The following is a 67,446-nucleotide window of genomic DNA, read 5'->3' as shown; positions in this document are numbered from 1 at the left end:
TGATTGTTTTACAGATATTGTTACTAATGACTAAATGTTACAGGGGGAGATTCTCTAAGCGAAAAATGCGGTAAAAACCCCGTTATCGGGTTTTTTACCGCATTTTGGGATGCTGTAAGCATCCCCCGCCGGGTTACCGCGGCGGGGGGCATCGCCAGAAAAATCTGGCGATGCCCCATAGAAGCCAATAGGCTTCTGCCGCAACCCTCTGCCGCCCCGTGCCGCCCCCCCGCCGCCCCCTCCCCCCTCACCTGTGTCCGGGCAGCACAGAGCTGTGCTGCCCGGACCTGTGACCTCCTCCCTGCACTGATCCTCTTCCGGGTGCAGGGAGGAGGAGAGCCCGGCGCAGCAGCAGCAGCACCGGGTGTGTGAGGGAGGGGGGAGCCGCCAGGACCTGCTGGGACCCGGCGACTCTCACTGCAAAGGACAGCTCTTAACGCAAGAGCTGTCCTTTGCCTTAATTATCGCATATGTTACAACATATGCGATAATTATAATTGCGATGGGCAGCGAAGGGGGGCGGAGAGTCTTAGAGACTCTCCCCCACAGTATTAAGTGAAAATATAATGTACATGTATGGGGTTTTCTTACAGTATACCTTCACTGTGCAATCCTGTGGCCAAAACGGTTATTGCAGCTGTCGTAATATCACGTAGGCCAGGACAACCTGTGGCTCTCTAAGCCTGTTGTGCAACAGCTTTAGCATTCCCTAACAGCTACACTGTGGTCTGTTGGGACTTGTAGTTTCAGAACAGCTGGAGATCCACATGCTGGGCAGGCCTGACCTAGATGAGACCGCTATTATTTTAGTCTCACACCTTTCTCAAGGACCCACAATTCTTGGGGTTTACGGTCACGAGACAGGGCCTAATAATGTGGACACCCAGCTCTGTCCCCAAAGTTCCCAGCTGCTTCTGCCGGATAGTGTAATGAAAATGTTGACTCTGGACAGACCATTAACATATGTAAAGGTGTTTGTATTCATTTCCTAGTATTATTTCACAAATAACTGGATCCCGTATGATATTTTTTGAATTTAAAACACATACTGATCACTACTGAAGCGGGGAATGACAACAGAACTATGGTGGGAAGTGCACGAGTGATATTCTTGTCATCACTTCTCACGAATGAGAAATGGTGCTCTAGCCAATAAGCTTCTGTCAAACATATGACAGGAGCTGATTGGCTGAATCATCCATAACAGCAAAAGTATCACTGGATGTTAACTCCGCCCCATAGTGCCTTCACCTGATATACATAGTACCATAGCAGTCCTTCACATTGCCCAGACACTCTAGCACAGTGGTTCTCAAACTCGGTCCTCAGGAGCCCACACAGTGCATGCTTTCCCTGTCTCCTCAGGGAATCACAAGTGAAATAATTAGCACCAACTGTGGATCTTTTAAAATGTGTCAGTGAGTAATGAGTGCACCTGTGCACCTGCCAGGAGATCTGTAAAACATGAACTGTTTGGGGTCCTTGAGGACAGAGGTTGAGAACCAATGATCTAGCCCTTCTCACTTCTATGCTGTGTGGAGGATTCATGTCACACTCTTCCTTTGCCATGGCTATAGTCCAGTTTGGTATAGAGCTCTTTCTGGCGCATGTGGGACAAGAAATCAAAAAATATATAGGGGCAGATTTAACAAAGAAGGATATTCTTGTTATCACTTGTTACTAATGCAAATGTGCTCCACCCAATCCACTTCTAATTGTCATTATGGGGGTACATGGCCTACATGAGCAAACGGTCAACATGGAACAGGACAACATTAAAAAAAGTTGACATGAGTTTTTCCCGATTTTGTTGTCTATGTCGACAGAGATCAACACGGACACCGTATAAGTGTACTGCGTTTGCTCGCCATACTTCAGGAACGGTGGGTTGCTACACTCAGCACACGATTATAATCTAGCTCTATGTCCACTTGGATAGTGAAGTATGGAAAAAACAACTTTTTTGAAAGAAAAAAATAATGCGAAAAACTCATTTGACCATGTCGACCTAAGGTATGTCAACATTTTTTCATGTGTCAACCTTTGGCCTGTCCACCAACAGTGGTTAACCTGTGGACTATCACCCTAATTACTGTCAAGCACATCCCAAAAGCATAATAAATATATCATGACATGTGTTGGCAGCGGTAATTGGAATCTGTACACAAGCTGACAATAGTCAGCAGAGGGCGCTGTGCATGAATGATATAAACAGTGATTGGTGTAAGTAGTGCAGGGTATAATAGTTATATATTTTCTGTATACATCATTTTGTATTACATCACAGTTCTAATGGGTTATTGTTGGAACTACAGCTCTGTAGAATGATTTATGCAGATTCCACCTGTAAATCCAATTGGTAGAGACATCTAATATAAAAATAATTTTTGTGGCACATGTTTTTTTGTTTTGCTGTGGCGTTCTACACGTAAATAATCTGGGTGCACTAAAAGCATATCCAGCTGGGTCCAGGATTCAGCTGTGGAGTATTGGGGGAACGATAACTAAAGGTGCCCACAGACGCATCGATCCCGGCGTGCGTTCTGTGCTTAACTAGCACGCATCGCATCGTATGCCTTGTGCATGCGAAGCGATAAAAAGCTAGTACAAAAAGTATGTGCAGCACATACTTTTTGTACTGTGCGATGAGGTGCCACGGGAGCACGCACCCCATCGCATAGCATCATACCGCCGGGATCGGTGCGTGTGTGGGCACCATAACTCTTATTATTGTCGCTGTTCATGGAAAAACAAACAAGTACTTACCATCTCCCGAGCATTTCCCAACCCGCAGATGATGTGGGTCATGATTATCTGGGTGCTAATACTAAGGTTACACAACCACTGGACTATAGGATCCAAAATGGGGTTGTGTTGTTTTTTTAAATACTTTGGTCCATAATAATTAAGCGGAATGGTACATTTGCTACGTTGTATGCTTTAGGTGCTTTATGTATGTAGGGAATCCTCAGTCACCACATGGTGGTTTCTCCAGAAGCAGTTGCTTGCTCTGTCTTGCGTTATTCCCATCTGGATAATTGTGCAGGTGCACACAATGAGCATGCAGTTCCTTCAGGGAATCCAAGACTATTCTCTGCACTTATACTAGGTGAGGGCTGGAGGTACAGAGCATGATAATGATGATGACTGACTGTAGGAACCATCGATAATCGGACCTCTGCAAAACTCCATAAGTGCCAGATCATCAGTTAACTCTACACAAGTTACATTTGCCCCACCTGCAGTGCACATGGTTCTGTCCATTTTAGTAGGAATTTGCCTTTGCGAGTGAACCAGAATAAGGGCCTAGGTCTTCTAAATGCTGCTGGCCTGTCCCCAGGACGAGGGTGGACTGCCCTTTACCCTCTGACCCAGAATGTTGGTATGACATTGGAAAACATTCCTTATTTCTTCTTTTAATATTTCCCATAAATTAACTTTACATCCCACATCCAGAAGCACAGATAAGCAGTGGTTTGGAAAAGCCACGCAGTAAATAAACCCCATTATATCCGTTGCCCTTTGTAATATACAATTAAAGCCCCATACACACTTGACGATACGCTCCACGAACAATATTGTCAACGATATCAGTGGCGCTCCCGGACAAATGACATAATGCATACACCTTGAATGATATCGTAAACTTCATAGTTCAGTGACGTCACCCAGCCCTCGCGTGAACCTGCAGTCGATGACGTTATAGTCAACACTGACCTGGATATACAGAGGACAGTATATATTATTAACGATCTGTGGGAGTGTGCACCGTTAATGATAGTGCGCGTACATATTGGACAATATGAGCGATATATCATTATCGTTCATATAGGTAAAGATTTATCATCTAGTGTGTATGAGGCTCCAGAAGACAAGACAATAAAATACAAATAGCACCATCTTACCTCTTTAAATTCTATAAATGTAAGATCAGACCTCCAATACCGCTTTTACATACACCATAAATATCCCAGGTTTTTGCACATGACAGTGCAGCAACCCGGGATACTGTGCAGTGTAAATTGCACCCATTAGATTTCAACCCAGGTAGCAAGCGATTCAGTGTAAATGGGTTAACCGGGTCAATGCAACCCGGGACAGTCCACAGCAGTGAAATAGCCGGCGCTGGGAGATGATCTGCTCTCCCAGCGCCGGCTCAGGATCTGCCTCCAGTGACGTCACCCACCCAGGTAGCGATGCCAGTGTAAAGGCATCACAAGCTGAGTCAAACCCAGGTTCCTGACGGGTAAGAAATCCCTGGTGCGGCATGGCTATCCAAAGTGGTAGAATACTGCCTGGACGGGTGTGTAGTGAAGTTAGAAGGTCTAGCAGATACTGCTTGTTTTTAGGCTGTCGGATAGTTATGGGCGTAGCCTCGCCGCCGCTCCCTGACACTTGCCCCCACCTCCCTGCACCCCTAACCCTGCCCATCTCCCTGAAGTGGAGACAGGCAGGATCCCGCGCCCCAGTCTAATGGAGTCCCTCTCCGCCAGCACTCGCCAGGGGTGACGTTCTGGCGGCGCCGGCAATGAAAGAGAGGGGCTCCATCTGTATTTTTAATCAAGCATTCAAGCTTAGAGTAGTTTAAATAAATTAAAGCTAACATTTTCTGCCAAACCTAAAGGTGCCCATACACTAGTAAGATTTATCTTCAGATCTTGCTGGATGGAACAAAAACATGGTTATGGATTAGTGACAGTTTGTCAGTTTTCCAGCATTTCTATGCACATGGTCAACTGTCACTTGCTCTCATCCATAACCATGTTTTTGTTCCAACCAGACATATCTGCAGATAAATCTGCGTGTGTATGGCCACCTTTAGTCTCCAAGTCGTTATTTTAGGATATCATGGAAACACAAGGTCCCTAGGATGTTTCTAGGACCAGTCGCTAGGATGTTTAGAGGATGTATTCCCTCTGAGTGCCAAGCAAACATTTTTAATTCATCATAATGTCCTGTCCTGTATTGTTTACCTTATATAGGATATATAATCATTTTTGAAAGAACATTTTTTATTTGAATTTATAAAACAAACGTTAGCGATGCAGCAACGCTGGAATTTTTAGTGGATATTTTGCATATCTCACAAAGATCTTGGCACTCAAAATACTGTATTAATAGGCTAATATTAAACTCTATATTCTTTGTAATAATCTCAGCATCACCTTGGTCAGAAAATTGAGAGTCTGTCAATCAAGGACATCTTAGGTCTCTTTTAGGGTCTCTGTTCTAGACTTTGGGATACATTTACTAAAGTTTATAAAACAGACAATTTGTGGTGTGGTCTATCATTTTGTCGAATGCAATAGAAAAATAATAGCAACCGATTGTATTCTAGCTATGGGCAAAACCACTACCGGTTTTATAAGCTTTAGTAAAAAGGACCCCTTTGGAATAAATAAATGAGTCCACCAGGCACGGGGCATATGCTGCCTTATCACATGACTACTTTTGTGCTTATCTTTATGCCACCTGTAATCAGGGCTACTGACAGGACATGATGTGAATTTGTGCAAATGTTTGGATGTTCTCTATTTGCGAAGCATAAAAGTATATATTTTTTTTTGTAGGATAGAAAACTTCCCAGGTACTGTATTATACACTTAATCAGGGATCAGTAAAAGAAACATAACATACTATGCACATGGGAATAAATACAAATGACGGGTAACCATAGCAATGGTCCCCACCCTCAAAGCAATTCCACATCTCCATTCCAGAACTCTGGTCACACCCACTGGGGGGCCTACACTGTCCCAACACCATACTCCACCCTGCCATGTGCTGATCACATTGTATCCATCTGAAACTGCTGCCTTTGCTACAAATGATTTAATCCTCAAGTAACGGTTACGATTGCTGCCAGACAGAAGTACCCTGGAGGCGGTGGTTCTCCCCTGCTGTCAGAGTAGTAAATCACATAACATACATATGACTGCCCACAAAAAAAAAAAAAAAAAAAAAAAAACAGTTTTCTTTCATATTTTTAAATGTGCTACAGTTATTTTTTTTTCCTATACAATTTCCTTGGTTTACATTCTTGTAGAGTGATCTACCGCTTTTGCGTTATGCAGTGCTCAGTATTATATCAATGTTCTATACGTTTTAAGCTAAGGGTTCAAAAAAGAATAGTTAAGTCATGATCATGTTGTGGTGTCCTTAGACAGTCTAGAATGCAATTGGTCAAATGAAAATAGCCTTTGTGTTGCTGGCTGAAAGTGGAGGTTTTATTTTTAAAGGGGCAATCGTATAAAACAGGGGTGTCCAAACTTTTTGCGACGAGGGCCAGATTTGGTGAAGTGTAAATGTGTGGGGGCCGACCATTCAGCCTGACATTCTTTGAATCATTAATCACATCAGAATGGTCCCCGGATCTGCCACCATTCACTCTATGCCCCCCAGCCTGCCCCTTCACTGTATGTCCCCCAGCCTGCCCCCATTCACTGGATGTCCCCCAGCCTGCCCCGCCTTCACTGTATGTCCCCCATTCACTGTATGTTCCCCACTCTGCACCCATTCACTCTGTCCCTCAGCCTGCCCCCTTCTCTTAATGTCCATCAGTACCTCCATTCACTGTATGTCCCCAAGCCTGACCCTCCTTCACTGTATGACACCCAATCACTATGTACCGCACTCTGCCCCCATTCACTGTATGTCCCCAGCCTGCCCCTGCTCCTCCTTCTCTGAATGGCTATCACTGCCTCCATTCACTGTATGTCCCCCAGCCTGACCCTCCTTCACTGTATGTCCCCCACTCTTCCCTTATGTTTCCCAGCCCCTTGTGTGAGCCAGAGAAAGGAGAGGCAAAGCAGGCACTGCAAGGACAGGAGATGCTTGGGCTCCCGCTGCTCTCCTCCTCCACTCTGCATGTTACGGGAGGAAGGTTTCCCCTTGCTGCCCCCTCCCCAAACACTACTGTCACTGATTGTGGAGTTATATACGATTGCAGCAGCAGTGGTCAGACGCCAAACACATCTGACTGTGGCGGCTGGCACCTCCTCACTGCAGCAGACAGCAAGGTAAAGGCGCGCTCGCCGGGGCCCCACCTTTAGTGTCCTGTGCTGTGCTTCCCACATCTGATGCTCTGCCTGCTTCCAGCTGGAGGCTGCGGGCCACTTGAAATGACAGCACGGGCCGCAATTGTCCCCCGAGCCGCACTTTGGGCATGCCTGGTATAAAAGGAAACACAGAGCCTTGTAAAGGATTGCCCCTTTAAAAAACAACAACAAACTCCTCTTCCAGACGGTGTGCCGCTGAACTCATTTAGCCAATTGTGTTTCTAGATTTTGTACTGTAGTGATAACCAACCTGCGATGACATCCACACACATATACAGTACAACTATTTATTTATAAACTTCTTCCAATAGCTTAGTGCCAGAGTTGTATCCTGTATCTGGGTAAGTATAATAATATCCGCCAAGGTTAAAATGTAACCTTTTCCCGAGTGTACTATAGCATACCAAAAATAATTCTTTCAACATTCATTAGATAATAAGTGACCTATTATATAGTACATCGCTTGGATTTTCTGCAAGCAGTGACAGAGGCGGATTAGAAGGTCGGATTCCACAGCGAGGATGCTGGGAATGCACAATCTCACCAATAGAGGAATATAATCATCTTCAGTAAACAAATGTCAGAATTACTACAGGAAAAAATCATAGCGATTACAAAAGTGTATCCTAAGAATAAAGAAACAAACATACATAATTGGAAAACCGGAGTGGCTACCGTTGTTGCCTTAAAGGAATCTGGCCATAGATTAGCCGGTATCCGGTTGTTAGGTTGACGCAATTAAGGTCGACATGCATTGGGTCGACACCTGAAATATATTGACATGCTTAAGGTTAACATTGAAGGAAGGTTGACCCGAGTATTAGGTCGAAAGTCAAAAAGTGGACATGGATTTTTAACCGACAGGCTCTGCCATCTAATAGGGCGCGGAGGGAGAATAGAACTGTGTGCCAAGCGCAGCGAGCCATGCGAGGGGATGTGGTGCACCAATATGGTGTCCATGTCAACATTCGGGACAAATAAAAAAAAACCCATGTCAACCTTTTGACTGTCAACCTTCCATCCATGTTGATCTATTGCAGGTGTCAACCTAAGCCATGTCAACCCTGGGTTGGTTGACCCAATAACACATACCCAGATATTCCATGTTTCGGGCACGGTGCCTCTTTGCGTTTGGCACACTATTGTATTCTCCCTCTATGCCCACTGGGATGGTAACGTATGAACAAATAAGAAACATCATGAAAACTAATGTCGACACTCTTCCATGTCAACCATCCATATTGGACTTTTTTCATTTTAGGTGTCAACTTTCTACCTGTCGATCTAATGACCACATACCTATATGAAGTTTATATGTTCTCCCCTCCTTTGGACTGGTTTTCTCTGTGTACCATCAATGAATAAAACACATACTGTTGGGATAACAGATTACCATCATTTTTCACACACGCAAGTCCCCAATTGGTAGTCTTGAGCTTTCAATGACGGGGGGGCTATTCAATTTCTTGCCCAGTAAATTACATTGCTAACGGTAATTAACTGTGTGTCCCCTAGTACGCCTACAGTGTTTCGGGTAGAGCCCGTCTTCAGGACATTAACCCGTTAATGTCCTGAAGACGGGCTCTGCCCGAAACGCCGTAGGCACACAGTAATAGTTTTTTTCTTTACCTGACCGAGTCCCAGAGTGCCATTTTTTCCCTTCTGTAGTAAATTTTATATATTATATTTTTTATAATATCTATCTAATTAGTGTTAGGGACCTGCTCGACAAGAGGTGACCTGGACGATTGGTGGGCAGGCCAATATCACTGGCCAATGATATACCAACAACCTTTTATTATAGATTATAATGTAATGATCGCATAGTGCATTTGCACCCTCTCTCTCTGTGTAAACTATTTTATTCCCAGCAGATGGCGCCTTCCATTACTGAAGGTGTGCAATTTAGAGCCACTTTTCCCTGCTATCTATATAATTAGCATGGTTTTTAATAGGTGGAAAGTCACTTTTGTTTTCTGCTGTGCTCTTAGCTCAGAACCATCACCTACACGTCTGCAAGAATATACTTGTCTACACCTTAAGGAATCTCCGCACATTGCAGGCCCCAGCAAGGCCACGGAATCCAGAATCCGTGAGAATCTCTCACCTCTACCCCAAGAATGTGGGGGCCGTGCAGTTCCCATGCTTAACCCATTAAGTGAAAGAATGTTTGGCGGGACATTACGGAAACGTGACATCAGCTTCAGAATTCAAACCTTTTATTTCATTCTCCGAAACACTGCACTATACAAGGGTGATATAGGAAGAAACAAGGCACATTGGAGCATGTTGGACACACAAACAGGAATGTTCCCCTGAGATTTAAAAAAAAGGAAAAAATAAAAAATTTAAACTACACAGTGTGTTCTCATTTGCAAAAATACAACAGGGTAACGGGATTAGGATCACAGCTGTACACAAAGGCGCACATACAATCGCACTGGAAATTTATTCAGATTAACTCATGTAAACCAGTTTGCCATATTGGAAGGTTTTCATTAAAAACACAAATGTTTCAGAAACTCTACTAACATTGATTGGCTAATTGATGGGGGAATATACTACCGGAGACTCACATAGGTATACAGGGAAAACTGCAGGGTTCAGCAACCATTGGCTGGCTGTCTGTGACTGGCACAATATTCTGAGCACTACAGTAACCAATATATAGAGAAGCACAGCTTACAGTCTACCTAAAATGTGTTTGCACGTATTAAATATATAAACCCAGACATTTTTATTCAAACCCATACATTAATTTTTTATATATTTTTCCTAGGTTTTTTTTCCTTTTTTGTTAAAAAAAAAATACAAGCACACACGCAAGTATTCAATTACTTATTAATCTAGCTAGCTACATGCACTTGCCCCTTCAAACACTGCTTTGCTGTGTTCAGCGATAGCGATTATTGCACAGGGGAGTGCGGTAAGGGCTGGGGGAAGTACTCATTATTTTCAGTGCTCTTTTACCTATGGGCCAGATGTACTAAGCTTCTAAAAGTGATCAATGGAGAGTGGTAAACTATCAGCCAATCAGCTCCTACCTGCCATGTCCCAGGATGTGTTTGAAAAATGACAGATAGGAGCTGATTGGCTGGTGGTTTATCACTCGCCTCCTTATCACTTTTTGAAGCTTCGTACATCTGGCCCTTTAGTGATCTTCTGATAAGAGGAGACGCAGGCACCAGTGCAGTTGTTAGAGACCACATCACGGGCTGAGGAAATCTTCCTTCCGGTATCCCTTCTGTAAAAAGAAGATTGACAGGGTGTTGTAAGAATGCAGTTATGTGGGCTCCTGGCAAGCTTGGTCTTTGGGGTGGCTTGATGGTTACTTACCGATTTGTAGTCACGGTGCAGCTTGCTGTACTGCCACATGTTGGTAAGGAGGCTGGTGGCAGCTCTGGAGGTCTTCTCACAGTCTGCACTGAAATGGACAGCACGAGTGAATGGGTCAATACAACAGTCAAAGACTTGGGACCCTAAATATGTACAAATCATCCCATCAGTCCTCAAATCTTACCCCTTTATTAACATACAGCGCCGTCCCATGCCATGCCCCTGCCGCGATGCTAGTGCATATGTACTAACATATGCGGCTAGCATCGCGTGCAGTGACGAAGGCCCCCCGCCATACCGGGTATGTGGTGTGCGGTGCAGGGGGGGGGGGGGGGGGACAACAACGGGGTCTCTATCACCTCCTTGGCTATGCAGTGTCTCCTCCTCCTCCACCCCCCCTGCAGCTGGAAGGACATCTCCGGCTGGCTGTGGCATGCTTCTGGGGAGCTGGACGGAGAGGGAGGCTGCGGCAGACGGTGGGTGGCAAAAAAAGCCTATAGGCTTGTATAGGGTATCGCCACCCAAAGGTGGCAATACCCTGCCCTGCGGTGACAAGGCAGACGGGTTTTAGTACATATGAAAATGCGGTAAAACGCCCTAAAACTTCATGCCCTAAATCAGCAGCATTGTTATTACAATAAGGATGGCTGCCACATCCTGGTGCCCCTAAAGCTGCCTAACGGTAGAGCCGGCCCTGGCAATGAGGTGGCTCATACTATTTGTGCCCAATTTATTTTTTCTATGTGGAAAATAATATACTGTATATGCAAATGGTCATCTTTATGTTATTGTAGGGGGAAGTCCTGAAAAGCTTCAAATTGAAACTTGTGCAGACTACGAGTATTCTCAGGATACTTGCATGACAATTTGTTAAGTAAAATCCACTATTGCAGTTTATTCCAAACTGTGTGACTAGGCACCCTTAGTGTGTTTGCTTTACAGTAAGCCTCGCTACCCCAGCAGAAGGGTCTCCTCCACTTACTTGTCTCTCTTCCTCTTGATGTACATGAGTTTGCCAAGGCCGTTGAAGTATACAATATCTCGAGCTGCGATGGGCCCAGCTACAGTCAGATTATTGAGCACAGCAATGATATTCACTATGACCTCAGCAGGAGGGCTCTTGTCTCCTCCATCACCGGGAAGTTTCTCAAGAAGATGGCTCACAAGCTTGGTGGCTGCGTTATAAAAGGAGAACACAGGGAGACAATAGGATTATTTAAAAAAAAAAAAACATATATAGGCTTAAAGTATAAGAGAAAGTTATAGCAAGACCAATAGCAGTGGAACACTAGGGGGCCTATTATCAATAATTGCATAATTAATGCAATCTGGGCACAATATTATCACCCAGAATTGCATTGCAGAACGTGATTATACCAACAGGATGTATCATTCAATATACACCCACATGGACACCGAAAGCAGACTGTCCCTGCGATGTGTTCACAGTAGTAGTGGGGTTCCTGTGTAGTCTTCTGACCATAAACACCTTGGCCATTGCAGGGGATGATTCCAGGGGAACCCTGTTGTTTTGTGCTTTGTAGCCAATAGGCTTCAGATGATGTTGGTGTAATATGCTCGGGAATGGTCTGCATTACAGACATTGTAAATATGGGGGCTGCAGCTGTTTTCTGTAATGGGTGGATTGCAGCAGGTAATGGATATGTATGCTGTAGTCCCTCTTTCATACATTAAGGCAAGACAAAATATTTGCAGTTACACCCCGCCCCCCCCCCCCCCCCCCCCCCCCCAAATAAATAAATAATGGATGGGGGTAATTAATAATAAATTGGAATTGGGCCTGTAGATAGTCAGAAGGTCACTGGTGGGTGATATTTGGGTACTCACACATCTCTTCCTTATTTTTGGCATGTCTAGACAGGTTGCGGATAAGGCCTGTGAGAGATCGGAGTTGGCTGTGATCTGCAGTTCTTAAACGATCCAGAACGGGGTTTAGAATACGCTCCTGTTCCAATGCCACCTGGCTCAGGACAGCTGCCCACTGTAAACACAACATGTAAATATATAACAGTTACAGGATATAGTTACAGATTCCAGGAGGTGCATGTGCAGGTTTTCAAGTACATGTTTTACAGATCTCCTAGTGCAGGCCTGGCTGGCTTGTGGCTTTCTAGCTGTTGTGAAACTACACATCCCAGCATGCCTTGCTACAGTCTTAGCATTCCCTCATAGCAAAACTGTGGCAGGGCATGCTGGTACTGTATGTGTAGTTTCAAAACAACTGGAGAACCACAGGTTGGACAGGCCTATCCTAGTGGGTGCACATGTGTCGTCATTATTGGTTGGCACCTTCTACATGTGTTATCCAGTGCATCTTCCTACATATTCTACTTGTGGGGAGATACACTGGATACCACGAGTTCAAGGTAGAAGATGTGGGAAGAGGTGGTAGATACCACATGTAGAAGATGTGGGGAGATGCACAGGATACCACTAATTCAAGGTAGAAGATGTGGGAAGAGGTGGTAGATACCACATGTAGAAGATGTGGGGAGATGCACTGGATACCATGAGTTCAAGGTAGAAGATGTGGGAAGAGGTGGTAGATACCACATGTAGAAGATGTGTGGAGATGCACTGGATACCACGAGTTCAAGGTAGAAGATGTGGGAAGAGGTGGTAGATACCACATGTAGAAGATGTGGGGAGATGCACTGGATACCACAAGTAGAAGATGTGATGAGATGCACTGGATACCACATCTTCTACTTGTGGTATCCAGTGCATATCCCCACATCTTCTACATGTGGTACCCAGTGCATCTCCCCACATCTTCTACATGTTCGCCACCTCTTACCCATATCTTATGCCCATTGCATGTAGAATCCACCACTCCTTTACAGATCTTATACCCTCTACATATGGTATCCACCACTTCTTACCTAGAGGTTACACCCTCTAGTCTACATGTGGTATCCCCCCGGCCCAGCCAGCCCCTGAACCGAAATAACCCCCAAGGGGTCACTTGACTAGATAACTATTAGCTCTACATACAGTATATGGCTCTGCTGCTGCAGGTGAGGACACAACCCCTACTTACTCTGCGGTCTCCGGCGGTGATATTCTGTAGGGCTCCTGCTGCTGCCTCTGTGGTGTGTCTGTTTAGTTCACATTGCTGGAGCAGCCGGTTATACAGATTGACAATCTGTGGGTTCCACAATAGTTCCATTCCTTTTGGATCCCTTGAGATTTCAGCAAAGGTAGCAAGATCGGTGCCCTGTTGTTTCTGTTGGGAATAAGAGACAAATTTAGTACCTGCAGACTACAGGTGTAGTATAATACAGCAAAAGAATCTAAACAATAAAGATTTTGCAACATGTTCTCCTTGTCTCTTCTATGTAGAAGACTGGGAGGACTGTATATCACTGGGGCAGTCAATCTTATTGTACATTTAATTGGACTTCCATTAAAATATAGAGCTAGGCGCATTAGGAAGCCATAGTAGAGAAATGAGTCCCATTGGATAAGTAGGATCGGCATACTGTAGATCAGGCCATACACGGTACCGTGTGACCAAAATCATTCTCCCATCCATGAAGCATTCTGCTCAAGTTCTCTATCTAAATGTCTACATGCAAAAGAGTTTTGGATGATTTTACCTCTTTAAGTTTGCGGCTCTGAGGGGTGAAGCAGCCCACGGTGTCTCCGGATATATTGCCTCCCCGCTGCGTTCCTTCCAGCCTTTGCAAAGAGGATGGAGGCATCTCATCATACAGTCGGTAAGACAGGTTCCTCAATACACATACTGCATTCTCCACACTCTAAGGAGGAAGAATTTGTTACAATGAAAAGGAAAATAATAACAACCCTTTCACAAGTAATAGCCGGGTCAGCCCATAATACTGGGTGGGCAACATCAGAGGTGGGTCCTGAGCCAGCGTGGGAGAGACCATCTCCCAGCACCAGATATTGCATTGCAGCGAACGGGTCCCGGGTCGCATGGAGTAACCCGTTTACACTGCACAGTGAGCCTGGTTGAACCAGTCTTTAACCCTGGTCACTTGTCAGGTTGAAATGCCGGGTCTCATGACCCACGCAGACCGTCTACACCGCCTACAACCTGGGTTTTTGTGCACTCCAGTACAAAAACCAAGGTAATTTAGTTTGGTGCGGAAGGGGCATTAGTAGACCCTCCAAACATACAACAAAGAGCATTACTTCAGAAATACCCATTCAGCCTTACGAGATGATAAAGTCTGAATCACTTGTAAAGGAGAGTCACAATGCAGGAGCAGTTTGCTACAAATTGTGGAATCTATCCTCTTTAGGAATTTGAATCAGAAACTAGGGGGTTTAGTTATTTACTACTGTCCATAGCAACCAATCAGATTTCCACATTTTCTAACGTGCAATAGAGAAATTACAGACAGAATCTGATTAGTTGCTATGGGCAACACCCCCTCTAAATTTTTTGAAGCTTTACCCCCTAGGAATCACATCCTCACGCGCACAGTAATTATGAAGTCGGCCGTCAAATTCTATGTTTCTATGGCTAAATGTTACCAAGTTATTTTAAATATAGAATTTATACCTCACCCTGTACATAATGGAATCTCACCTTGTCTTCAGATTTGGAAGCCTGCAAAGCTTGGTTTGTGTAGCCAACCAAGGAGTCCAGAAGACCGGGACAATCCCGCATCTTTTGACGAGTCTCCTCACTGGCTGAGCTCAGGTTCCTACAACAGAGAATGTGGACAAGTCATCTTCCAAATAACCTACAATGCCTTATTTTTTCCACCGTCATATAGCATCCATATTAACCAGCCACCAGCAGATCAATAGTCTACAGTTTCTCTTAAAACGATATTCAGTCAATGTAAATAACGCTGCAGATCTTTGATGCAGTACCTGAGGAAGCCTGTGGCATTGTAGAATATTTCAGCCTCCGATGCATTCTGTTGGATAAGTGCAGATCCTGTGGAGCCAGAGAGAGGGGATAGCACCCGGTCTGTTAGAGGACCAAGGGTGTCGCGTGCGAGCTTTGTTTTCAGGTTATCACTGGATGACAAGTTCCACAAAATGCCTGAAGAGCAGAAGAAAAAAAATTAAATTGAGGTGCTGCAATGTATTGCTACCTGGTCTCACCCATTACAAACCACTGATGCCCACTTTATCGACTGCTCTCCTCGAATACTTGATAATATATAGGACTCCCGGTACTTGTGTATTATCTGTGCGCCCATCGCATACCTTCGCATGCCCTATTGAGTGGTATGCGATGCGAGCCGATTTCCCTGTTAAATGAACGGGAGTGCTTGTACAATGAAAATCGCATACCATTGTAGAGCATTGTATGGCATCAAATGGCATACGATGCAATGTGATTTAAAACTTCCCGCCCAATTGTAATCCCGCCCTCTGGCACATCTGGCAGAATTTCACTCTGAGGTGATTTTGTGAGGAGATAAGAAGTATATTGGAGAGCTGCTGTGATTGTGAGGCGTTTTGGATTTGATCGATTTGACGATGGCTGTATCTTCTGTGAGCCTGTTCTGTGAGCCGCTTTCCGTTTGTAAAGTTGATCCGATTTATATACTCCTGGTGCGAGGAGCTGACCTCCACTGACTTTTGTGATCGGCAGCTAAACCTGTCAAACAAGACAGCTGTGCTTTATAATGGCTTGATGCGGGAGGCCTGCAAAATTGATTTGTTGGCTCAGCTGCAGCACCGCATTGGGGGCCCGGATTCAAATTTTGGAAATAGATTAGACTATTTGTCAAAAGGCAGAGCAATGTGGGGCGCGTATTACCCCAACAGTGGGTTTTCGGAGGAATTTCGCGAGAGACGGGACAATGCTTCATGACCCCTGTGCCGCAACGTTACGCCTCCACCCTCATGGCAGCAATCATTGAGAATATTGAGCCCGGCACAACTATATTTAGTGACTGCTGGCCTGCTTACAGCACACAAGAACTTGAACGCGCTGGATACCAGCATGCGCAGGTTAATCATAGATATAACTTTGTTGATCCCGACAGTGGAGCTCACACACAAAATATTGAGCGTCTTTGGGGATGTGCGAAATGGAGAAACAAGCGCCATTGAGGTACTGCTCGCCACCACTTAAAATCATACATGCAAGAATTTGTGTGGAGAAAATGCCTTGCAGGCGACAACCCATTTGACCGCATGTTGCATGCATTAACACTGCTACCTAAATCAATTTGACTTTTCAATTTTTTTATTTTTTAATTGTCATTCATGTTGTATTTACTGTCCGTTTTATTGGCCTGTCATTGCCACTTTTATTGTTGATTTTTCATGATATTTATTGTTCTATCATATTTTATAATTATCTTCTAAAAATTAATACAGTTCTTCGTTAACACCTGTTGTCATTACTGTGTCAGATGATTGATATTGGTGGTGTGAATGTGTCCCCAAGGCCCACAACACCCCACTTATCCATGCCATCCCGAAGCGTGGCGAGCGCAGCGGTACGCGTCCTCTGACCTTTTCATACCCCCACTATCCACATTGGTGTGGAGTTGATTTTAGATAGTGTGGCGAGCTCAGCGAGGGGACGCGTAATACAAGCCTGAAGCATGGCAAGCACAGCGAGCCCCGCGAGGGGACACGGATTACTTTACATGTATTCCGCGTCTGCTCGCCGCAGGCTCGTATTATGCGTCCGCTCGCCACACTTCTGGCTCGGTGGCTCACTGCGATCGCCACACTATCTAAATTCAACTACCACTCTGGCGTGGATAGTGGGGGTATGAAAAGGTCAGAGGACGCATACCGCTGACCCTCGCGGGCTCGCCGCGCTTCGGGTTGCCGTTGATACTGGGGGTGGCGTTGACAAAGGGGGTCCACTTAACATTGTAAGCACCCATTTGGGTGCTTATAAAATGAAAAATCTCATCTCATCGCATCCATCGTATGCGATGCTGTACGATGAAAATCGTGGGCGCCCAGATAATACACAAGTACCGGATTCCCTTCCATGAAGGGCTGAATCATCTAGAATATTCTGTGATACAAATTCTGCAGCATTCATCCCTGCTTTTTGGGCCCCATCTATAGCTGTAGAATCATGCAACCGCAGCTGCAAGTGTCCCAGCCACCGGGAAGGGTAATGAGACACCAACCGGGGCCGTCGCAAACCCAAGTGTTCATGGGGTGACGTACGGGGTCCCGACAGTTGGGATCCCAACAGGCATTTACCAGACGTCGGGATCCCAACTGTCAAAACACAGACAGCCGGTGCAACATGGCTTGTTCCAAAGACAAATGGCCTGATTCAGATCTGATCTTTGCTAATTTTCAGAGCCCTGTGATCAGATAGCCACCGCCCGCCAAAGTGAAATCCCGCCCTGTGCAAGCCTGCATATTGGTTAGCATGTTTTGCGAAAAGTAGCTGGATCGGTAAATCCATTCGCAAACTGCTCACCATCAAATGATTTTTCCAGGGTTACTCAGCGGCAACGGTAGAAATCGGCCGTTTCGTGCCTGAGCCGACGTCACAAGCCTTCCCCTAAAATGCCTGGGAATGACTGCATTTTCCCTGATGTTCCCAGAAAACATCCAGTTACCCCCCCACTAAACACCGGCTTCCTGTCAATGAACTTGCGTAAGGACAACAATCAAAAATGTTATCACAGGACAGCATTGTGCATGCAGACTATGGCCCCTATGCATGTGCAGCCGGTGAACTTATAGCCGTGCAATTAGCTCTGAATTAGGCCCTAATATTGTTTATTTTTGCTTTTGCTCCCACCTCAGAATTCGCACCTTTGTGCATAGAATACTCACAGAACCAGTGGCTGTTTATTGCTTTTTCCTGCATGGGGCATTTCTCCCTCTGTAACCCCCTGGCTGAAAATCTGTCAGAGCCCTAGTTGTATGCTACCTGTAAGCCAGGATTAAAGTCTCACCTGCCAAACATAAACATTAAATCCCCCCCCCCAAAAAAAAAACAGCTAATGCAGGGATTATATACCAGTTATTGATTCTTAGCTTGGGAACTCTTTCAAGGTTTTCCTCTAAAGAGCCAGAGGGGGACAGAGCCAGAGGGGGACAGAGCCAGAGGGGGACAGAGCCAGAGGGGGACAGAGTCAGAGGGGGACAGAGCCAGAGGGGGACAGAGCCAGAGGGGGACAGAGCCAGAGGGGGACAGAGCCAGAGGGGGACAGAGCCAGAGGGGGACAGAGCAAAAACATACCCGTTACATTTTTCTTGAGTTCATCATCTTGTTCTTTCAGAGCCTGTAGAAGCTCATACACACCGTTCTCCTCCACCAAGGCCATTTTGTTCTCAGGACTATCATAGATGAGGTTGCGCATTGCGCCGGTGGCATGGCGCTGCACTTCTTGGTTTGGGTTATTAAACAGCTTAACTAGCTTGGGAATAGCCTGGTATGTACGAGCCTACAAAAATATACATAGTGCATCAAACACAAGTTACAGCATTGGAGAGAACATCAGCCATGTTATTAGTAGTAGTAGTACGTTTATTTATAAGGCGCCGCAAAGTGTCCGCAGCGCCGTACATAGCAAACAAAAAAACAAATTACAAGGTAACGTACAGGGTGTGTTGAAAGATACAGTATAAATAGGGTATAGCTGGTAGAACTAAAATCAGCATCAGTTCTGAAGTAGATGTCAAAATTGTCAAGGAGACTGAAGATGAAGTAGAGGAAGGGAAGAACAGGACAGGAGCACAGGTGAGGTAATGAGGTAGGGTGAGTACGTGAGGAAGGAGGGCCCTGCTCATAAGAGTTAACATACTAAAAATAGGTGGGTGGACGAACAAAATACAATAGGATAAATAGGAACGGAGGGGAACGGAGGCAGGATAGGAGGATCAAAAGAGGTTAGGAGGAGGGATAGGCTAGTCGAAAAAAGTGGGTTTTGAGGGAGCGCTTGAAGGAGGTAAGGGAATCAGATAGCCTGATGGGTGGCGGGAGGTTGTTCCAGTGCAGGGGGGCAGCGCGAGAGAAATCTTGGACACGGGAGTGGGCGGAGGTGATTAGGTGAGAGGTCAGTCGGCGGTCAGCGATGAAGCGAAGAGGACGGGAGGGAGTGTGGATAGAGATCAGTGAAGAGAGGTAGGGAGCTGTGGAGGAGGAGAGAGCCTTGTAGGTGGTGGTGAGGAGTTTAAAGAGAACTCGGAAAGGAATGGGGAGCCAGTGAAGAGATAAACAGAGGGGGGAGGCGGAGGTAGAGCGGCGGGAGAGGAAGATGAGCCTAGCAGCAGCGTTAAGAATGGATTGGAGAGGTGCGAGGCGGGTGAGAGGTAGCCCAGAGAGAAGGATGTTGCAGTAGTCAAGGCGGGAGATGACAAGAGAGTGAATGAGAATTTTGGTCGCGTCAGTGGAGAGGAATGGTCTGATACGTGAGATGTTGCGTAGGTGAAAACGGCAAGACTGTGAGAGAGCACGAATGTGGGGGGTGAAAGAGAGGGAGGAGTCAATGATGACACCGAGTAAGTATAAGTGTGTTAACCCTTGCTCAGTATGCATTCAAATACAGACTCACTTGTTTTTTGGCTTCAGCATCACTGTAGCATCTGTGCTGTATGTAAGCCGCTCCTAGGACCTGTAGGTTGGGATCGCTTGCCATTAAATATTTCACAGCAGTCGGCATGTCTATGTCATCAAACCTAAACGTCAACATGGAAAGCCTTCATTAGGATATAAAGTGACATCATCTGTATTAGAACTACATCATATATGTTGGAGGTGAAATATTGGTGATGGACACCGGGCGTTTAGATAAAATAAAAGATTTAACATTAAATGAAATAACAAGACATGACATACAAAAATGTGGACTGGCATCTTACCCCAAAGGGGCAATTGGAGCCTGCGGATGTTAGTGAAGGCAGGACAACAATCCAGATGAGCTCCCCACCAGGCTCCAATTGAATGCACTGTCCCAAGAATGTGTCACAGGTATCAGTCTCCAGCCTGATGTGTTTTGAGCCCTGCTGGCTCTTCCCCAAAGGCAGTGTGACTGAACCTGCTGGGGAATCCATATTTATACTACAAATCGGTCACGTGGAACTTCCGCTAGTTGTGGTCCATGACTTCTGGTTTCGGAAAAACTGCTTTAAAAACGTATTGTGGATTTATATGGCTGCCTCTTGTATGTCTCCATATGGATTCCAGGGCAGGTTCAGCCACTTACTCTGTTCCCTGCTGGTCCTAGCTAGGAGCAAGTACTGTTCGGTTCTAGGATTACATATAGATATTTTAATATATTGATATTTTACATTGTAGGTAAGGATCTCTTTCTTGACCGTGCGGTTGTTAATGTGGTGGAATTGCCCATTTTATGCCTGCCACTTACCCACTTGTAAACGAATGCTGACTCATCAAACTCTTGTTCCCGTCAAACACATCCATGCCCCTCATGTCTTGCAGTTGGTGTGAAGACTCTGCCAGGCTCCGCACAGAGGGGGCCCGAGAGGTCTGCTCCATCATATTGGTGGCATAAGTGGAGCCCACACCACCTGACTGTTGCAGCACCTGCTGATTATTGATTGAATTCAGGGTGCCATAAGACCCGGACGCCACACGTGCCCGGTTGTTACTTTGGAATCGCTGTAAAGTGCGCATGGCAGGTGCCCTGATTGTCCGAGTCTGTGCCACCTCTGCTCGCTCAACCCATGAGGTACCACCATCCTGGGCAATGTTTCCAGAGAGAGACCTCTGCATCACTGGCATAGCACTAGCAGAAGAGTTTTGGCGGCTGTAGAAAGCGGATTGAGAAGATGCCCCACCTTCATAACGATCATCGCCATCTCCGATACGCATAGAGCGCAGGGACATGGTATCATATTCCCGGCGGGCTGGATACGATCGCTCATGGAAGGAGGTTGGCCGTGAGGTGGCATAGGCGCGTTGTTGCTGCGGTGCCACACTGATTCGTTGTGTTCCCCCCAAATCCACAGCAGACCGGGAGGAGTAGCCTGAACGCATGCCCCCGGCTGTGCCATACCCGACTGAGCGAGCAGACTGAAGAAGAAAAAAAGGAAAATAAAATAAATAAAAGCTGCACACAACATAAACATCAAATACCTCTACACAAGGGCATAACTACCATAGGTGCAGGAGTGCAGCTGCTATGGGGCCCAGAACTGAGAGGGGCCAACTTCCTTCCCACAGTTACATGTGTTATATACAAGGTTGTAGGTCCAGGGAATGCAGCTGCTATGGGGCCCACCTTCCCGGTCTTAGTAACATTTTTCACCATTGGTTGGTACATAGGGGTCCTGAAAAACTTCAGCTATGGGGCCTACAAATATCTAAATACTCAACTGCCTCTACACATTATATATTGGTTTCAATTGAAGCAGTCGACAACAGCACTGATCAAACCAGTACAAATTAATATAGTTTTATTTAAGCCGCTGATTGAAAAGGCTAGTATTGATGATGATGATGATGATGATGATGACGACGACTATTAGGAGTATGCGAAATTAAATTATTTTTTTCTTAGAAAATCCAAGATTAACAGACTGTTTTCTTGGATAGTACAAGCAATACCTGAAAACCCGGACATCTTAATGTAAAGTGGAAATATTACTTCCGAGACGTCTAGGAGTTGGCCATACAGATGGTGTTTGCAGTGGATTATAAAGAAAACGTATTACAGGATACTCCTGTGTTGTATGTACAGTGATGAATAATGTCACCCCACCCGCCTCCCTCTACAGGAACTTACAGATGTCCTTTGATCTGTGCCGAGGACCTGGGAGCGGGAGCTGTAGGAAGTTGGCACAGTACTGTACTGGGTACGAGAAGAAGTGTAGCTCTCTGTAGAAGAAGAAAGCACAACAGTTAGCAAAGCATTAAAGCCCTATATAGTTTTTGCAAGAACGGAGTTAACACTACAAGAGCTGAAAGTTGATTGGCTGATGTGTAACCACCAGGCTACAGTAGACATCACATGGTACGCCCAGATTTTTTTTTGTAAGCAAAAATTGGCAACATTTCAATACTTTGTACTATTCACAAAACAACAGTAAATGATCCTGTACCAAAACTAACAAATACATGGAATTGCTCAATGTCATGTACACTCTGACTAATGATGACCCCTCATGGACATGATCACGCAGGAGACATGCAACATGCATACCATATCGTAATCAGCGGCACCCACCTACATTTTATTTTGGCTTAGAAATGTTACAATTCTGGTAGTGCACTGCAGACAGTAGTATGCTTGCCATGGAATCGTCCATGGTTCCGTAGGGATGGCGGAGGTTATATCGGCGGGATCCCGGGCTTTGGCCCCAAAATGTCCAGGATTTCAATCCTGGGATGGGAGTATCATGTGCAGTCTAATGCCGGGCAGCATCTGAGCACTTACTCAGACGCTGCCCAGCTGTTCCAGACTTCAGCGTGCGTCCTGCCCAGCAAGATTAGGTCATAGGTCATGCTGCACAGGCCGCATGAAGCCATCACAGCCCTCCCGCATCCCGCTCCGCTTGAGAAGTTCAGCTGCCCGGCACCTCACCACCTTATGCAACACCCACCCACTGCCTCCACCTGACCCAACCACTGCCTTCTCCTGCTCCCCCCAAGTAAGTTAGATAATGTGGGGGATTCCCAGAATAAAAAAAAAAAAAAAAAAATTGCCCCAGGATTGGCATCCCTAGTCCTAATCCATCACAATCTCCATCTGTAGTGCTATAGAACTTAAAACCTTTATCACCCATAAAGCAGCATTTGGTTCAGTACAATTGCCCCTCCGACTGCACTACGGGGAAATAACTGAACCCCCTTTATGCAGCCTCCTCCATTCAGACTCCCTCCTCTCTGCACAAATGCATGCCGCTTTCAATAAGACAGTGCAAACACTCACCCTTCAACACAGGGGAGTAACCAGAACTTTGAAAAGGCTCCAGTCCCAACGCTTCCTTAGAGAGACACCTCTCTGCAGCAGTTACAAATGTTATGCCCCTTAATAGTCCTAGTTCATTCTCTATACCAGGCATTCCCAACCACGGTCCTCAAGGACGCCAACAGTGCAGGTTTTAGTGATATCCAGGCTTCAGCACAGATGGTTTAATCAGAATCCCTTAGATTCTAATTAAGTCACCTGTGCTCAAGCCTGGATATCTACAAAACCTGCACTGGTTGGTGTGCCTTGAGGACCGTGGTTGGGAATGCCTGCTCTATACCATAGAAGTACCCTAGTTCATATTCTGCCCCATAGTATTGCAATAGTTTATTTTAGAAACCAGTTCCCTAGTTTACATGATGTCACATTGTAGGGCGGCCAGTACAATTATGCTACACAGTATCCCCAATTGACATTATGACACAGTAGGGCACTCAAACTGTGCCACATTTGAGTTCCCTACAGCTCTATAATGTAACATAGTTCACGCCGCATTACGATGAGCGGATCAGATTAACACAGTACATTGACCTCCAGTTCATATTGTGCCACATTATAATGTTATACCAATAGAACATGAAGTACTGTACGCACTTTTCTCACCGAAACGTAATGCTACAAAATTAAGGCTGGGCAATGGATATGTCAACTGCTTAGCAGGCAATCTGGGAAATTGGAATGCAATTTAATAGAAGCTGGGCCCCCAAGCACCTGGGCCCCATAGCAATAGTACCCTTTGCACCCACTAGAATTATGTCCACGCTTCCCGAGAAAGGCCATTCTGGCTTGCAAATCCACCAACTTCCTAGTAAAGACAGGTGCATTCCACCTGTGAATTCACTAGGAACCAAATGACATCACTAAACTTTGCATTTCATGTCACAATTAGGTCAAAGCTCCTAGTTGGCTATTTGTAAAAAGGATTGCTTCAGAAACAGAAGGCTGCATCACTGACCATGGGGAACACTGCCAAAGGAACATATTTGCAATTATCAAATACCCACATTTCATAATCCCAAGAAAACATTACATCACTACTCACTTCAGAAACCTGACATACTGTAACCGTATAATTACATTTAAACCCCTGATTGATAAAGTTCTTAAGACCTCATTCAAATTCTGACACACAAGAACATTGTTCCTGATCATTCTGCATGTTTTCCTACAGTCTACTAATTCCAAATGTTGCCAACTTTTTTTATTTATTTTTTTAAAATCAGCATTGACATGTGTCGTGAAAGTTTTTAGATTTCCTATTTCATCTCGTACCCCTTGCACATCACTATGGTGCCCATTTAGAATTCAATATTTGCGGCTAAATCCCTGAAAACACCTATTTTTGGTGGTTAGCCGCAAAAATATTAAAGTATCCCCCGAATGTATCAGGAGGGGCCGCAGCAGGAATCTCCGATCCCTCCTGTACCGCCGCCTCCTCCATAGGTTTCTATGGGAGATGCAAAGCTGCCGATGTATCAACATTGGGCAGCAGCGCATCGCATCCCCAGGCTACCGCCATTCAGAGATGGCGGTAGCCCATTGTAGCCTATGGACTGCACACCGCACTGCAGCCGATGCGCAGTTAGCGCTGACCGCACTGCAAGTACAGACCCACCAGCGCCTGCTCAGCACATCACAGGGATGGGCTCCCTGCGTATCAGGGATTATACATCCCGTCGTTCAGATCGCATTTTAAAATGCGATCCTGGGAGGTAATAATCCACCCAGACCGCATTATAAATGCGATCCATGATAAATGGGCCCTTAGGACAGGTCGCACCCAGGATTTGTTATAGCGGTCCCTCCCAGGTACTAGCGGATACTTCCATTATTTCGAATGGGTGCGTTCACACTGCACAATGGGGGTTATTCAGACCTGATTGCACAGCTGTGAATTTGCAGGCCAGGTGATAATGGATAGACTGCACATGTGTGAGGCCAACCTGCAATAAAATCCTGCCTAGGTGAATGAGGCGGTAAGTCGTGTGAAGTCGGCTCCGGCCCGATCGGACTGCTTTTATTGCACCCACTGAGTCCTGGGCTACGCACAGACTGCACTGGAAGAATCATTTGATGGTGAGCGGCTTGCGAATGGATTTGCAGTGAAATGCTGATCCCGCTAATTTTCGCGGGCAGTGCTATGCAAATTGTAGGCTTCCATATATCGGGATTTCACTGGTGTATACCTGATCCCAGGGCTCTGCAAATTAGCAGTCAGGTCTGAATTAGCCCAAATATCCCAGGTTACTTCTCCTTCACATGCAGTAACTCGGATATTTATGGCAGTGTGAAAGCTGTATATCTGAATAAAGCGAATTTAAAAAAAAAAAAAAAAACAAACAAACCACATACACACAACAATTCATTAATAAATGGATAAATAGTATGTGCAAATGGTTACGTAAAATTATTAAAAATAACCTAGTAAGCAATAGTAGCCATTACTTCAATACTTTATAAAAAGCTATGCGTGCCCTTTCCATAATCACATCGCTTGTTTTACAGTAAAAATAACTTTCTAGCTTTCCTATAATTTTCATCCTAGCTCAGCCACTAGGTGGCGCCATTCTTTGTAATTATATGAGGATCTATCATTTTAAATTGATCAAATAATCAGTTTCTGAATTTTCTCATGCCGAGAGATGTATAAATTCCAGTACCGCTTCTCTGATCAGGAAAGCCTATATAGGATGATGAATTATGCGGTATCCGGGTGACAGTTGGACAAATCCATCCCTCCGCGGACAATCCCTAGGTCAAGGATGGGAAACCTTCGGCCACCCAAGCGGTTATACTACACATCCCAGCATGCCCTGCAACAGTTTTAGCATGGCCAAATAGCAAAACTCTAGCAGGGCATGCTGGGATGTGTAGTTCAACAACAGCTGGAGGGCCAAAGGTTCCCCATTCCTGCTCTAGGTCGACCACTGATTGTCGACAGTGAGTAGGACAACACCTAAAAATGGTCGACATACTCTAGGTCAACATTGACAGAAGGTCGGCACAAGCAAAAGGTTGACATAAACATGGTTAACAAGGTTTTTCATGATTTTTTTTTTTACCGACTGGTTTATACTTTCCCATCCTTTACTATGCCCGAAGCACAAAGAGCGCAGCCAGGGGATGTGGTACACTTATATGGAGTCCATATGTACAAAAAAAACCCACAATTTCAACCATGTTCATGTCGATTTTTTGCTTGTGTCGACCTAGAGCATGTCAACCACATGTCAACTGTGGATCATTCCATTGGTGGTCGACCTAAACACAGTCTACCATTTATCCTGAATTTTGCACCCTGGTCCCCTAATGTCAATTATTAGAGTAACCTTTCTAACATCCTTATATTATTTGCAATAGCTGAGAAAATGCATAAACTATGTAATTATTCACTGCCAATTTATTCAGAGAAATCAACCAAGATACACAAATGATGTAATATTTTGGCATTAATTAATAGCGATGTGCGCAGACATCCAGGTGGAGTCTACCATATTCTGTTAAGTTTTTAGGGGGGTATTCAATCTTCGGGTCACGGCAGACGAGCTTGCTCGCCTGCCGTGACCCAGTCCCGTTCTCGGTCAGCTCGACCGAGAACATGCAGGCGGGATTCAATGTCCCGCCTGCAGCGGGACGAGAAGGGGGCGTGGCCGCGAGTTGCGGCCGGGAAGTGACGAGATGCAGCCGGCAGCTCGTCACTTCCCGGCAGAACGAGCCCGACAGCTAGAGATGTCGGGCTCGTTCTGCCAGGAAACCCTGTTCAATGCTGTCGGGGAAGACAGCATTGAATAGGGCCCGTCGAGCATCTCTCCCACGGCAGATGCTCGACGGCGATTGAATATCCCCATTAGTGTAGTAATGGGGCATACAGATGGTTCGATGTAGCGGCCGTCGATACCGATTGAATATTGACGGCAGCTGGGAAATGATGTAGGGGCCCATTTATCATGGATCGTGTTTACAATGCGCTGTGGAATACCCCTCAGTGTCCAGGTATTCCACAGTGCTTTTGGTCAAAAGAATTTCAGATATGGGAGACTATCGGTATTGCAAAGCACTTCTCACTTTGAGAGACTCTCAAATGCATCCTGGAAGTATGTATCATGTTACCCTAAGAAGCACTAAACAAATAGTGTTCCATTAATTTCTACTTGCACACAATAGGGAGCTGTGGGTATTCTTACTACAGAAAGGCAGGACCTGGCCTGAACAGATTCCCAGATTGAGGGTTAGGTTACAGAGCATCAGGATATAGCTAATGTTAGGTCTTGGGCTAAAGCTTGTGGTATCCGGTCATTAGGTCAACAGTGTCTAAACATAGAATTTGACGGCAGATAAGAACCACTTGGCCCATCTAGTCTGCCCCTTTTTTAAACAGGTTACCTCAAACCATTTTTGATCCTTATTTTTTTGTAAGGATATCAATATGCTTATCCCAAGCATGTTTTAATTGTACTACTGTATTTGCCTCTACCACCTCTGATGGGAGGCTATTCCATTTATCTACTACTCTTTCTGTGAAGTAATTCTTCCTCACATTCCCCCTGAATCTTCCTCCCTCTAGTGTCAGTGCATGTCCTCGTGTTCTGTTGCTCCTCTTCCTGTGAAGAATGTCTCCCACCTGTACCTTGTTAAAACCCTTGATATATTTGAAAGTTTCTATCATGTCCCCCTTTCCCTTCTCTGCTCTAAAGTATACATATTAAGATATTTTAGTCTTTCCTGGTACGTTTTGTGATGTAGGCCATGCACCATTTTAGTTGCTCTTCTTTGTACAGTCTCTAATGTATTTATATCCTTCTGGAGATATGGCCTCCAGAACTGAACACAATACTCTAGGTGAGGTCGTACCAATGACCTATACAGTGGCATTATTACTTCTTTCTTTCTACTGCTGATACCTCTCCCTATGCAACCAAGCATCTGACTTGCCTTCTTCATTGCTTTGTTACATTGCCTACCTGCTTTTAAGTCCCCTGAAATAGTGACACCTAGATCCCTCTCTTCCTCAGTAGTTTCCATTATAGTGCCATTTATACTATATTTAGTCTTTGGATTTTTGCAACCCAAGTGCATCATTTTGCATTTTTTGGCATTAAACTGTAGTTGCCATTCTCTTGACCATTCCTCTAATCTACCTAGATAATCAATCATTTGTTTTACCCCACCTGGTGTGTCTACCCTGTCTACAAGTGTCTGTAGAAGATCGACACATGAAAAACAGTCGGCAAGATCAAAAGGTCGACATGAGTTGGCTAGGGGTGGGACTGCTGTAATAGGGATGCTGTGTCACTTCTCCCTGACACTCTTGATCCCTACTTTCTCTCCCTGACATTCTGTTTCACACCCCTTCCTTTTTCCCCTTTTGGACTTGGAAAGTGCTGTGAAAGTAGCACTCTGCAGAACTCTGTACCTATATGGTAATAGAATCTTGCGGACATTCTGAATAGGAGGTTAAAAACAGCAAACAATGAAAGTCTGTAGATGTTTGAAGAACTCTGAACGAACAAAAAGCCTCCAGTGTGAATGACAATATATTATTATATGCCTAACATTGAAAAGGTTAATGTAATAAAAAAAAGCAACAACCACCTATGAAGGAGTGAGAGGTGTTTAAAAGGAGGGAGCGGGGGGGGGGGGGGGGGGGGCGCTTTACACAACTCCAATATGTGCACATCCAACACATTTCTCACCTATAACACAGACACAGAATAACGGTCTGTCAATTCAGAGGAATTGAACCTACCAGTGTATTTTTAAGAGTGTGGGAAGAAACCGGAATGACCGGAAGAAACCCACGCAAGCACAGGGAGAATATACAAACTCTGCACAGTTAGGGCCATGATCGAAAACCGAATGATGATCTCGGGATTGAGGCGTTTGTGCTGCCCAACACATAGCACCAGCCCCCTACCTGGTAGTGACACGGGATGGACAGTACATACCCAAACACCAAGTAAAATAGTAAAAGGGTGTAAAAATTTTGAGTCACTCATGTAACAAAAGGGGACATGGGACATAGAATGAGTCACAGCATGAAATTACTAATATATAAACAATGATAGTATTGTAATTGCCCAGTGACACAACATGGTTCAGTTATCTTTAAAGTTATAGATGTGAAATTAAACATTTGTCTAGCAGTTTATTCATAGATAATTGAGCATAATGTGTTAGTAAATAGGAGACAATACAGAAGATATTGAGGTTTGGGTCCAGATATGCTATGAAGTTTCACCACACTCGTGGATTTTGCTTGGTAGCACCTGCCTCCTCCAAATGGTTGGCATTAGTCCTTGTTCTTCCACAGTGTAGTCAACTAGATTTACGTGCTTTATGTGCACAGTGTCAGGGGGTGTAAAGATGGAAGCCAGGTGCTTTCATTGAGTCATTGAGTGATAAGAAGTTGGAAGATCTTTTGCCAATATTAGAACCTATAAAATGTAGGTCTGCCATTGTCAACACTACATAGGTTGACAATCAATGTCTACCCAACCATTATTTTGATGAAACCAACATTTATCCCTGGCAATAATTATTTTGGAGCTGAGTGTTAAACCATATTTTAGAGTGGAAGCCCTCATGATCAAAAACATACCTTATTAGTGCTTTTAAAAAGTGTTTTACACAAGTCATCTATTGATATAGGACAATACAATGCACCACTTCATACAGATCTATTTGCTTTGTGGAACAGCTAGACACTACTTTGTAAAAAGGTCAGAGAGAGATCTGAAGTGTCAATAACGGATGTCAGTTTATGTTCTAGACCTAGAGCTGGAACAGTGTCAGATCATACAGCTTTGAGAGATAAGTCCTGGCAGAAGAAAAATCAAGAATCAAGAACAGGACTTGTTTGTAAACCAGTGGCAATGTGTATAGTTCTTTATCAACACATAGTGGAGAGATAGAAAAACCTCCTATTGCTATGAATCAATAATAAAGTGTCACAAATGCAACTAAGTGACACTCGACTTTCGGGTAATGGCCGAGATTGCAGACTAAGCACTTCATTGGGCCAGTATCCAAGAAGAAGAATAATAATAATTTTATTTATATAACGCCCTTTCTCCAATAGGACTCAAGGCACTTAACAGATAGAAACAACATAATATAGTATAGAAACAATGAAATACAAAAAAAAAAAAAAATTAAACTTTTCATTAAATACAGAGAGCATGGAGATACTAAGGGGACATTATGGAAATGCTTGAGTAAACAGGAACATCTTGAGTCTCTTTTTGAAGGATTCTAGAGTAGGAGCCTCTCGAACTGTGTGGGAAAGTGAGTTCCATAGAGTTGGAGCTGCATGACTAAAAGCTCGACCCCCAGATGAATTACGGGAAGTTCTAGGTACTGCTAAAAGTCCTTCATCTACAGATCGCAGTAATGGATCAGAAGCTGCATTATGTACCTTGGGCCCTGGTCATGTAGGGCTTTGAAACTCAGTAAGCCAATCTTGAAGATGATTCGCCATCTTACAGGCAACCAGTGAAGGGAATAGAGAATGGGCGTTATGTGGCTAGAACGGGGCTGGTTGGTTAACAGCCTGGCAGCTGTGAGCAGCGCAATTCTTTTGCTGGGAGACCAAGGTAGAGGGCATTGCAGTAGTCCAATCGAGATGATACAAATGCATGTATGACTTTTGGCAGATCTTCAGAGGGAATTAAGTGCTTGATTCTGGCAATGTTCCTCAGATGGAAGAATGAGGATTTGATTGCGGCTGAAATCTGATGTTTAAGTGTCAGGCCACTATCCAGGACAAAACCCAGATTCCGCACATGATCAGAGTTTTGTAATTCTGTGAATATGTGCATAAGTGACCTGGTCGGCCACATCAGACATGTGCAGTCAAAAAGGGAGCCTTAAATAGAGCGATCAGTTCCATGTTTAAAAAAAAAACAAAAAAAAAAACACTTGTTCAATATCGTTATCGTCACCCTGAGATAGCAAGAGTATTGCTTGGTACATAGTTGTCAACATCCTGTCTGTCCCCTCTGATATGGTGTAGCCAGGTGGTATTTGTAGGGGTCATGGCCCAGCAAATGGGTCGCATTGCATAGGCATTGTGCTGCAATTGCATCAGAATAGCCACCCACCATACAAATCTGTACTTTACACATTGTAAAATGGGCAGTGGGCCTTGGCGAGTCAATTATTAGCACAAATTGAGCCATCATGCTGTCTGCCACAGCCACTTCACTTGGGAAATTACTTGCCTACTTTGTTGGTACACGTATTGAAGTCTCTTCTGGAAAATCCTAGCACATGTTTAGATGGATAAGTAAAGAGGAGAAGCCCTTTCTCTGGTTAACACACTCATTATTAAGGAGAGAAAACCCTATCTTTGGCCACAAATAGTGCTCAGACCTAGATACACTTCAGCGGCTTGTCTGCTTTGAATTCAAATGATCAAATTCGGAGTGGGCAGAGCTTCAGCCATCTGCAGGATCTGATTGGACGAGATCCATCTGTCCCTGCAGTTTTTGGATGAAATAAGGATTTTCCTTATAGAACGTCATTCTCAGATGGCATTTTACAAGATAAGCCTTTTAACATATTTCTGCTTACCCCATAGCAGAAGTTGTTAAGTGCTATAGAAAGCAATAGCTTACTCTCCATAGTGCGATGTTGTAGGAGTCCGACATTGTCGGAGAAGATCATTGCATTATATTCTCCATTAGGCTTTTCCTACATAACTAAAATACTTAAATCATGAGGAGATATGCGTCTAAGAGAAATTTTGCTTGCTGAATAGACCCCTTAAGCCAAAATTCCATTATGAAATATGTCCTATATTACATTGAAATCTGTAACTACAACAATGTAAAAAATGTGCTAGTTTTTACCTACATTTTTGGGGATAAAACTGCATTTGAGAAACGGCCCATTGCAAGGCTCCAACATGACCCATTCCATTAGGTACAAAATGCTCTATTCCTGGACTTCCCTGCCAGTTACAGAGGTGGGGCTCCAGCACAGTCCAATATTCAAGGGGAGGGGGGGTGTCACATCAACTGCCAGTGAGTCTAGGACAGTGATGTTTGAGGTGGCAGTAGGTGTGGCTCCCCTTTTTGAATATTGGATTGTGCTGCAGCCCTACCTTTGCAACTGCCACTGGCAAGGAAGTCCAGGAATAGAGCATTTTGTACCTAATGGAATGGGTCATGTTGGAGGGTATGACATTGAATGCAGCCTACCTGTTCACACACTTTGATGGTATGAAACTAATTGGCTGCTTCATGCAGCTACATTCAAGCACTTTCCGATGCAGACACTAGGGCACGGTATAACTACTCTAGGAAGCGATTTTAGTACATTAATGCTAAAAAAGCAGTTACAATGCTAAGTTAAGAGTGCATATCTGCAATGAAATTATATTAACGAATCTCAGTCTTCAGCCTCACTGCTGAACTGGTGATAGATGGACCTCAGTGGGTAGTTGAAATAAAAAAACTCCTACACTATAAGCTGTGCCCACTAAGACTTGCCAAGTTTAGCTAGCATTCAATAGAACAGGTACATGTACTGCTCTTATCCGACCACAGCCTCCTTGACAGCTATTACTGTATTGTTCTTTCCATGTTAAGTACCCACTTCTAATTGCTGTACACAATAATACACTGTACATGCACTCATCACCTCAAATCATTTGCCCTTCCTGAATTTTTGGTTCAGCTGACAAAATGGCTTCCTGCCTGCTTTATTATGTCACTGTTTTTTTCATGGATAAGGTTGCATATCCACAAACATTGGCTAAAACCCTTGATATTGGTATCACTTGATATTGAACTAGAAAGCGGAATCTGCAATAGGTTGGCAGAAAGTCTGCGGGTTCACATAACTTGGCAGCGTATGACACGCCAAGAACCCTGCACAGTATATCATGTACATAAAGATCTCAGGAGACTACAAGAAAACAGTGAAAGAGACAAAATGGGAGCTGTATAATGGGGTTTCTATACCAACAAGGAGCGTTTCTGTGCATGTCCGAGGCTCCTTGGTTACCACTTGGTCATTCATTTCTTTGACTAAACTGTGCCGCTGGTAGAGTTTTATGGCCCTTTTTAGTGTGAATGGACATTATAAATGTCTTTATAGAACAATTGTAGCCACTATGCCCAAATGAACAATTTTATCAAATTCATTCATTGAAAACCACATAATTCAGGCAGCAGTGTGAATTGGTCATCCTGAACGGCAGATGCTACCATAAAATGAGGCGTTCTCTTGTTCTTTATCCACAATGTGCGTTTTAGGTCAACTCTGCAACAACCTTCTTCCCAGATAGTGAATACTACAGATGGCTCCCAATTCTCCTTTTAGAGATATAGTAAAACAAACTTTGCAGAGATGTATACTGTAGTTCCTATAATTATTTCAGAGGTGTTAGAGGAAAAAATACAACTGTGCTAAATGGGTATAAGTATTAACGTAATAATGCACAGCTGCTAAACAGTATCATACCTCCAACTGTCCCGCTAAACGCAGGAAATGTCCCGAATTCCACGCCCCCTTTGCGGTCGCTATTCTAGTATTCAGAAAGTTGGGAGGTATGCAGTATGGTTTATTGTGGCCAGAGACCTGGGGCATATGACAAAAATTGTAACATGGTTCCCTTTTTCTTTGTAAAGGACAAATCATCTCTAGGCGCCATGGACTGTAACTGACATAAGGGTAGATGTATGAAGCAGTGATAAGGGAGGAGAAGTGAAGTGAGCCAGAGAAGAAGTGACCCATAGCAACCAATCAGCACTGAAGTAACATCTATAATTTGCATAACATTAAATTATACAGAGCAGCTGATTGGTTGCCATGGGTCACTTCTCTTCCCTGATCAATGCTTCATACATCTTCCCTTAAATGTGAAGGGAAAAAAAAAAGGGATATAAATATATATATATTAAATTATATAAAAAAGTCTCCTCTGGGAGATATGAATGGGAACAGCCAGATGTGCGATGCAGGGGGGTACCTGATGTCATGGATCACATGACTGCAGCACTGCCCCGTGCTGTACAATTTGCTCAATCGTGCAGTGAGGCGGATATGATGATTCAACGCAATGATGTTGTCTTCCCCCAAACTGCATATACCATTGGGGAAATGGTTGTGGCTCCATGAGACTCGTCTAGTTTCCAGCTACAGGGGCCAGAATTCTCTTGAACAGAGTAGACAAGTATGCTTAAAGTTTAGTCCTAAAATATGATCCCTACATTTATAGGCAGACCTCTATTGTGGGTGAGTCATTGGTAGGATTGGGACCGTCGCTGATAAAGGAACTAGCAATCTATATTCTATAGTTCTGCATAAATTCTGGTACTTCTGTGTATATAATGAATTGCATTGTTCCATGTTGCGATGCCTTGGAATTTCAATATTTAATATGATTAATTCCTTCTCATCAGTTCCTAGAGGGTGGTGGTGGCAGAAAGGCAGTACGTGGCTGGCAAGGGTCTCCATATTCCAGCAAGTGCAGCATTGGGTTATATACCTCTAATCTCAATGGCTTAAAATTCATGGCTACATTTTAGTTAGCAACTTTCACTTTGTCACGTACAACTAAATATCTGTATCCGCTCTGGGTAACTGTGTGTGTGCACATTGGTTAATAGCCTGCACAATCTAAATCCGGACGCAATCCCACAAGCCTCAGGTATTCTCCTCACTGGAGTGACTGCTCAGCCTGACTTTAATCCTCATTCTGTACAGCTGCTGATTCAGCAGAAAGGATTTACCTTGGAAACTAAAATAACTAGAAATGCACTAATACCCACCGAACCAGCTATACAGCTCTGGCCACATAGATAAAGCAGAATGCCAGCCAGGGACATTAGAGGAATTCCTCTTTGTATACAGGGCATGGTGACACTGAATGAGGATTGTTTAGGTTATCTGGAAGCAAAACAATTTCTACAAAGATAGGCAAGTGGAGTATAATTATAGGGATCGCTACAATGAATGTACAGTATACTCTATGGGCACGGTCGGATTAACAATGGGCCTGATGGAGCTACAGCTCCAGGCCCACTCTCCAAATAGACCCAGGGCTTGTAGCTGAGGTCCAGGGCTTTCCAACGAGCCTGGCCTCACTTTGCTAGCCCCCCGGGAACCGGAGATACCACTAGGCAAACTGGAACGTTTTCCCCATAGGATAACATGGGACCCGGTAATTCCGACCCCCAACCGGTTCCAATGGCTGCCAGTTCTTTCTCCGGCATCATAGAAGCTCAACTGATATCAGTCAAACCCAAATCACTGGGCCTTCAATCTGATACCAGGCTGGTCCATATAGGTTCATTGCTTCTAGATATATTGCAAGTAAACCGATTTTTTTCATTTCTGAAATGACATTTCATGGCTGTTCATGTTGTTTGAGGATAGATTTCTCTGGAACCAAAAGGCCCAGTTTCACGGGACCAAAATCATTCGAAGGCTACATGTAAATGGGTCAGTTGGTTCTGAAGATATAGCTGGTTGTTTAAAGGGGGGTGGTTTTCTCTCCCCCCACACAAGAAAATGCAGGGACTAGGCTGGTGTAAAAGGTGCCAGCACGGGAATGCCCCTGCATGATCCTGGGACCATATTCCCGGGTAAGTCCCTGCATTTTCTGGTGTGAAAGGGGTATTATTTCAAAAATAGATGGAGCCGGGCTGCCTCTTGCTGGCGAATCGCCAGAACGTCACCACTGGCGATCCGCCAGCAGCCCAGCTCTCCATCTGACGGAGACGCGCGTGCATCTCAGTTTCCATGCAACGGAAACCTGTCCGTCTCCGCTTCAGGGAGATGGACAGGGTTAGGGGGGCTGCGGGGAGGCGGTGGGGGCCCCGGGTTACCGCAGACAAGCCGGCGGGGACCCGGGGGAAGCCATCGGAAGGGGACGCGCGCGCATCTCGTGCGTCCCCTTTCGCAGATACAGACGGGACCTACTGTGCACTGAATATAGCCGGGTAAGCCCACTGCTCTCTGCCCAGCTGTCACTGGCTGTCATTTCTGCCCAGCAGCGGCTGTCCCCAAGTTACCGCGAGCATGTATTCCCCCTTGGCAATGAGCATGTAATCCCACATGGCAATGAGCATGGAATGCCTGGCAATGAGCATAATTTGCATTATTGCTCAATCTGTATGGTATAATGTGTATTTTGGCTCAATCCATGTGACAATATGTGAATTTGCCTTAATCTGTGTGTCAATCCGTGTGCCATAGTGTGAATTTTGGCTCAGTCCATGTAGCATAATGTGTAAGAGGCAAGTACAATATAAGGGGGTTACTATTGTGTTGCATGATTTGTATAAGGGGTATATGGTGTGGTAAACTTAGGTGACCACATAAAAGGTGCTGAAATGTTGTCTACCAAGTTTGGGCTTTCAGTATTTTTTTTTATGACTGGAGTGCCGCCTCACCCCGCAAGTATCTTAGGACATCGGCATCCTGCGGGTGCACCTTTGGAGTGCATCCGCCAATATATCTCCCTGCATTTTTCCTATGCCAGCCCCCTGCCTTTTTCAGGCATATATAATTAGTTGAAAGTATTTACACAAATAGACACACACCCATGAACAAACCACCCAAACAGAACACTGGTCACACCACCCACATTACTAGGTGATGGCCACAACCCCTATTATTGCTCATAATAGGCCCTTGAGAATTTTCAGCTCCAGGCCCATTTAGACCTTAATCTGGCACTGTCTATGGGGTGTATTTAATGCCGGGGGTGAGCTGTGACAGCGAGCAGTGCTGCTTGCTCGCTGTCACAGCTCGCTCTGTCAGTATTCAACTGACCCCTCTGCATACACCGATTCCCCCTCGCTCCGTTTTTGGAGCAAGGGGGAATCGGCGTATGAGGCCGTTGAAACAGTGAGACTCGTGGCTAAATGCAGCGGGCTCCCTGCATTAGCCACGAGCCTCGTTGTTCGGGGGAATCCTCGCCGTCCCGGGGGTTAAAGAGCAAGAATTGCATGGTACATATAGCATTTCTGGGTCCTATTCTTAGGTGTACACAATGCAAGATGCATCCAGATCTGGACCAATGGTGTATGCGCCAGGTAAATACCAGTTACATGAATACTGGGTACACACTAGGCAATGTGTGTGGCAACAGCTGCATTTCACAGCATGGCCCTTGCTTGCAATGTCCACTGGTGTACAGAGAATGTCGCCAACAGAAAGCAGCGCACTTCGGCAGCAACAGAGGATATACACGGACAATATGAACATTTTGTTGTTCTGACCTGTTAGAATCTGCAAAATGTCATCTAGGGGGTTATTCTAGTTCACTCTCTGACAAAATCCTTCTTAGATGGACAAAACCATGTGCACTGCAGGGGGGCAGATGTAACATGTGCAGAGAGAATTAGATTTGGGTGGGGTTTTACTTCAAAGTTGCAGTGTAAAAATAAAGCAGTCAGTATTTTCCCTGCACAGATACAAAATAACACACCCAGCTCTAATTCTCTCTGCACATTTTACATCTGCCCCCCTGCAGTGCACATGGTTTTGTCCATCTAAGAAGGATTTGGTCAGAAAGAGTGAACTAGATTAAGGCCCCATGTGTGTGTGTACCCAGCTTACCCCATAACTGGTCTATTAGGAGAAAAAGGAAGAAATACAGTAAGAAATGGGGGATCGAGCATTTAGCCAGGCGGCTTTGACTATGGAACTTACTTCCCCTCACAGTTTGAGAGGCCCCCACTCTAGAATCTTTCAAAAACAGACTCAAGACTTTCCTGTTTACTCAAGCATTAGCTTAATTCCCTTAAGTAAAAGTAAGCTTTTCTGTGCTTCAGTGTTCCTGTACTGTATTACATTCATTGTTAAGTGCCTTGAGTCCTATTGGAATATAATAATGAATTAATTATTATTATTAATATTACTTTGTTCATACGAATTAAGACAATTTTAAAATAGTTACACCCACAAAATAATAATAATACATGCAATATCAATGAAGAATTCATTAATCAGCTTCAGAGGTAAAAATGGACAATCATCCAATCAGTTGCTATTTAATGTTGGGGACAGTTCTCAACTATATATATATATATATATATATATATATATATATATATATATATATATATATATATATATATATATATATATATATATATATATATATATATATATATATATATATATATATATATATATATATATATATATATATATATATATTTACACTAGCGATCATTAATCCACAATTGATTTGGCTACATACAGGCTTATCAGTTTACAATCATGCGTTTTCCTTTAGTACGTGATCTGATTACAAACCAATTATACCAACAAACAGGATTGGCCGTCATGTTGGTGGCAAATGTGGACTACCTGAGCTGACCTATAATCAATTTTAATAGACATTTTTAGGATAAATAAACCCTTGATTATCTCATATTCAGTCATTGGTATAAATAAAACAATATCCATTAATATTTTATAACATTAACCAGTGTCTGAAGTTGTGAGCCCAGGTGCAAAAATATAATGTGGGCCTTCCTCCCCCACCCCAACATAAGTTCACAGTATGCAACACAGCAGTGGGTGACAGAGGCAGCGGTGGGCCCCTGCTGCACCAATGCTAGTTCTGCCTCTGACACTAACACTGAGGTTCCACTAAATTAGCTGTAGGTGAGGTTACTTCAGCTGAGCATTGTGGTATTATAGCCATACACATCTAGTGTTCGTTACAGCACCCTGCATCTTTCAAAATCTGTGCAGTTCCTCTCCCCTGCCTGAGGTGTCACTCCGCTGTGGTAATTCTAGCACGGTGTGATCTGTACTTCAGCACAGATACATAGACCAGAACTGTGCTAGAATCACCGCAGCAGAGAGTGACACCCCAGGCAGGGAAGAGGAACTGCACAGGTTCTGAAAGATGCAGGGTGCTAGAATGAACACTACACATCATATAAAAAAAAAAAGGTACTGTGCCTCATGACTCAGCGAGGAAACTAGTTCCTAGTGAACGCATAAGCTGCATGAATGTTGGATGAACCCAGACAAGCAACTACCATGCTGAGCTTCACTGCACAGCTCTGAAAGACACACACACACACACACACACACACACACACACACACACACAGAGGGGCTGGTACCCGAATATAATGTAAACTGTGAGGCAATGTTTTATCCATACAACAGTGAGGGGTTATTCTACACTGCAGCCTCATTAATGTGCATTACACAGTAACATGACCCGCTCTCATTTATCTGCCGCAGCAGCGAAAAACTACTCAGGCATCTGTGCAATGCAAACATTTAAGGGTGGTGGCTTTAGGTTAGGACATTCATGTCAAACTAAAGTGACAGGCAGGTCTGTATCAACAGGCTGAAACTCGCTGAGGGCTAAACATAGGCCCACAGGGGTACAGGGTAACCCTTCCAGTGTATAAAATATATATTTATTAAGATGCCCAGACTATGCACTCTCTAATGGTTGGACGGACACCCCCCCCCCCCCTCCCCACCGCTGCTGACTGACCACACCACTAAACATGGGCCCCTACTGCTGGATTCCCCCAGTAGCCAATGTCAGATTGGGGTATGACGAATTACTGAATTTATTTTAGCGGCTCCAGGGGTGGCCGGTCGGGGGACTGCCTGCACTTAGTGAGCTGAACAAAGCCCTGCTCCTGGAACGCAGGCTTCTCCACTTCCAAACCCCGGTGGCCAATTAAAATCCAGCACCGGTTGGTGAGCAAATCAGAGCTTGGTACCGCTAGACAATCATAGTTTGGCTCACCAGCCGGCGTCACATTTTAATTGGCCACCATCTGGCGGTGAAGAAGCATGCACTCCGGGAGCAAAGCTTCGTTCAGTGCAGGCAGCACAGTGGAAGGGGGGGTGGGGGTGCAAAAGGAGTTGCCGGGGCCCTTCCCTGTCAGAGGGTTAATTTTGTTGGGAGCCAATTAACCTACAAGTATATTTTTGGATTGTGGGAGGGAAACCCGTAGGAAACCCACACAAGCACAGGGATAAAATACATCTCTGCACAGTTAGGGATTAAGCTTCACACCTACAAATATAGTGAATAGTAAAAATGTAATCACATGGTAACGTATACGATAAACGTACCATTGAAGATTCTAGCAGTGATGTGACGCAACGCAGCAAAAATTAGATGGTGTAACAGAGAAACTTTTAGTACTCACCCCCCCCCCCCCCCCCTTGATAATCGCTGTCCGCAAAAAGAACATATCGCTGGACAGTTCAGGTCCCATTTGCACCCATTCAGAACCCCAACAGGAGTAAGTATACTTAACCCCTCCTACCCTGTGCCTAACCCTAAACAATAGAATCCTGAACATCTCCAGAGTCACTGATACATTGCCAATGCTGGTACACCTGGTGATAGCTATGACTGGCTGCAGTAGCTCTATCTCTGATAGAAGCAGCAAGATCCACAGAATATACAGTAGGACTAGGACCCTAGCTGCTGTGTAGATTTGTATGAACACCGTGTGCTTGGCCTGGGCCTTGCCAATGGCGAGGATCAAAGGAAAAATTCTACTTGGTTCTTGAACAACTGACCCAACACAGATGAAAAGGGAAACCTGTCACATTACCAAAAAGGTATTCTGCGTATTATAAATACCCCCTGATGCAGTCAGCATGCTGCCCGCCCATCGAAGTACCGGTGGCAAAAGGGAAGGGGGGGGGGGGGGGGGAGATACTTCCCCTGACAAACACATGCATATCCCCTACAGGGAATAATATAAATTTTTTGTAATAGTGTATATATGAATGCTTAAACAGAAAGAAAATGACATGCACAGTGGATTTACATACACATTCACACACACACACATATCCTTTAGTGACTTCCATGTGCACACACCCAAGCACGCCCACACACAGCAATGTTTCAGACTTTGCCTCTGTTCATGAGGGAGTTTCCCAAAGAACAAGCGGAGTGGACTGATAACGTGTGAATGATTTGTAAAGGAGCGTAACAGAAGACCAGAAACAAATGCATTTGGAGTTTCAAAAGTATTACTACATAAACGATCTGGATTTGTTTATGTAATACTGTAGGTAGGACCAGGGCTATTTTTGTGCAGGCTCCAGCAGGAACTGTGGCCCTTATTCTAGTTCAGTCTTTCTGACAAAATATTCCTCAGATGGACAAAACCATGTGCACTGCAGGTGTGGCAGGTGTAAAACCCCACCCAAATCTAATTATCTCTGCACAAGTAACACCTGCCTCACCTGCAGTGCACATGGTTTTGTCCGTCTGAGGAATATTTTGTCAGAAAGAGTGAACTAGAATAAGGGCCACAGTTCCTGCTGGAGCCTGCACAAAAATAGCCCTGGGTAGGACAGATCAACGCATCGCCCATCTGGTTACTTGGAGAGAGTTTTAACAAGGAACAAAACAAAATAAAAAATTATGGTACTTGTGGAGTATCACGGCTCCCACGACCTTGATCGTATGCTGATCGTATGATAAAAAAAATCGCATCGCATACGATCAAATCGCATGCGATGCGATCGCACCCGATTTTGCACTGAAATGCATCAAAATGCATTGAAATGTGTATTAAACATGTGAAATGCCCCCAAATGCCATTTTTCACAGGGAACCACCCCCACTATCAACGTCATCCCGAAGCGTGGCGAGCGCAGCGAGCCCGCGAGGGGCGGCGGTACGCGTCCTACGACCTTTTCATACCCCCACTATCCACGTCGGCGTGGAGTTTAGAATAGAAAGTGTCGTAGGACGCGTACCGCCGCCCCTCGCGGGCTCGCTGCGCTCGCCACACTTCGGGTTGGCGTTGATATTGGGGGTGGTACACAGTGAAAAATGACAGTTGGGGGCCAATTAACATGTTTCAAACTAATTTTAATGCATTTAAGATCAAAAACGTATGCCATCGTATGGCATCCGATGCGATCGCATATGATTTTTGAACAAAAATGCTGAAAAAAAAATCGGTAAAAATCGCATCGCATCGTATACCATCGTATGCCACTACATATGGCATACAATGCCATACGATGGGAGCCGTGATACTCCACAAGTACCAAAATTAAACCTGTATCAAACTTTAAATGAGATCTAATCGCAATAATCAGTCACCTACTCTCCATTGGTTCAGCTATTGTATGTGCTGAACCAATATTCATGGAACTGCACCCTATTAAATCACTAGCACAAACCTCCCAACTGTCACAATTTAGGGGGATGCTCCATATTTTTAGGAAAAAAAATTGTGAGTCCCACCCATGAACCAATGAATAGATGTGCACAGCATCTATTCCCCTATTCCTTCAGTGGAGAGGCTGGGGGCTGGCCAGCAGCTTACAGAGCCACTAGCCATGCTCCCACAGGGTGTTGCCTCGCGTGAATCATGTAGGCCATGCCCCCTTTATGCTAAGCCACACCCCTCATTTCACCTGCAGGCCTTTTGCGCACATGGACGTCCCTCCTTCCGGGATGCAGTTTAAATCCCGGCGGTAGGGATCCCGGCGTTCAGAATCCCGTCTGCCGAAATGCCGGCACTTTCTCCCTCCGTGGGTGTCCACGACACCCCTGGAGGGAGAATAAATTAGCGTGCCGAGCGTAGTGAGGCACCGGGCCCGCTGCGTGGCGAGTGCAGCGAGCCCGCAAGGGGGGGCGATCCACGTCCCCCCCCTTGTCGGGATTCCGGCGTCGGGATTTCATACTGAATCCCTCCTTCCTTATCTGCAATGTTGGGAAGTATGCACAGGGAGGGACATGTCCAGGACAAACAACGCTCCTGCACAGCTTTTCCCTGCTGATCTGCTATGCTATACCAGCCCCTAAAAATGCCAAGCCCAAATCACAGGCACACACTTTATTATCTGGTACTTCGCACAATGGAGTGCTCATATTTGGTGTAAATACTACTGTACACCATACCTGAAAAATCATGAGGCTACAGGCAGATACTGTAGCTTGTACAGAAGGGCTATTAGCACCATTTCTATACAGTAAACTGGTACATTTCAAACAATGCTATAAAGTTGACTGTATGAGGGATCCTTATATTCAGGTGCATTTACAGCAATTTTGAATTTCATTACTGCCCATTTATAAAATGAGCCATGTGACATCAATATTGCAGAGCTACCGTCTGTCACCAAATATAAGGGTGTATGACACATACTGTAGGATCACATCACTTGTGTATCATACAAACAGGTAATAAAGTGTTATGGTGCAATAGTCTCCTCCTTTCTACTCATACTGCTGTGATCGGAAGAGAATACAGGAAACCCCTTTTTGATGTTGGAGGCATGATTTGATAATTGGGAGAGAGAGAGAGAGAGAGAGAGACCAGAAGCAACCTTGGAGTATAACACAACCACACCCTCCCACACAAGTACACACAGGTGGACTCTGCAGCTGACAAATATTTGCAAGCGCACAAGAAAAAAAAATCTGCACATCAGTACAAGTTCTTGGGACTCACAAATGTCTACTGGAACAGAAAGACCACAGCATTGTTAGAAGGGAGCAATTGGGACTAACGTGGTGCAGCTCTGTTCCTAAATGATGGGAACTAGGGATGCCAATCCCGGGGCATTTTTTTCAATCCCGGGAATCGGGATTGAAAAATGCTCAATCCCGGGATTCCCGGGATCCCGGGATTGGCATCTCTAAGCAGTTTAGGCCAAAAAACCATGTACAAAGAAGCCCAGTCCCCCCGCCCCGCACATTCATTTACTTACACGGGCGGCCGGGAGCAGGGCAGACATTCTGCAGATAGGAGCGGGTGGCGGCGGTAGCAGCAGAGCCGCCCGGAGGGCGGGCGGCCGACGCTGCCAGGTCCGGACTCAGGGCAGACATTCTGATGATAGGAGCGGGTGGCAGGTCCAGGCTCAATGGTGAGAGATGATTCTGGATCGGGTATGGGCAGTCCGACCTGCGCAGCGTGATGGTCAGAGGTCACGCTGCGCAGGTCGGACTGCCCATACCCGCGCCAGTCTGGGGATCAGGAACTCCTGGGTAGCGTCTGAGCACTCGCTCAGACGCTGCCCGGCATTAGATATGCGCATGCGCATCTAATCCCGAAATCCCGGGATTGGAAGATCCAATCCCGGGATTCAAATCCCGGCGTTTTTTAGGCCAAATCCCGGGATCCCGCCGATCCCGATCCCGGGATTGGCCACCCTAATGGGAACAGAGCAGTGGGAAGCTGCACTGTCATTTTATCAAGTATTTATATATATTTTTTACATATAAAATTCGGTCTGTTCTGCTGAGCAGAACAGGATTTCTAGACAGGGATATGCAAATGCAGACCCCAACAACAAGAGCTGAGGAAAAGGTTACACGTCACATACCATAATAAATCAATATACAAAAATAAGAACCAGTATTGCACTTTCTAAGCACACATTCTCCCACCTCATTGTAAGGCTCCAGTTTCTTCTTCTTGGCTGCTACTCTCTGATCCAGTGCACTGATTGAGGACTCCGATACACACACATAAAAGTTGGGAGAATACATTGCTATCAGAGGCGGATTAAGCAGGGGGCGACAGGGGCGATCCCCCACACAGGTACTGCTGCTGGTGGAAAGTCTGCGGCAGGGTCCTTGTGGCGGATGGGAACTAATAGGCAATATGGCTACTAGTTCCCATCTGCTGCAGGGACCCCAGCACCGACTGCCTAGCCTGCTGCAGGGACCCTCTGCCCTGCCCAGGTACCAGCCTCCCCGGGGGGGGGGGGGGGGGGGGTTGTCTGTGAGGGCCCCACAGACCTTAATCCACCCCTGGCTGCTATCACGGTGCATGAGCTCTGGATAGATAGATAGATATACATACATACATACTACCCAAATTACCTGATTTTCACGAGACAGTGGCAGCGGTAAATACTGTAGATGCTGTGTGCATGTACACAGCCTCTATACAGGGTGACAGAGGGGCTGGGAGCATGGCCAGCAGCTCTGAGTGCTGCCCATGCCCCCACAGAGGCAAAATGTGGGGTGTGGCTTCACGTCGCAGACATTTCCACGAAGTCCCAACTTTAGAAAACAAATTATTGGGATTTTATATGGTTTTGTCATCAATGGTGAATAGTCAATGTTCCCCCTGTGGCAGAAATGCAGCACTCATTTCTGCCCCCCTTATAGCACTGTTTAGCCCCTTCCCTTCCCTAATCCAGAGTAGTAATGTCCATTGATAGTTCAAAACATCAATGGTTTCCTGGTAATCCATGTAAAGTACCAATGGCACCATCAATGCAGATCATTCGATGGTCACCCCTACACTTACTCCCGGTGTGATTCCAGGGTGCCCTGTAGCTTACTGCTCAGTACCAAAATGTGATATTGAGCAGTAAGGGCTGGACCATGCACCACAGTTCCATCATCAATACCAAGAACTATCCACTTTACTAGTGCATGGAGCGGAGTCCAGGAAACCTTGAGCCTAGGCAAGCTGCCTGACATTTGGGAGTTTGTCAGAGTAGAGTAGCGAGGACAATAATAATGGTCACACCTAATACAGGTAGCCCACCAATAATCCGGCACCTTTGGTTCCAGCACTGCTGGCACTGGCCCGGGCTCTGCCTTCACCTATTCCTCCCACAGCCTGAATAGCCCCATTGCCCAACTCTATTCCATGAACTAACTGAGCCCTCCTGCAGCCTAACACCCCACTAGCACCTGATGTGTCAAGATTAAAACAGGTGCTGGATAATCAGCAGTGTGCCTGTAATAAACTTAAATCCACATTCAACGCAGTGGATTATATGGAATAGAAGAGATAATAAAAAAGCTAATCATTCATACTGTATATTACCTTTGCACAGAAATATGCTTAGAATCGTGGAGTTTAGATCCTGTACCCAAAACCATTATTTTAATCTAGAACCTGTGAACACATGTTACCATCAGATGCATACTTACTGTGTGGGTGAAATATTGTATTAGCGCTTGTCATTTTCCCGCCCAAATCTGGCCAAACAGCCAACTCTGCTATTTCAGTTCATAAAACAAATAGCTTGAGGTGAATCAGCATTATACATTGCAAATCTCTGTGACTCCACCCTCCCGGCTCATTACACTGACACATAAAAATCAGTAGCATTATATTTCCTGCCTGCTTCTATTGTTAAAAGCTTTCTGACATCAAAGTCCAACAATGACGTGGGACGGATATATTAGTAGACCTGTTGGGTTAAGCCATACAGTAGTTGCCTCTTTTGGAGAAGAAGTAGTTTCAGGGGATTATAGTTAACAGAATTTCACACGGCGCCCCGTTGAAGGGGTGTGTCATGCCCCACCCAGGGGGCGTGTCTAGCTCCATATATGGGTTTATGGTCCAGATGCACTAAGCTTCAAAAGTGATAACATGGAGAGTGATAAACAGCCAGCCAATCAGCTCCTACCTGCCATGTCACAGACTGGGTTTGAAAAATGTCAGGCAGCAGCTGATTGGTTAGTTGTTTATCACTTTTGAAGCTTAGTGCATCTGGCCCTTTGTGTGCCAAAAATGCATGTTGCAAGGTTTATCTATGGAACATTAACTATACATTTAGGAAAATTTACCAAGTATTGATAATAACGCTGCGGTTGATTATATTCAGCACCAACCCCATGTGGCGCTTGATTCAGGCCTGGATACATCTCCCCCATACCCCATCCTGTGAATGTGGTGCAGAAATGTACCATCGTGAAAATTATAGTATGTCAGAAAATCCGTGTCTGCAAACCTAAAAAATGCCAGAGGCACTGAGGTTCCTGCTGAAGAATTCCACATATTTTTTCTCTCCCACAGCAGTCTCACAGCACAGGCCCGGCCCTAATATTTCACAAATAAGTGTAAGTCTTAACAATTCATATTAGCAAATGATTTGCCTATTGTGTTAGAGGTGTTCAGCGGACTGTTATAGTGGGGGTTATTGACACCTAATCGCAGATGTGCAAATTCGCAAACTGATCGATTATCGAATTACTGCACCTGCATAGTAAGGGATCATATCGTGACCGACAGGTCTTATGGTTACAAAAGTGGGAAATTCTAAGCAGGGCTGATGGCAGTGTACTGCCACAATAGGTATAGGCAGGGCTGCCAAGACATTGTGCACACCTAGGCACATTGGGGTGGTATCACTGGCATGCTCAATGTAGGGAGCATGGCTAAAGGCCCCCATCCACTAGTCAGATTTTGCCTGTTTTCTTCAGATTTAGACTGATCTGTGAGACCAATCTGTAGAAAACAGGCAAAAATCGGACCTCCACCCGATCCGCGTCCCCGCTTCAGATGGGTCTGACAGATAGATCCTTGGTGTAGCACCAAGGATCCATCTGCTCTGCAGCCATCAGGGGCACATTGGATGTTTCCTGTATCTTCAGATGCATCGCAATTACACAAAGCCTGAACACTCCCACCCGCCCCGAGTCCTGCCCCTCGCCTGGGTGTAAACAGTAACCGGACTCCTCCTCCTGAAGTCGCAGCAGCACATCAAAGCTGTGCCTTGCCAGGAGCTGCCAGGAGCACTGTGCCCACCCACCACCGCATCTTGCCTGCCAGAAGCTGCCCGCCTAGTTTACTGTGCCCACCCGCTGCACTGTACCCATGCGCCGCCACATAGTGTTGGTAACTGAACCGCGCCAACAGCATGCAGAGTGGGATAAAGTCATAAAGGCTTTGTTCACTAAATGGTTCTAGCAGCATCGGCTAGATTGCCAAATTGACCTGCATGTTCAGTAGATATCACTCATCGTTAACAAATCGTTGACATTGAACATCCACACTAGATGGTATTGTTAACACTATCGCCAGTGGCATAACTAGATACATGTGGGCCCCATAGCAAAAGTTTTTTTAGGGCCCCTATTCATCAACTAATGCTGAAAAAAAGTATATAGCACATGATACTTTGACAGGCAAAGTGGACCCCTCAGCTCTGGGCCCCATAGCAGCTGCACCCCCTGCACCTATGGTAGTTACGCCCTTGTGTATCGCCTCATGTGTATGGAGCTTAAGGCTAGCAGTGTGGCATTGTGCAGTGATGCAATACAGTGAAATATTTTGCTCAGCACTCACTGACGAGGCACTGCTAATGTAGCACTGAATGGGTGACATGACAGGATGTCAAATATCATACAACATTTTGGATCCCACTGCCCCCGGAATTCTAGCATTCTGAGCAACCTCCCCAGATCATCTGCTGACAACGCTAGCCCTTGTTACGTGGAATGTTACAACTAACTCCAAGTTAAATGGTCAATATGTTACACTGTTACAGGCCTCCGTCAACAGACCAGCATTATCCTACACACACACACACACACACACACACACACACACACACACACACAGTGTATTGAGGTAACTGTCAGCAAGTCTGCTAAGAAAGGAACAAGTTTTAGCAAGTATCTTGTAGGTCTGAGCCATCTTGCCCCTGTACACGGGACCTAGTTCAGTCTCAAATTTAAGATTTTGAAGCAGAACAAATACAAGAAAGTCATTACCTTTCCAGGAAAACTCAGCACCTTAACACCCTTAGGGGCCCACATGATAAGCAGAGAAAAGCCCTTTGCACAATAGAACTTCTCACTAGAGGTAAGACCAGTGATTCCGAAAGCCTATATACATAACATGCATTACATACAATTCCTTCTATTATCACAGTCACATGATGGTGGTAAGTAGATATAGAGCTTTTTAAATACAACAGTTCAACTGCAGCATATCTTAAGGTGCCCATACACGTTACAATTATTGTATCCAATATTGGATACAATATCGCATCTCATCGCATCTCAGTTTTGCGATGAGATGAGATCTAGTACAAAAAGTCTGTGCAGCACATACTTTTTGTGCTAGATCTCATCGCATCTCATCTTATCGCAAAACCGAGCAGCGATATTGTATCCAATATTGGATACAATAATTGTAACGTGTATGGGCACCTTAAGACCTCCAGTTCTGTTGTGCAGGTGTGAGCTTTTTTTTTTTTTTTTTTAAGGTATGTCTAATGATATTCAGCTGCCCAGAGTGATTGTAGTCTTAAGGGGCCTAGACATGGGGAGAGACTGCTCAGAGATCTGTCAGTAGTATGGGTCATCCAAATTAAGGTCAACATGCAAAGTCCTCATGGCTATGGTCAACAGGGTCAAAAGATCAACACAAGCATTAGGTCATGAGATTTGAACTTTTTTTTCTCCCGAATCTCTCCCTGCATACCCTAGTGCAGTGATGGCTAACCTTGACACTCCAGCTGTTGTTGAACTACACATGCCAGCATGCCCTGCATCAGTTTTGGCATGGCCAAATCATAAAACTGTAGCAGGACATGCTGGGATGTGTAGTTAAACAACATCTGGAGTGTCAAGGTTAGCCATCAAGGTACTAGTGAAACACCTTAATAAAAAAAATAAAATAAAAAAAGAAGGTCTACCGTTTGACTGTTGACCCTCCCATTATCGGAAAAGCAAATATAATTCTACCACGGGCGCTGCGCACCTTGAAGCTGCAGTAGACTATAACAGTGGTCACCTAACCACATACAATGAATATGGAAACGTTTATCTCTCTTTATCACCCTTGCATTTATCTCTTGTTAAGGCTTAATACATCTGCCCTTTAATGAGAATATGATCCAAAAACCACTGTATTTGTTTTTTAAAAAGACAACAAGACACTTGGTTCAACGCGTTTCAGCATAATGCAATGCCTTTTTCAAGAAGCGCGTCTAAAAAAAAATACACAAATAAAGTGCTCTGGTACAGATTTTTCTGTCTGATCTATCTGGTGGGAACAAAAACCTGTAAATGTATGGGACAATCAGAAATTTCCACCCAAATGCAGGAAAACAAAAAAAAAATATATGATTTGATAAATTTGTTCTATCAGAATGATTTAAACAATTTGTCTGACTAATCACTGTCTGTTTTCAAGCATTTGTGAACAATTTTTTGATTGTCATTTGCTCCCATACATTTCCAGGTTTTTGTTCCCACTAGATAGATCAGACAGAAAATCTGTACGTGTGTACACACCTTAAGTGATATCCAATCAAAACATGGGGGGGCGGGGCTATGCCCGGCACTTTGAGAGAAAAAAAAAGCAAAACATTGTTTTGCTGTTCCATCAATGGAGGGAAAACATCTGGTTCTCCCCCATCGATGGCAAAAGTATTCGACATCGGCCATTAACCATCGATGATTTCGAGTCGATGGACATCCCTAGCTGTGACTCCCAAAGTGAACCAGCATATTGCGGCCGCCATCTTTACTATGGGCTGGTTCCTAAATGTCGACTTAACGCTTGGGTCGCCATTTTGACCATGTCATCCATATACCTCAGGGCCAGTGTTCTCCGTTGAGAACACTGGCCCTGACTGGTAATTAAGTAGATTTATCCAGCACGCTGGATATAAATCGCTGGGCGATAGCGACGCGTGGGATGCACATCACTATGGCCCCTACACACCTGGAGCGATCGCTTACAAAATGCCCCGAGACCGCCCCATTGTAGCTTTGCCAGGCTAGTCATTAGTATGGACGGCATGTGGAGGATTGAGGTGGATGGGTTGTGGACATGGTGGTAGAACTATTGCGAATGTCTGTTCCATATGTGCATTTATATATAGTCATGTTCATTCAAGTTATTCCTCATCCACTCATGAAATTCTCCAAGATATGGCAGTACCATCATTCTACTCTGCAAATAGGATACATTTACTCTTTACATAATAAATGGTTTTCCTGTTCTCAGATCCCTGAGCACGATTTCTATCATCACACAACTCTGGAAAACACATTCCATGTAACTTTCTGCATTTCTTCTGTTTTATTTCCCCATCAGAACAATTCTGATGGTAAGACAAATGTGGCCCTTGGCTTTGCCCTTGAGTACAACTCCGCTTACCTCTGCTTTATAAATAGCAACTGTTTCCATCGAGCATTGGTGTCGTATCAAAGGTAAACAGGCAAACATTGCCCAGATGATATAAAGGAATTGGTGAAGAATACAGAACACTATGGAGGGAATACAGCCGGCATGGGCTCGCTAGGCAGCGAACAACTGCTGCTTGGGAAACCAGCCTGAAATAGGCCCCCCATCTTCTAGTGTTCATTCTAGCACCTTGCAGCTTTCATAACCCATACACTGTTCATTTTCCCTCTATGGGGTGTAGCTCTCTGCTGTGGTGCCTCCGGCACAGCTCTGGTCTTTAAATCAGTGCTGAAATACAGACCACACTGTGCTAGAAGCACCACAGCAAAGAGCGACACCCCAGACAGAGAAGAGGAACTGCACCAGTTTAGAAAGGTGCAGGATGCTACAATGAACACTATCTGCAATGAATCATTATCTTGTGCAGAAATGGTTAAACCTTTTCCACCTAGCCCCTTCCTACTCATAACAGGTCTATACACATAGCACCCGAAATTCAGCACCTAGGTGAAACACATGTGCACTCCCTTCTCCCTCCACCCTCACATGCACCACCCTATTACACATGGGTGACACAACAGCACACTATTGTCATACGCTGGGAGACGCAGCTCGACCCTCCCAAAGCAGATATCGGAGAGCCACAAGTCACCAGCAATTAAACGTCACATCATTCTGCAGGAATGCGTATTACACAGTGTGCATGCATAATGGGATGCTGGCTCTCCATACAGAGGGGAAACAGGACTTAGCTTGCCAAGTACAAACTTCACTCCACCCAAACTCATAAAATATCATCTGTAGAGCGATGCTGATCACAATACAGAGACCACCAGTATGATACACATTCTACGTACACAGAACTACAAACATGAAACACCCAGTTCTACCTTTCACCTACCCCTCCTGGCTGGCCCATCACGCTCTGCAGAAAGTAACACAACCTGTAATCAACCATGCAGATGTTTTGCAAACAGCTTAATTAACAAAGTATAGAAATAAGCTAGCTTTAGGATGGTGTGGATCGTTTTATCGACCACACTTAGGTCGAAAGTCGTTGGGTCGACAGGTGGGAAGGTCAACAGGTGTCTAGGTCGACATGGGTGAAGGTCAACATGTTTTTTTTACCCCGATGTCGACACAGTCGACATGGACACAGATGGAAGTCAACCGCAGCCGCTCACAATGCTTCGGGCACGGTGCCTCGCTGCGCTATTTTATTCTCCGACCACGCCCTAGTGGATAGTAGGGCATGAAATACTGCCTGTCGGCACATGTCGGCTCAAAAAACAGTAAAAAAAACCATGTCGACCTAACGACTGTCGACAATACGACCGTATCCCCTTTAGGAGGAATGCAGTGATTCGGATGACAATCAAAAATTTAGACAGTCAGAAGGTTGACACAGGAAAAGGGTCGACATGGTCAAAAGTTTTTTTATGATTTTTTTTTTTACCATAAAGGGAGAATATAACAGTGTGCCAAGGGCAGCGAAGCACCCTATCCAAAGTATGGCGACCACAGCAAAGGTTTGAGCACAAAAAAAAACTTGAAAAATTCATATCAACATTTTTCTTTTGTCGACCTATTGACCATGTCAACCCAATGCATGTCAATAAGCTGACCTCCTGCCTGTCGACCAATAGTTGTTGACCTTTCAATTGTCGACTTAACAATCCATACCCCTTGAGGAAACTTTTAGCCCCTCTTGGACACGATCCATATCTAAACCTATACACTTGGATGTATGTAGCAAAAATTGGCTACATGAACCCTTTGAGTGCCTGTGAGAGATCCTTATAATATCCGCTAAAAAATGCCAGCGCCGCTCACAGCGACTGTTCTTTTAGTATAAATACAGCCAGGTCAGTTAATTGAAGTTTAGTTAACTATTGCACCCCAAAAAAAGAAGAACAGTCGCTGTGAGGGACACTGGCATTTTTAGCGGATATTTTGAGGATCTCTCGCAGAAACGTTGGCACTCAAAGGGTTAAATTAGGACTTGCTAATTTGTAGAGTCCATTAGTACATATATCGGAATCACCAACGCTTTCTCGAGCCAGGTACAATATTACAGAACTGGAGACTGAACTTTACAGTTTGTTAAACATTTGCATCATCCAGGATGGAGCCCAGTAAATGTCCTATGAGTACAGTAGATCCTACCAATAGGTGTCCAGCCCAGTTTAAGGCCTCCTGTATAATAATGTTCTATAGCTGCAGGTACTAGGGGCCTTATTCTGGTTCACTCGCGGAGGCAAATTCCTTCCCAAATGGACAGAACCATGTGCACTGCAGGTGGGGCAGATGTAACATGTGCAGAGAGAATTAGATTAGGGTGAGATCTATATTTCAGTATAGAAATAAAGCAGTCAGTATTTTCCCTGCACAGAAAAAAAGGTACTCTTTACCTAGAAGGGCGCCCGTCGCGGGCATCGCGGGTACATTTATGTATGGCCGTGACGCGACCGACGCGATGCCCGCGATTTCCCATTGAAACCAATGTTAAACATGAAAATCGTGTCGGTCGCGTCGCGGCCGGCCATAAATGTACCCGCGATGCCCGCGACGCGATGCTCACGATTTCCCATAGGAATCAATGTTAAAAGGCGCGATGGACCCGATTTTACTGTTAAATGGCTCAATCCACCCGATTTGGCCATAGGAATCAATGTTAAATGGGCCACAGAGCCCATTAACCCTTAAATGTGCCCCCAAATTTTTAACGCCACCCCACGATCCACGCCAACCCGAAGCGTGGCGAGCGCAGCGAGCCCGCGAGGGGCGGCGGTACGCGTCCTCCGACCTTTTCATGCCCTACTATCCACTAGGGCGTGGTGTGAGAATATAATAGTGTGGCGAGCGCAGCGAGCCACCGAGCCCGAAGCGTGGCGAGCGCAGCGAGCCCCGCGAGGGGACGCGGATACCTTCACAGTTATGCGCGTCCCCTCGCGGGCTTCACAGGTGTCCGTGGCGACGCGGACACCTGTGAAGCCCGCGAGGGGACGCGTCTACCTGTGAAGGTATCCGCGTCCCCTCGCGGGGCTCTCTGCGCTCGCCACGCTTCGGGCTCGGTGGCTCGCTGCGCTCGCCACACTATTATATTCTCACACCACGCCCTAGTGGATAGTAGGGCATGAAAAGGTCGGAGGACGCGTACCGCCGCCCCTCGCGGGCTCGCTGCGCTCGCCACGCTTCGGGTTGGCGTGGATCGTGGGGTGGCGTTCAAAATTTGGGGGCACATTTAAGGGTTAATTTGGGCTATTTGGCCCCAAATCGGGTCCATTGAGGCATTTAACAGTGAAATCGCGGTCAATCTGCCGTTTTAACATTGTTCCCTATGGGAAAATCGCGGTGATCGCGGTCATCGCGGCCATCCCGATTTACCCGCGATTTTTACCCCCGATCACCGCGATTTCAATCGCTGGCGCCCTTCTAGGTAAAGAGTACTGAAAAAAAACCCTCACCCAAATCTAATTCTCTCTGCACATGTTACATCTGCCCCCCCCCCCTGCAGTGCACATGGGTTTGTCCATTTCAGAAGGAATTTGCCTCTGCGAGCGAACCAGAATAAGGCCCTATAGGTCACATTCTCTGTCTGCATAGTCACAGGTGAGTATGAGATATTACTAAGCTACCATTAACATATTTGTGCTAATAATTGACAAAGCTAAAAGCAGTTTGCATTGCATATAGCAGCACAGGACAAGGAATGAGGTCCAGTGTGAATTACCTAAAGTCAGATGAGGAGTTTATCAAATGTCAGCACCATCCAGTTAGGATTGTAGGGCTGTTAAAGGTCATGAAATAGATAGGAATACATTGCATCTACCCAATGACAGCAAGAAATTAATTTGTTGCAGTGATAATTATAATTTACACATGCTCTGTCATTAAACTTACCTGACAACCTCAGTAATATACCTAAAAAACAGTTTATAGCAACAGAACACTTTATTACCACACTTAGCTTAAACAAGACCCGATCTGATGCGAACTGAGTGAGGAATCCAATAAAAACATATCACTCCCCTAGGATCAGGACACCCTAATAAAATCACAGTCTTGTTCCTGTAAGAGTGCCTGGGAATTTGCATACAAAGAACACTACTTAATTACAGACTGAAGCAACTGATTGATGTAACTTTATACACACACACTGCCCTGTGAGTAATAAAGATGAATTACACACAAACATTCTGAAGTTCTAGGACAATAGAAGAAATGAAATAAGTGCATGATTCAAAACAAGGGGCGAGATGTACTAAAAGCCTTGAAAAGTGATACAAAAGGGTTATAAACCTCCAGCCAATCAGTTCCTGTCATTTTTCAAACACACCCTATGACATGTCAGTAAGGAGCCGATTGGCTGGAACTTTGTCACTCTCCATTTTATCACTTCAAGTTTTTTTTTTTTTTTTTTTAACACACTGTGTGCCCAGCCACAGAAAGCAGTAACGCATACTGTAAGTGCATGGAAGCCTGAACATAATTAGCAAAATGAGCCAAATGGGACTAATATATCAGACGGCTCAGGGCAGTGTTAGACACAGGTGTTGGGGCTTTCTCTAGTTTTATTACAGTAGAGAGGGAGTGCTACAGGTTGTCAGTCATCAAGTCTAATCACTTAGACAATCGCAGGGTTAGAACATACCTGTGTGAATGCCATCGGGAAGGAATACCTCTACACTGATACCGTCTGCACAGATTATACACACCTTACCACTCTCTGGGGTAAATGTACTAAAATGAGAGTTATATTGAACCTAGGATGTTGCCCTTAGCAACCAGATTCTATCTATTATCTTGAAGAAGGTGCTAAATAAATAAATAAAAAGACTCATTGGTTGCTATGGGCAACATCCCATGTTAGTAAATTTAACCCTCGCTGTCTGGGAGCTCTTACATACAGTCATTTAGTTCTATAGATAGTTTACATAACGTTCTTACCTCCATAAACAGAGTTGGCCCCTGATGTTGACCCCTTTTGCATCATCCTTGCCCGGACCTGCTCCTGTACGCGGGCATTGCGCAGCTCTTGGCTCTCATCACGCAGTCTTCGGTCCAGTTGGGAGTCTGTCGGCAGCGCCAGCGAAGTGATATCCGTGTTTGGCTGCAGGGCCGACATAAGGAAGTGACTGTCCTGCATATTCAAGGTTTGAGGGTGGAAGTTCATTCTCCCACAAAGGACGACTGACTACACTCAGCGTCACGCCTCACCTGCGGCTGCCCCACCTGAGTATTCTATGCCACTCTCCTCCACCTTTCCGAGGGGCCACTTTTATGTCTGCTTCCTGCGATTCTCTAAGCTCTGGAACCCTATTTGGATAATGCAGAATGCTCCTGCCTGTCACTGGCCTCCTCCACGCTCCCAGGCTGTATCTGCTTTCATGCCCCACCCTGTCATTACCTCAGCACTCCTACCTGTCCCTGCCTTCTCCTGTACTCCACCTCTCTGGCCTTTTACACTTCTACTGCTGTCTATCAAGCCCTTCTTAGTTCCCCTGCTCTACAACAAGCTCTTCCTTCTCCATTGCATGTTTCTTATAATGCACAGCGCCTGTCTCTCTCTGACTTCTGTCCTATTTTGCGAAAGCTGTTTCACACCTGTATTACAATCAGTCACACCTGCTCCTGCACCTTGCAGGAACGCAGATCAGTAACAGCTCTGTTCTCACAAGCCTGACTGTGCTGTCTCTTCCCTCTGACTTGCACTCTGTTTGTCTATTTCACACCCCACTCGCTGCACTCCTTTGCTCCTCTACAGGAATGTTACATCCCCCTGTCAGCGAGGAATCTTCCTCCCTTCCCCACTATTAGAGATGGCCTCTAGCTGCTAACACTATAGAAAGTCTTATATACCATCGCTTGGAAGGAAAACAAATAGTTAGGCCCCAAATACTGTGAAAACCGTTATTCTCGTTTAAACCTATAGAACATTTTACCTCACAACATGATTCTTTTATACAACCTGCTGAGACTCTCGATGCTGCCTGGCACTGCAATAGTTACAGATTATTTAATAAAATAACACAGTTATAAAATAAACCCCAAATTATGACCAATCTCATGAGCACGGTTCCCCCATATTATAATCTTATTATAATACACAAGTGATGATAATGTCTGCATAGAGAATGTTCTGGCATCAGCTGTGCTGTGTAAGGAATAAAGCACCCCCTGCTGTACATTATTACAGATATCCGATGCCCCGATGGATTCCGCTCTCCTGTATAAAACACTTGGCTTACTTTATATTCTATAGACCACCTCTACTGTAGACACCTGCATGTTTTTCTAGAATGAATAATACACAGCAACATCACTGCTTGTCTTGAAATCCCTAACACGCCACAGTATGGTTCACAGCTGAACTATTGGGATTTCAGTTGAACGTTGACAGGCACAATGTCCATAGTCCAGTTTAAAGTCAAGGTTATGCTGTGTACATTCAGTGTCATTTTCGATTTCATTTGGAATATAGTCCAAATAGGAACGAAAATTACCCTGAAGCTGTGTACACACAATTCGTTTTGCTTTAGATTCGAAGTTAGATTCGATTTTCTATTAGATCTGGCATTAGATCTTCCCATTCAATTTAGCATTAGATCTGTACTTTTGCATTCGATTCGATTTCGATTTCACAATGTAGGCACAATGTACTTATTTGATTTACTGGATCGAATTCAAGATTTCCTTGTATTTTTCTTTTCGATTTTGAGAAAACGGGAGCGCGCGTCGAATCGAATGCAGATCGAAAGTGTCCTAAAAACCATTCGATGTGGATTCGATTTTGCTTTTAGAAGCAAAATCGTATCGAAAACAGGGAAAAATCTAAGCGTGTGTACACAGCTTGAATCGCACAGTGTTAAGCTGTGAACACACGCTTAGATTTTTCCCTGTTTTCGATTCGATTTTGCTTATAGAAGCAAAATCGAACCCACATCGAATGGTTTTTAGGACACTTTCGATCTGCATTCGATTCAATGCGCGCTCCAGTTTTCACAAAATCGAATAGAAAAATCTACTGTGCAGCCAAGGAAATCTCGAATTCGATCCAGTAAATCGAATGAATGTGCCTACACTGTGAAATCGAAATCGAATCAAATGCAAAAGTACAGATCTAATGCCAAATCAAATGGGATGATCTAATGCCAGATCTAATAGAAAATCGAATCTAACATCAAATCTAAAGAAAATCTAAGCGTGTGTACAGGGCTTTAGCTGCATTTGATGCAGATTCGATCCCGATGCACGGCCCTGGCATCGGAATCGAAAGCAGAAATAGGTTTTGCAGGCAAGTCTATTTCTGCTTTGATCTGCAAGATCGAAAGCGGTGCCATGCTGCTCAATGTAGCACCCCCCCCCCCTCCCCCTATGTGCCATCCTCCCACCGTCCCTCCCTCCCTCCTGGCCAATGCCGGCAATCCACCGGGTATCGACAACTGCAGGGTCGGCCCGTGTGTACACCCCATTAGACTGCAGTTAGGGTTAGGTCTGGAATCGCTAAAAACATTATTTTTCATATGCTGTCATCTTTGTGAATGCCAACATCTGTCATGTCGACATAACCTCCACATGGACGCTCTGATGTTGACATTTTGTACCATACTCGTATTATTGCAAGGCTGAAAGTAGTAAAAAACAATAAATATGTAAGGGGCATACACACGGTGTGATATGAACGGTGTGTAATAGGGCTTGCGGTGCTGATGCGCAGACTTCTAGTACTGAGGAGATAAATCGCTCACATAAGTGTTTCCCGTCATAATCGAATGATCTTTCTGACGTTTCTAATGAAAAGTCAGCCTGGGCTGGCTTTACATTTCCACGCTCCATCTGAATTTGGAGTGGTCGCTGACCATATGTGACGTCAGCCAATCGTCCCAATCAGTCCTCGACTGAACGCTTAGTATTTCTATGGACGCACCCATAAAACACTGGGTGTTCCCCTGCCCGCCCCCTTCCCTCCACAGGGGCGATTTTTGCTAATATCGCGGGCAATATGGTCGCTGAACGACGATATATCGCTGCCATGTGTACGCTTTAGGGTGCCTTGATGACCAAGTTTAGGAAACCTTCTTCTACAGGTTAGTTCTCATTATGTAGGTTCTTCAAGATCCAGGTCCAACAGATTCTGGAAGTGAACCAATGAAAGTTCTGAAGTAATTGACCATTTGTTTAAATGATAAATGGGTCTCAGTAGCTCTGGGTGATCTCCAGTAAACTATGTGGGGCTGAAAACTGCCTTCGACAGGTTCTTATTTTTATACACATAACTAATTCATAGTTTCCTATCTATACAGTCGCCTAGAGAAGAAGTTCTGCTTGCATCATCAGGGGGTGGGGCTGGACTGTCAATCGCTAGTGGGTGGGCTCTGAAGGAAAGTGAAACGGAATGCTGCATCCCGGCCTGCTGCATGGCCCCTGAAATAGACACAGGGCTGCTGTTCCCCAGGAGGGTTGGGATCATTTAGTCTACAGTATGATGGTCAACAGTCATTAGGTCGACATGAGAAAAGGTCAACATGGTTCTAGGTCGACAGTGGAAAAGGTTGACATAGTTCTAGGTCGAAAGGTCATTAGTTGACAGGTCTAGGTCGATATTCAAATGGTCGACATGGGGTTTTTCACAGTTTTTTTACCCGAATGTCAACACAGTGGACATGGACACAGTTTAAAGTGCCTCCGCATCCCCTCACATCGCTTGCTGCGCTTGCTATGCTTCGGGCACACTATTTTTTTCTCCCACCACGTCCTAGTGGATGGTAGGGCATGAAATACTACCTGTCTGCACATGTTGGCTCAAAAAACAGTGAAAAACCCCATGTCGACCTAGACCTGTTGAACTAATGACCTTTTGACATGAACCATGTCGACCTTTTCCCGTGTCCACCTAATGGCTTCGACCTAATGGCTTCGACCATCATGCTGTAGACCAAATGACCGCATCCCCCCAGGCACATATGTTACATGCATCTCTGCATGTATGTTTAGATGTGCTAACTGGCTTCCCCTGCAGTATGGGTGAGCTGCAGAAACGGCTGGTTATAGAAATCATTTAGATGTCTAGCTTAGAGGCACAGACTTGTTACTCTCAGTGTATTTGCACTTTGCTCTGTGTGTATGTAAGCCCTCATATCTGGGCATCACATAACAAAACTTATTTACTGATTATTGTCAAAGTATCATTTTAAGATTGAACAATACAAAAACTTTTGTTTTAGAAAAATGTTGTTGCTTTATCGACAACAATGTAGTCAACATTCGCAGGCAAACACGGAAATGTTACCAAAGGGTTTAACTCGTGTTGTTATTTTACAAATGACTTGTAAATGGAATTTCAAAAGAACACCTGTTCTCTGTACACAGTGGAGGAGAGCTATTAGGCCTGGCCCAATATTCCTGATAGTACAGCTTACAGTATGTATTCACTAGAAATCAGTGCTTAGTGAATAATACTTTATAATTTGTCGTAATGACATTCCCTGGTGATGTCACAGTTGACGTATAGAATACAATCCATCTCCACCTCCATATTTTCTCATAAGGTGAAGCAATCACCTTTACCAAAATGGCCGCCAGTTGGTCTGCTATCTACATACATGACTGTCTGTTTCTCTGTATGGTACCACTCAACTCTGCTGTGTAACAGGCAAGCAAAGCCATCGCACAGTTCCAAAACAGCACCACTGAAATACCGGCATGCAGATGTGTGTGGTCCTATGGAAGCTTGATCGATGAAGGTGGATACAGATACCTTGTAATGTTCCTAGATGGTTTCACAAGAATGACTCACATTTATTTCATCAGAGAAAAGTGTGGTGGACAAGATTGCCGGCTACAAGAAATTAGCCCAAACTTAGATCGTCACAAACTAAAATCCTTGTGATCCAACAATAGAGGAAAATATCTCTACAAAGATCTGGCAATCATCCTGAAGAAGCCTGGTGTTGAACATCAGATAACAGAAGAAGTATCATTGATCTCTTCTGTGTTACAGGGGGAGATTCTCTAAGCTAAAAATGCGGTAAAAACCCAGTTATCGGGGTTTTTACCGCATTTTGGGATGCTGTAAGCATCCCCCGCCGGGTTACCGCGGCGGGGGGCATCGCCAGAAATATCTGGCGATGCCCCATAGAAGCCAATGGGCTTCTACCGCAACCCTCCGCCGCCCCGCACGGACCTCCGCCGCCCCGCATCGCCCCCTCACCTGTGTCCGGGCAGCACAGCGCAGTGCTGCCTGGACCTGTGACCTCCTCCCTGCACTGATCCTCTTCTGGGTGCAGGGAGGAGGAGAGCCCGGCACAGCAGCAGCAGCGCCGGGTGTGTGAGGGAGGGGGGAGCTGCCGGGACCTGCTGGGACCCGGCGACTCTCACCGCAAAGGACAGCTCTTAACGCAAGAGCTGTCCTTTGCTATAATTATCGCATATGTTACAACATATGTGATAATTATAAATGCGATGGGCGGCGAAGGGGGCGGAGATTCTCACCGCTGTTATATCTGCACTGCTACTCACAAACATGACCAGCTGGTCCTCTGTATGGTACCATCAAAGCCTCCGCTCCACCCATCCAGCACACTGAGTGTAACTGTGAGTTATATTAAGTTTCCCAAATGAAGGACCTATTGCTCTTCTCTACCTCTGCTTACTGTTGTTGAAACTGTAGTGCGCTACTGCAAACACTCCATGTTGCTATACCTCCAGGGGAGCTCCATTCCCTGTACCAAGATGGCCACTGAGGCGACTACTGAGCCTGTGCAGAGCATCTTGAGACTGTGTAAGAGTGCCACATTGGAAGAGAGTAGTCTTCCACTTCACTTCGACCTACCATTACCTGCAATATAACCGCTGTTCCAGCATTCTGCACCACTACTTTGGCCATACGCTCCCTGTCTGGTGAGCTCTATGACAGCCCGCTCCATCTACCAGTGTGTATAACAGTAAAAATACAGCTGTGCCTGTACAGAAACTCTGCTTAAAATTAGAGGACTTCCAATTCTTTGCCGGAATTGGCTCATACCGGAGAAACTTGGCAAGATACTGTTGCTAATATCCAGCTAAAATATTAATTTTGACTTTGTGAATTTAGGTGGTACTGTAACATCCACACTGCAAGTGGGATGTCATAAATAGACCCATATGTATTTGGGCAGGGACAGCATACCTCCACATGAAGATAATATGGAGGATCCGGTCCAGGTGTTAGAGCAGCAGCAGCAGGAAAACTGATGTGATCGGGGTTATTAGCAGCACCTGTGTTCTCCTGATAAATAGATTTCCAGGGCAGAGGGTCATTGTTCCTGATGGTGGAACAGCTGGCCAGGTGATAGGCCGGGGTGTGTGCTACTGTAGGGACCACTGAAGCCTTCTAAAGAACTTGTACTATACTGTGACACCTCTATGCTGCAATGCTGTAACCTTTCTTGCTCATGCTGATTACCTGGTATGCTGTTTTGCCTGCTACAAAATAAAGACCAAGACTTCATCTTTATCCAGTGTATGTGATTCCTTGTCACTGTATCTTTTGTGTTCATTTCTGGTACTGGGGAACTGCTATAGCAGGAGATTATATAATTAAAAAACTGCTTCAGGGTTACAGATATCCACACAATATGGCTGCCTCCACTAAGGGCGGTATTCAATGAGGCAGAATCGCCAAGTTTTATGGCGATTCTGTGTTTTTTTCGTGTGTGCCGGCGATTTTTGGAGCTGAAAAAGCGAATCACCCTATTCAACGACCTCTATTCGCCGATGACGACCGGTGAATGAAGCACCAATCGCCAAATGTTATTCTCTACAAATCGCCGGTTTTTGTCTATAGGAATTTTCATGGGGATTCGCCGGTAGTCGACGGAAATCACCATGAATCGCCAAAAGTGTATTCAATGAGAAGTTGGCGATTCTTATTTCTTGTTTCATATCGCCGTTCCTCACCGAGTGTCCCTCGTCATCTTTTTATGGTGAACTTTGTTATGGACCTGTGAAATAATTGGTTTTAAGTGTTTAATTTTGCAGGTGTAATCTAATATTATTTGCTGCCCTTGTGTGATTTGATGGTTGTAGAAGTGCTATACAAATATATATTTAATTTTTTCTGGTATTTTTTTTTTCTCCCACAAAGCACTGTTCTTACCCATGGTGCACCTCACTTACCCATGATTCTCCTCCCCACCTCACTCCTTCGTTTGGCCTTTGAGGAGATTACACAGCTTTTGCAGTCTGCTGTATTGGAATCGTTTTTTCAGGGTAATTTGCATTTTTCTTGCATTTCACTGCAATTTCTTACAGTACTGAAGCTGTTTAGGGAAACGCCGGATTGGCTGAGAATCGCCGTTGGGGGCGACGATTCTGAGCCACGTTGAATAGGGTGACACAGCTAGTCCCGGCGACTCCCGACGAATCCCTACGCTTGGCGAATCGACGTCAAAAAACCGGCGAATGGCTGGCGAATCTGAAATCAGAATCGCCGTGACCAACGATTCACGTCATTGAATACCGCCCTATGTATGCCTTAAAGTCAGAGTGCAACAAAGATCATCTGACAGGAATACAAACCATCTACATGAATAGTATCTACCGTGCATAGCACATAATGGTTATTCTGAAAATGCTAAATTAGCACCCCTAATTCTAGATTTATTAACCACTCTGACTACAGTACCTGCTGACTATATACAGTACATCAGGACGCACCTGCCCCTGAGGCAATGTATATAAGCACCAGGATATAATAACAAATCTCTCGCATGTTCTGCTGTTCGTATGTCTGAGCTACTAGGTACAGCACTTCCACCTACAGTGTTGTGTGTAGGTTACTAGGAAACACGGGGAAGTGACGCCAACACTGTAAGATAGCCTGTAGCCGGATTTATGTATTTTACTATTAGAACTGATAATATTGGTTGCCATGGAAGATACATCATATCTTCTGCCCCACTATATACAACCCTCAAAAGGAGAAATAAAAACAAATATCTAAAAAATGGAAAGGAAGTAATAAGCCCTAAGCCATTCTTATCAACGTCACAGAATTGTCACGCATCTGGATGAGGTGTGGTTGCACCTAGTGGCGTATCTAGATATTTGTAGGCACCATAGCAAACGTTTGTAAGGGTCTACCACCCAATGGTGAAAAATGTATATAGCACATGTTACTCTGGCAGGGCAGGTGGGCCCCTCTCAGCTCTGGGCCCCGTAGCAGCTGCACTCCCTGTAGCTATGGAAGCGTGGCGAGCGCAGCGGATTACTTTACATGTATTACGCGTCCCCTCGCCACGCTTCGGGCTCGGTGGCTCGCTGCGCTTGCAGCACTTTATAAAATCAACTCCACGACCGACGTGGATAGTGGGGGTATGAAATGGTCGGGAGGACGCATAACTGCATGCGCTCGCCACGCTTAGGGGTGACGTGGATAGTGAGGGTGTGCATGGGTGCATTTAAAAGTACCATCATATCTCATGGTATAGGTGCTTATACAATGAAAAATTGCATCACATCGCATTGCACAGAAAAATTGCATGCAATGCGATTTCACTACGCAGAATAGCCCACTAAGCAAATAGTTTAGTGGGCGCCCTGCTAATACACAAGTACCCATTGACCTTTAGTACATTTTCCCCCTAATACCTCTCTTACACCAAGAACATTTCCTGGGTTACTGCCGGGTTGATCAGGGACGGAGCCTGGTGTAAATGAGCCCCTTAAAAATAACCCAGGACTTCAACATGCAAAATGTTCCGGACTGAACACGGGTGAGACCCTTGTTCAGTGGCAGTGTAAATGAGTAACCTGGGTCATCTGACCCGGGACCCGTTTACACCAATGGGGAGAGCCCATACTTCCCAACCGCAGCACCCTGCGGTCAGTCCGGTGGTTGAGCAGGGGCCGCGTACAGCCTCCGCTGCTGTCTCCTGTACTATGCAGACAGCAGCAGAGCCTGGGAGAAGGTAAATGAATGCCTGCGTGCGGCATCCATTCACCTAATAGATGAAGGCTAGGGGCCCAGGACCTGCCTCCGCTGACGTCTCCCCTCCATCATTATGCTTGGTGGGCACACCGCGTGAAAGGGTTCAAATGCCGGGTCGCACCCAGGCTGCAGCTGGGTATAAAGACCCAGGTGCAAGCCAGCGTTTTGATGTAAAAGTGGTATAAAGGTTGGGAAAGGATTGTCCGACTTCTAACTACAGAAACTCCAAATTTCAGTGGTGAAACAACAGTGGTCAGTATTTGTGCGCTACATACAAAACCAATGTTTCTCTGCATTGTAAAAGTTGTGCAGGGCGATTATGGGCTACTCCACAATATTTATGCAGCTCTAAAAATACTTATTTAAGATAAGCAGGGTGTAAAGGATTCATGTTCGCCGGTCCCCATGGGGTAATTTTATCTTTAAATATTTGTGGAAAATGACCGAAAAAAAAATAGTTAGTGTCACTCTCATGTATTAGTGTTCATTATAGCACACGACAACTTTGAAAACCCATGCAGTTCTTCTTCCCTGCCTGGGGTGTCGCTGTCTGCTGTACTGCTTCTAGCACAGTGTGGTCTGTATATCAGCACTGATACTAGAAACACCACAGCAGACAGCGACACCCCAGGCAGGGAAGAGGAACTGCATGGTTTTTCAAAGTTGGCGGGTGCTAGAATGAACACTATGTATCTCCGATATACTGTATACTGCAATCCTTCCCTTTCTGACAGCAGCTGCAACCCTTGTAGGTTTCAATGGTAGATTTACCAGTTTGGGCCCTGCAGCTAATGCCATCAGAAGGTGCTGTTAGCCCATTGTAGCCTATGGGCTAAACTTCACCCAGACCACACTGCAAATGTGATTATTGATAAATGGGCCTCCATCAGACAACAGTCTGATGCAGAGTGAGATCTATGGCAGTATCGTTCACAAATCATTTTGTACATGACCAAAAGGTGGAAAAGCTTGGTGGTGATTATGATAATGATGTAGGCCGTCACTAAGGAATGACTTGTGATTGGCTGGTGGCGATTATAATAGATGTTATTATGTTGCTCAAGCACAGGTCCTGTTTGCAGGTTTTAAAATAAATGATTATAAACATGGGTGTGACTGTATGACTGGCACAGTACTCAGCGCACGCTAGTGGTGCCACCCTGCTTGCAAGTTGCAATAGCTGCAGCTTAGCCTATACAGGGGGTTATTCTGGTTTATTGTGAGTGAATCAGATCCTGCCTTGTGTATGGTGGTACACCAGTGCACCATTCGCAAGGTGTGTACGTTCGCACTGGTTGCGAATGTATGTTTTACATAAACATCCATTCGCATTCCACTAAGACCCTCCTACATCTTTCGATGGTCGCCGACCATCGAAAGATATGGAAGGTGTGTGAATATGTAAGGTTGCTCTGAGCACCCTTACATAAGCGTGTATGCTCGGCGGGGGGGGGGGGGGGGGGGAGTGGGGGGGTAGCTGACATCCGGTGATGGGAGCTGCCCGCTCCCCACATGTCCGTCACGGCTGCATTAGCATTAGAATGCCCTGCGTTCTCATGGAAACGCCCATGTAACAATGGATGTTTCCATATGCTAATGGGCCATCCCGGGGGCCCCCTGCCCGCAAAGATGGGTGCATGAACCATGCCAACATTTTGTTCGGTGTGGGTGCACGCACCCGGCGCATGCACAGAAATGCGCAAAGCGCAAACATTGTCCACGTGTGAACGCACGCGGCCATGTAAACGGACCTGAATAAGGTCCACAGTACTGCTAATGCAATTGGAGATTTTGGTAGTACACATTTTATTCATGCGACACGGGGCACAAGTATGACCGATCCGGCCTAATCTTCTCATACCCCTTTCAGACCTAGATTTGGGGTATGAGTAAGGATAATGAATGTGGTTTTACCTGTGTTGTTTCCCTTCTAACCAGAGGCAGGGACCCAGGAAAAATGGCTGGATAAGGTCTTTCCCGGCCCTTTGCTTCCAGGTGAAAGGATAAAAAAAAAAAAAAAACCCCGAATTGCTCCTTTTACTGCATCCTGGGCTGAGTAACCCATATCCCCCCATTCACACCGGGTGTGGTATAGGGTTCCGACAGTCAGGATCCCGACGGGCCGGACTCAGACAGCATGGCGAGCGCAACAAAGCCCCTTGCGGGCTTGCCACGCTGTGGGCACGGTGGCTCGCTACGCTCGCCACCTATTCTATTCTCCCTCTATGGGGGTCGTGGACCCCCACGATGGAAAATAGCCGGTGGCCTTTGGGAACCCGTCTGTCGATATTTTAACAATCGGGATCCCGACGTCGGGT

At 45.1% G+C, this 67,446-nt stretch overlaps 2 protein-coding genes across 7 annotated transcripts in view; one reads left to right on the top strand and one right to left on the bottom strand.

Annotated features, from left to right (window-relative positions):
* Positions 1–2,395, top strand: part of SIGIRR (single Ig and TIR domain containing) — a 21,325-nt gene extending 18,930 nt beyond the window's left edge. For all 6 annotated transcript variants that reach the window (XM_083165561.1, XM_083165566.1, XM_083165565.1 and 3 more), the window contains one exon: positions 1–2,395. This exon is cut by the window's left edge and continues 1,534 nt beyond it. The gene's annotated coding sequence lies outside the window, so the exon portion shown is untranslated.
* Positions 2,396–9,260: 6,865 nt separating this feature from the next.
* On the bottom strand, positions 9,261–56,846 carry PKP3 (plakophilin 3). Its single transcript, XM_083165560.1, has 13 exons — positions 56,107–56,846; positions 22,088–22,179; positions 20,708–21,375; positions 19,895–20,018; positions 18,580–18,784; positions 15,264–15,438; positions 14,974–15,091; positions 14,015–14,176; positions 13,456–13,641; positions 12,243–12,396; positions 11,377–11,569; positions 10,395–10,482; positions 9,261–10,302 (listed from the first exon to the last, which is right to left on the bottom strand). The coding sequence occupies exons 1-13, from the start codon at positions 56,330–56,332 to the stop codon at positions 10,267–10,269; spliced, it is 2,427 nt and encodes an 808-aa protein (XP_083021686.1). The 5' UTR covers positions 56,333–56,846; the 3' UTR covers positions 9,261–10,266.
* Positions 56,847–67,446: the final 10,600 nt, after the last annotated feature.

This window comes from Crinia signifera, chromosome 11 (assembly GCF_055691185.1).
Source record: "Crinia signifera chromosome 11, ASM5569118v1, whole genome shotgun sequence".
Lineage (NCBI taxonomy): Eukaryota > Metazoa > Chordata > Amphibia > Anura > Myobatrachidae > Crinia > Crinia signifera.
This window is presented reverse-complemented; position numbering and strand designations above follow the sequence as displayed.

What these genes read in the sequence shown, in the direction of transcription:
- PKP3 (XM_083165560.1), bottom strand. Translation starts at nt 56,332, where the DNA reads ATGAACTTCCACCCTCAAACCTTGAATATGCAGGACAGTCACTTCCTT. An exon ending in CTTCCAAATCTGAAGACAAG is followed by an intron (nt 14,177 to 14,973) that starts GTGAGATTCCAT and finishes CTTCCTCCTTAG; the next exon opens with AGTGTGGAGAATGCAGTATG. An exon ending in TGCACCGTGACTACAAATCG is followed by an intron (nt 10,303 to 10,394) that starts GTAAGTAACCAT and finishes TTCTTTTTACAG; the next exon opens with AAGGGATACCGGAAGGAAGA.